Genomic DNA, 72,089 nt, shown 5'->3' with positions numbered 1-72,089 from the left:
GAGACTGACCAAATTATAATGAAGTGATATTGGGCAACTTGACTGCTTGTTTCTAGCTCCTAGAAATAACCATAAAAAATACAGGGGCACTTAGCCACTCTAATTCTTTTGATACAGTTGGACTTGGTGTTTTAGGCACAAACTAATCAAGACAATCAATTAGTAAGGCCTTAGGTGAACTGGGACTTCCCTGGTGACTCAGACAATAAAGAATCCGCCTGCAGTGGAGGAGACTTGGGTTCAATCCCTGGGATGGAAAGACCCAGCGGAGAAGGGAATGGCTACCCACTCCAGTATTCTGGCCTGGAGACTTTCATAGACAGAGGAGCCTGGTGGGCTCCTCATGCTGCAGTCCATGAGATTGCAAAGAGTCAGACATGATTGAGTGACTAACACACACCAGGTGAATGAAAATAAACCTGATCAAGCTAATTTCATGGTCATCTTTGCTCCTTTCCTATGTGCCTCTTCCTACAACTGAGTGGTTTGCCTCTTGAGAATTTTATTCCATTCTCAGCCAGTTTTTGACATATTGAAAGAAGAAATAAAGAAGTTGGATTATATTCTTTAATTCTTAATGAAAAATTTAATTAATATTTAGTAACTTTTAACTTACCAATATATTTCCTATTGATAATATCAGTCTTAGAGTCTCATCTAGCTGGAATTTAAGGGTCTTAGAAGAGCTTCTAGTTGTGTGATTTCTGTGATGCAGGTTGTGAATCTCAGGGGAATCTCAGGGTTGGGGTGTGAGGTCCATAATTCTATATGGACATCAGTCCTTTTCTTTAGCTGAAGTACTACTTCAGCTTTAGCTGAATAGTATTTACAGGTGCTATTTTTTAAATGTTTTATTAATTAATGTATTTATTGACTATGCTGGTCTTCATTGCTATGAGGGCTTTTTCTCTAGTTGAGGTGAGTGGGGGCTACTCTCTAGTCACAGTGCACGACTTTTGATTGTGGTGGCTTTTCTTGTTGCAGAGCATGGGCTCTAGGGAGTGTGGACTCAGCAGTTGTGGCTCCTGGGCTCTAGGGCACAGGCTTAGTAGATGTGATGCACAGGCTTACTTGCTTTGCAGCATATGGGATCTTCCCAGACCAGGATCGAACCCATGTCTCCTGCATTGGCAGGTGGATTCTTTACCACTGAGCCACCAGGGAAGCCCTTACATGTACTACTTCTCACTAGTTTTCTAACTAATTTAAATGCTAGTTCGAATAGTATAAAATGGAGTTAACGTTTTCCTAAAATTGTAATAGTGACATGACAGTACTTTCTTAGTCATTAGAAGCTGAAATTTTCTGGCAATCATATGGAGAAGATGGTATGTAGAAGTGCTAGAATTTGAAACGTCCACATTTAAGAAACAAGTTGGAAACTTTAGTGCCTAGCACATGATAGACACTCAGTAAATGTGTGTTGTACTTTGGAATAAACACCTGTGTTATAGATCTGGACAAATCATTTGATTCTAGGCCATAGGTAAGTACCTTTTTCAAGGTCCCAGTGAAAGGTAGTGGCAGGTCCTATATAGAAGAACCTGCATCATCCCATGTCTGTCTCATTTTAATGTAATTGAATACCATTCTGAAAGGATCATTAGACTCAGTTAAGCCTATTAAAACTTAAAGACTATGCTGAGGCTAAGGGCTAGAGTTGGGCTTTCCCTGCAGGTCATTCCCAGAGAAAATAACCAGAAGATCTCTGGAAAAGTCATGGCAAAGTCTCTAGTATGGAGTTTATCAATGTGTGACTCAAAGAACTTGCATTAAAATCTGGGATATCTGTTAAAACACAAATATCTGGGTAGCACCCTAGTTCTAATGAATCAGACTTTGTGTAGATTCTCATTTTCACTCATCTCTCTAGTAATCCTTGTGGTTACTGGTGTTTGAGGACTGCCATACTCTTGGATGAAAGAGAAGGGTTAAACTCCCTCCCTCAGCTTCTTCGACTGATAGACATCTGATAACTATACCTTCGTGCTGATCAGTGAAAAATGGGGTCTTTCTAAAATCCATTTCCACCATTCTACTGAGAAGAAAGGAATTTAGACAGGATCCCTCTTTTCTTGAGGCCATAGAAGGACATATGTGGCCTGAGAATGTATTGAGTCAGCTATACCTTAAAAATTAGGTGATCTAAAGCCAACATTCTCCACATTGGGTTTTCTTTTGTTATTCCCTGACCTCTCATAAGTCTTATTTAAGTGTTCCAGACTGCCTCAGCAGAGCAGGGGGAGCATAGTATGGGCTCTGTGAAGAGGAATCATTATCCCCTGTGGATAACCACAGCAAAAGTTATTGAGTCCTCAGTGGAAAAGGAGATTTTGCAGACAAGCCCATGTAGTGCAGATGCCCCTCCAATAATTTTCCTTCCCTGTACTGACCATGAAAGATCTGTATTTGTTTAGTTCTTTTTTAAAAGTAGAATAGCATTTAAGAGGCAAGACTGCTGTTGCTGCTAAGTTGCATCAGTTGTGTCTGACTCCGCGACCCCGTGGACTGCAGTCTTCCAGACTTTTCTGTCTATGGGGATTCTCCAGGCAAGAATACTGGGGTGGGTTGCCAGGCCGTTCTCCAGGGGGTTTTCCCAACCCAGGGATCAAACCTGCATCTCACATGTCTCCTGCGTTGGTGGGTGGGTTCTTTACCACTAGTGACACCTGGAAGCCCAGAGGCATGCCTAAGACAAAATGTTTACAGGTGTTGAGTCAATGGAATCTCTTAGCTGCCCCCTGGGAAGCAGTTATCTTTTATTATATGATGTGAGAGAAGGTGTTTTTCATGTGTTCTTACCACAAGAAATGGGAGGTAGTGTTTTGGTGAGTTACTACTATTGTTTATTTTTCAGGGATCAATGAGAAATTTAGTTCATGTGAAACACATTAGGAAACAGAAGTCTCAAGATGTAGTCAAATACACCTAGTGGTCTGCATTAAATTGACAAATTGCTCTTAGAGAAACAACTGCTAATTGCCATTCTTCATCAAATTATTCATTTTTATAAACTAAAGCTTTTAGACTGTGCATTAATGAGATCCAAATCAATCTAACTGTGAGCATAGGAAGCAATTAAAGTTTACTAGGGAAAAATGCAAGGAAATTAGTGATAGTATAAAAGCTTTCTCTGATTTAAGGAGAAATGCTTTCAAATAATTCTAAGGCCTCCCAGAATAATAATCACCATCTTGCACAAATATAGCTGCTATGAAATTAACTTTCAAACCATTTAGATCCATCATTGTCCTTTTATTCACAGCCTCAAAGCATTGGTCTGACAAAACATGAGAAATAAATCATATTCTTTCCTTCTTTAATGTTTATATTATATAAGCTAAGATTATAATAAAAATTGTAGTGGATACAGCATTACATTCCAACCATTTTCTCTTATTATTTTATGTAGTCAGTAAAGATTGGAATGTGAGCAGTATCTCTGAATTCCTTTTCCATGGTATGGAGTGAGTCCCATACACACAAATGAAAACATCCAATTTTAGTTTCACAGTCGCCTCACTGCTACTTCTGCATTGACTCTTTTTCCTAACAATAAATCATAAGTGTGCTTTAAAACTTAGCTTGGTGGTGGTGGTGGTGGTTTAGTCGCTAAGTTGTGTCTAACTCTTGCAACCCCATGGACTGTAGCCTGCCAGACTCCTCTGTTCATGGGATTCTCCAGGTGAGAATACTGGAGTGGGTTGCCATTTTCTTCTCCAGAGGATCTTCCCACCCCAGGGATCGAACCCAGGCCTCCTGCATTACAGGCAGATTCTTTACTGATTTAGCTATGAGGGAAGCCCCAAACTTAGCTTAAATGTAGCTTTTTACTCAAATATTTTTCTATTTTTGTCACATCACATCTGTCTCTTGTAAACATTTTGTATTTGTCTCATTATACATATTGAAATTCATGTAATATTTTATGCATTTGTATGCATAACTTGTTTGAAATTATTCTCCAGGTTCCTCCTGGGGAAGATCATGCCCTACCCACCTCTGTGCCCCCATGTGCTACTTAGCACATCCTGTTCAATAATTGGTAAATGAATAATGATTTTGAGAATGAATCAACCCTGAGTCCTGGTCTGCTCACAGGCTTGTGTATTCAGTGGAATAAGATACATGTGGTGATCTAGTGGGACATGTTTGGCAGATGCCTCTTAGAAGGGACTTCATCATAAGGGAGGAAATAATCTGACATGAAGGGATTGTTAAGGAAAAGACCTTAGTGACTGAAGGAGTGGGCTGATTGTGAGGAGGGCATGGGTTTCAGCATTATGTCAGTGCTGCCTCTCACTGGACTCAAGTATGACTCCCACTTGAATAAATTTCAAAGGGCTTTTTGCCTGAAAACTCTCCAAGCTCTGGGGCATCAGCTTTACTACCCTGGTACCCTGTAAACTGTTGAAGATCACAGTGGGGTGAGGCATTCTTCTTCCTGACTATACAGCAGAACAGAGAGATGCAAAGTGTAGTCTGGGGACTGGAGCCAGTCTATGAATTGGTCCATGATGAAATGAGGAGCTTGAAACAGAAAGTAAATCTACCAAGTCAGTGAGCACACTTTTTACTTCAGCTGATATAAATATATATATATCATACATACATATATATATATATTTTGATAGCAAGACATTCTAGATGAAGGTATATGTATATATATATATCATATATGATATATATATATATTTTGATAGCAAGACATTCTAGATGAAGGTAGAAGAATGTTCATTTACATTCTGGTAAGGACCTCCTTACTCTTGGTAACAAAGAGATTGTGAACTGGCTATTTTGAGAAATGCTGTAATAGAGAAAAATGTTGCCTTGGCATCCCCTGGGTCCCAGATCACCACTGATAGGGGCAGAAGACACTAGTGCTAGTAGCTGTGCTGATGAGGGGTTTCACATTGGTGGGAAGGGCATGGTAGTTACCAGAAAGAACTGTGTGGTACCCAGTGGAGCAACAAGAGGCATCACGTGAGTTTAAACTGGCTTGTGAGTATGTGTGAAATATCTCCTGGGGACTCTCTCTAGTGTTTGTGAGGAGTACTTTGTAGCAATATAAAGTTATAGGGGGAAACAATGGAAGCAGTGAGAGACTTTACCTTTTTGGGCTCCAAAATCACTGCAGATGGTGACTACAACAATGAAATTAAAAGACACTTGCTCCTTGGAAGAAAAGCTGTGACCAACCTAGACAGCATATTAAAAAGCAGTGACATTACTTTGTCAACAAAGGTCCATCTAGTCAAGGCTATGGTTTTTCCAGTAGTCACATATGTATATGAGAGTTGGGCTATAAAGAAAGCTGAGTGCCAAAGAATTGATGCTTTTGAACTGTGGTGTTGGAGAAGACTCTTGAGAGTCCCTTGGACAGCAAGGAGATCAAACCCATCAATCCTAAAGGAAATCAGTCCTGAATATTCATTGGAAGGACTGATGCTGAAGCTGAAACTCCAATACTTTGGCCACCTGATGTGAAGAACTGACTCATTTGAAAAGACCCTGATTCTGGGAAAGATTGAAGACAGGAGAAAGGGATGACAGAGGATAAGATGGCTGGATGACATCACTGACTTGATGGACATGAGTTTGAGCAAGCCCCAGGAGTTGGTGATGGACACAGAAGCCTGGTGTGCTGCAGTCCATGGGGTTGCAAAGAGTTGGACATGACTGAGTGACTGAACTGAACTGAACTGCAAGTTATATGGAAGAGATGGGAGAAAAGCAGTGAGATATGTGTTAGCACCTTGGCTTCTTGCAGTCATTTGTGAGAGGGCTTATAAGATTGACCTTTTCTACAAATTTGGGCACCTTATCTTATCCTGGCAGTGTAGCTCCAAGAAATGCCAGAGGATGAACTTGTAGACATTAAGGAAAATGTTTGGAATAGCCTAATGACTGAAACTATGGGTGAAGAGAAGAGGAGTAAATAAGAGCAACTGAATGGAGGAGAAGCAAACTGAGAAAGAAAAAATGTTATAAGAATTAGAAACAAATGAGATGGATATTATATCTGCCTATCTATCTGTCTTCTGATATCTATCTTATCTCTATACAGTCAGCAAAAACAAGACCAGCAGCTGGTTGTGGCACAGATTATGAACTCCTTATTACCAAATTCAGACTTAAATTGAAGAAAGTAGGGAAAACCACTAGACCTAAATTTAGAAATTACCTAAATCAAATCCCTTATGATTATGCAGTAGAAGTGGCAAATAGATTCAAGGGATTAGATCTGATAGACAGAGTGCCTGAAGAACCATGGATGGAGATTCATGACATTGTACAGGAGGCAGGGATCAAGACCATCCCCAAGGAAAAGAAATGCAAAAAGGCAAAATGGTTGTCTAAGGAGGCCTTACAAATAGCTGAGAAAATAAGAGAAGTGAAAGGTAAAGGAGAAAAGGAAAGACACACCATCTGAACGCAGAGCTCCAAAGAATAGCAAGGAGGGATAAAGTCTTCATCAGCGCTCAATGCAGAGAAATAGAGGAAAACGATAGAATGGGAAAGAAAATTAGAGATACCAAGTGAACATTTCGTGCAAAGATGGGCACAATAGAGGACAGAAACAGTATGGACATAACAGAAGCAGAAGATATTAAGAAGAGGTGGCAAAAATACACGGAAAAACTATACAAAAAAAGATCTTCATGAACCAGATAACCATGATGGTGTGATCACTCACCTAGAGCCAGACATTCTGGAATGTGAAGTCAAGTGGGCCTTAGGAAGCATCACTACAAACAAAGCTAGTGGAGGTGATGGAATTCCAGTTGAGCTATTTCAAATCCTAAAAGATGATGCTGTGAAAGTGCTGCACTCAATATGCTAGCAAATGTGGAAAACTCAGCGGTGGCCACAGGACTGGAAAAGGTCAGTTTTTGTTTAATCCTAAAGAAGGGCAATGCCAAAGAATGTTCAAACTACCGCACAGTTGCACTCATCTCACATGCTAGTAAAGTAATGCTTATAATTCTCCAAGTCAGGCTTCAATAGTACGTGAACTGAGAGCTTCCAGATGTTCAAAGAAAAGGCAGAGGAACCAGAGATCAATTGCCAACATCCGCTGGATCATTGAAAAAGCAAGAGGTTTCCAGAAAAACATCTACTTCTGCTTTATTGACTATGCCAAAGCCTTTGACTCTGTGGATCACAACAAACTGTGGAAAATTTTTCAAGAGATGGGAATACCAGACCACCTTACCAACCTCCTGAGAAATCTGTATGCAGGTCAAGAAGCAACAGTTAGAACTGGATGTGGAACAACAGACTGGTTCCAAATCGGGAAAGGAGTACATCAAGGCTGTATATTGTCACTCAGCTTCTTTAAATTATATGGAGAGTACATCATGTGGACGAAGCACAAGCTGGAATCAAGATTGCTGGGAGAAATATCAATTACCTCAGATACACAGATAATACCACCCTTATGGAAGAAAACAAAGAGGAAGTAAAGAGCTTTTGTTGAAAGTGAAAGAGGAGATTGAAAAAGTTGACTTAAAACTCACCATTCTGAAAACTAAGATCATGTCATCCGGTCCCATCACATTATGGCAAATAGATGGGGAAACAGTGGAAACAGTGACAGAATTTATTTGCTTGGGCTCCAAAATCACTGCAGATGGTGACTACAGCCACGGAATTAAAACATGGTTGCTTCTTGGAAAAAAAACTGTGACCAACCTAGATAGCATATTGAAAAGCAGAGACATTATTTTGCCTACATAGGTCCGTCTAGTCAAAGCTATGGTTTTTGCAGTAGTCGTGTATGGATGTGAGATTTGGACTATAAGCTGAGTGTCAAAGAAAGCTGAGCACTGAAGAATTGATGCTTTTGAACTGTGGTGTTGGTGAAGACTCTTGAGAGTCCCTTGGACTGAAAAGAGGTCAAACCAGTCAATCCGAAAGGAAATCCATCATGAATATTCATTGGAAGGACTGATGCTGAAGCTAAAAATCCAATACTTTGGCCACCAGATGCGAAGAACTGACTCATTGGAAAAGACCCTGATGCTGAGAAAGATTAAAGGCAGGATGATAGAGGGATGTCAGAGGATGAGACGGTTGGATGGCATCACCAACTCAGTGAACATGAGCTTGAACAAGCTCCAGAAATTGGTGATGGACAGGGAAGCCTGGTGTGTTGTAGTGCGTGGCATCGCAAAGAGTCGGACATGACTGAATAACTGAACTGAACTGAACTGAACTGAAATGATCTATCTTCTGAAGTCTGTATATTTTTGAAGGAAGCAAACCCACATTTTCTGTATATACCTGCAATTATTTAAAAAATAGAGCCTGGAAGCTTCGTGACAATAATCTAGGAATGTTATAAATGAAATGAGATTTTTATAAACTCAAAATCAGTTGCTATTAGTGGAAACTTATCTTCTACAATTGATGAAGGATACACGTGTCACACACACACACACACACACACACACACACACACATACACCTTCCAGACACCATTCATTAAGTATAACCAAATTCCTCAAATCTCCACTTGTGGCCAACTGCATGCATATTCAAATTCCACAAGATAGGAGAATACTTAGGGTGAAATTCTTCTTTATCATTAGTGTCACCTCCACCAACAAGGGCATTCATAGAGTGACTTTTACAAAATAATTGTTTATATGCAATGTCTGTGCTCTAGAAGTGCCTGCAACAAAACATGAATGTGGAAATGTGAGTTAAATCTTGTGCACTTATGTGAAAAATAAAGGCTAAATTAAATCTGTAATTATTAGCCATTAGTTTTTCATGTGTACTTTTGGCACATAGCAAGTACTGATACTTAGTAATACTTAATAAAAGTAATTAAATGACCAAACAAATAAATTTGGACAGTTTGTTGCAGGGAGGAAGCCAATTCTGACTCCACGTTGGAACTGTTTCTTTGCCTTGCTTTTCATCGCTTTTGTTATTATAATCATACATAGTGGCTTGCTTAAAAAGACCCTGCCCCTCTGCCTCAGTGTTTAACTAAAGTTCCTTTGTTCAGAACTCTGTCTGCCTGTAGATGACAGGAGGGAAGAAATTAACACATCTCCTATCTTAGGCTTGCCATTTTAGAAGATGTTGTAAGATTAATGGTCTTTTCATTTTGCTTCCTCACCTACCCCGTCTCTGATCTACAAAAGAACCTGGCATCCAGACTGGAGAAAATGGTTATTTTGAGGCACTAGCCAGCCCTCTTTTTGGTCAGCCGGCTCCCTGATTAAAGTCTCTTCCTTGCCTCAACCCCTGTCTCTTGGATTCATTGGCCTGTTGTGCGATGAGCAAAGCGAGCTTGGACTTAGTAACAAGTTGAGTTTGAATGGACAAAAGAGATTAAGAATTCTGAGGCAAGTCAGCCTTGGAAAGTCCTCCTTTTTCCTCTTGGATCACCCAGTGTGACCTTAAGTGTATCTGTGCTTGCTGAGACCTATTATACCTGCAGATAATCATGATTGTGTCCCTTCTTGTTGTTTATCAGTTGTTAAGTCATTTTCAACTTTTTGGGACCTCATGGACTTCAGCACACCAGGCTCCTCTGTCCTCCACCATCTCTTGGAGTTTGCTCAAACTCATGTCCGTTGAGCTGCTGATGCTATCTAACCATCTCATCCTCTGATACCCCCTTCTTTTGCCGTCAGTCTTTCCCAGCATCAGGGTCTCTTCTAATGATTGGCTCTTCACATCAGGTGGCCAAAGTAATGGAGCTTCAGCTTCAGCAAAAACCCATCCAATGAATATGCAGGGTTTATTATCTGTAGGATTGACTGGTTTGATCTCCTTGTAGTTCAAGGGACTCTCAAGAGTCTTCTTTAGTACCAGAGTTCAAAAGCATCAATTCTTCAGTGCTCAGGCTTCTTTATGGTCCACCTCTCACATCCATACATGACTAATAGAAAAACCATAGCTTTGGACTGTACAAATCTTTGTCAGCAAAGTGATGTCTGTTTTTTAATATCTTGTCTAGGTTTTTCACAGTTTTCCTTCCAAGGAGCAAGTGTCTTTTAATTTCATGGCTGTAATCACTATCTGCAATGATTTTGGAGCCCCCAAAAATAAAATCTGTTACTGCTTCTGCTTTTTCCCCTTCTATTAATATTTGCCTTAATGTGATGGGATCAGATGCCATGATCTTATTATTTTTTAATGTTCAGTGTTAGGCCAGATTTGTCACTCTCCTCTTTCACCTTCATCAAGAGACTCTTTAGTTCCTCTTTGCTTTCTGTCAGTAGAGTGGTATCATCTGCCCATCAGAAGTTGTTGATATTTCTCCTGGCAATCTTGATTTCAGCTTGTGCTTCATCCAGCCTGACATTTTGCATGATGTACTCTGCATAGAAGTTAAATAAACAAGGTGACAATATACAGCCTTATCATACTCCTTTCCCAGTTTTTAACCAGTCTGTTGTTACATCCATCTCCAGTTGTTTTGCTTTTTGACCCTCATATAGGTTTCTCAGGAGGCATGTAAGGTGGTCTGGTATTCCCATCTCTTTAATACTTTTCCACAGTTTGTTGTAATACACACAGTCTAAGGCTTTAGCATAGTCAATGAAGCAGAAGTAGATGTTTTTATGGAACTCTGTTGGGTGTCCTTAGCCATAGCCTATTTGGTTAGAGCTTAGCATTTTTTATCATATATGAACAAGAATACTTGATTCCTGTTTGTATATTTTTTTTTAGTGACCTGAGAGATGGTCAAATACTGGAAACCCAACAGTTGAACCTTGGTGAGACCTCAGAGACCCATTTAATCTTTTCATTTTACAGAGGAAGAAATTGAGGTCCGAAGTGGCAAACTGACTCACTCCAAATCACGCTGTTGATTTTTTCCCCACCTTTGGCTACTCATTTCTCTCAAGAGTTGCTGGTAAAGGATAATCCAGTATCCCTCCTGGGCACCTTGTTGAAAAACCATGTACAAAGTGATTGTCTATGTAGCATTCAAAACAGTTGGCTCCAGTAAAATTTCCAAGTTCATTTATTTAGTTCCAAATCCACTCCTAATTTTTACTTAGTGTATTCCAAAAGAACTGACAACAGACTCAGTATAGTTTTATAGTTTGGCAGTTTGCTGATTGACTTCTTTCATCCTCTTTTTACAGCCTGAATTTGCAAATGCTTTCTGACTGACTCACCATTGGGCCCTAGGAATCTTTTTATTTTTTTGCCAACTCTTTACCATCTGGGAAACAACTACTGCCTCTCAAGCATCCCTCACTGTTTGATTTCCATACTGATATTGGTTCCAGGGCCAAGATCCATTGAGTCCCAAGAGGGAATCCACCCTCCTTTTCTGTCAGGATGTTTGTAATTCATTTTACTTTTATGTCTCCTCTCAATAGAGTTTAAAGTACCTGACTTCAGGGTGGGTTTATGAGTGAAGCACTGAGAGCAATTAACATTTGAATGAAAGCTACCTGTGGATTCTTCTATTTAACAGCTGTTCAAAAAAAATTACTTGCCTGTGTCAAACTTCAGGTTGTGTGCATCCAGATGGGAATTACCATGTACACATACAAATGTGGATTAAATGAATTGGATAGCATAAATCAAATTGCAATTTTGAAATCCAGGCAGTAATCCCAATGACTTCTGAGGAAAGGCCTGTAGTAACATATCCGTATATCATATGTCAGGAGAATTCCAGGATATTTCAGAATTTAACTGTCTTAGTTCTACCTGCCAAACTGAAGTTTGACTGAGATCATCTGAATAATCTAAACCAAAAACAACAGAAGCAGTCTTTTCTTTTGATCTGATATTAATTCTTGTATTTCAAATTTGCCTTTCAGTTAAATGGTCTCTCAGATGGCTTACCCCATGCTGATGACTTTGGCCAAACAGAGATTTTGCTGGACATGCAAGATTTTGTGCTTTTGTGTTATTTTCTATGGCTCTTGTGCAGAACAAACCCTTATACTGGGTTGCAAATGGCTAGAGGGAAGAACAAATTAATATATCAGAGAGACTGTGCTGACTGAACCAAAAATTAAAATTTGGCAATTATTCATTGGATGTAAGCAATTTAGAAACCAGATTACCCATATCTCAAAGTGAAAACTTTTTACTTATAAAATCCTGCTATGTCATACAGACATTGTCAAAACATACACTTGATCAGTGATATATCCATGTGCCCACAAAATGCTTTGGAATTTGAGTTATGCTCAAATAAGCCAAATTCTAAAACTTGAATATTTAGGGTTGTATTTTGGTCCTTTAAAAAAGACTTCAGTGTAGTCCATCTTCAGTTTATTCTATCTTTTAACAACCTGCAGAAAACTGCTAGTACCAAACGCTGTTTACTTGCAGAGGCTGAAGCAGAGAAGGTGTAATCTGTGCAAGGCCACAGAGCTAGTTGGTTGGTATAGCCAATATTTATACCATTAATCTAGCTGTCTAGCCTTTGTTCTCAGTTTTTCTACCCTACATTGCAGTTATATTTTCTGCTTTTTTTTTTTCTTTTTTCTTTTTGTAGACAAAACGGTTGTGAAGCTGACAACTGGAAGGGAAATGTAGATATACATATATACACATCTCTGTAATTGTTTAGTGGTTGCATTCTGTGGCTTCATAACAGTGGTCTGTTGTAATTGTGGTGAGAATTGTGAAAAGCCTGTCTTCATCTGAGCTTTCCCTTGTCCCGCAGGCCCACCCTCCTCCTTTTGGGTCTTTTGTTCTGCCTTGGTTTGTATCTCTGCTGATTCCTTTAATTGCTGTGTTTGGGCTATGGAAGTTGTTATTTTCAAGACTTCAATAACTGAGAATTAATACCCTTAGGGAAGATATTTTCTTTTTTCCCCTAAAAACATCAAACCAGAGCCCTGTTCCAATCTGCACCACTTGTATGTGAATGGCACAAGTTCTATTTAGCAAGATGTACATTATGCAAATCATCCAGTGTTACATTCACCACTAATAGTTTAATTTACTTTTTTGTTTTAATGTTCTAAAAAAATAAAGTAGCTATTCATCATTTATCTGGGCATTGAAAAATATTAATGCATTCTTACTATAGTTACCAATATAAATTATAGATGAAAGAAAAGTAGTTTTTATTTTTTATTAGTACTGAAACCTACTTTTGTATTATTCTGGTATAAAAAATCCATAAATAAAGCATAGCTGCCAACTTCTTTGATTTAATTAAAGCTACAATTTGTATACAAAACTAATCCATAGCAGAGACACGTAACTAGGCTGTAACAAACATCCAATTGTGAAGTTAATGCAGTGATATTAATGGAATGTTTTACCCACATTATTATTTAGAAAATTTCATTCCTGTCACATCCAACCTTCAGTTTAACTAACACTAAATGAATAATGAATAATGAAAGTGAAAAGCATTTCTTTACTTAAAATACAAAACAGCTATTAATAAATAAAAGCATAAGATTAGTTGTAAAGCAATAAAACATTAAATTAAGTTATTAGCAATATGCTGCTCTATATTAATTTCCACAGCAGATTACCAGAAGCTGAATAATTTACCCCAGGAATAACATCACAGGCTTCCTTTGGGCAAAGCCTGAAAACTTGTTCCTGCTGAATATCTGCCAATGGCGTTAGCTGTCAGAGAAAGGCAAAAGAAATTGATGAGACCAAATTCTGCACTTCATTATATTTGACAAGAGAAGAAAAAAACCAAAAAATGAAACTACCACTCTTTAACCCTTTGAACAGATCATCAAGTTTTTATAATAATTCCCAGAAAATATACACTGACTCAAATTAATTTTTAATTAAATAAGGACATAAGATATTTGGAGAGCCCTTTAGAGATTCTGAAGTGTTTATACATAAATTAACTTATCCATTCTCAAAATAGCTATTTGAGGAAGGAATGAAGTAAAAGTGAAATTGAAAGTGTTAGTCACTCAGTTGTGTCTGACTCTGAGACCCCATGGATGGAAGCCCACCGGGCTCTTCTGTCTATGGAATTCTTCAGGCAAGAATACTGGAGTGGGTAGCCATTCCCTTCTCCAGGGAATCTTCCCAACCCAGGGATCGATACCTGTTCCTTTTTACAGAATGGGAAATAGAGGCTTAGAGATGTTCGCTGATGTTCACCACAGTGGCATGGTTGCGAAGTGATGGTTAAATAGCATTTAGATAATTTAGTTATCTTGAGATGACAATCCTAGCCTAATAGTTTCATAAAGTGAAAAGAAGAGGTACGTTTGGAAAAGGAAGGGAAAGAAGTGATCAGGGCCTATGTGAAGAGAGCCATAGTTATTTAAAAATTTTAAAATGCTTTTTGATGGGAAGCTTCATGTTGAAGCAGTGACAGTATTGGTTCTCCTGCTCATTAAGCTCTGTTGTAAGGGATGGGGTAGAAGGATCTGAATGTTCATCACCACTCCCAGAGGAAGAGTTGGGGGCACCCACTCTGGGAGTGGGCTAATTTTTCTAGGGACACTGACTACTCAGGTTCCTATTCTTGATCTCATTTAAGGGACAAAATCAGTTGCCTTGAAAATCCTAATGTATAGGGTCATAAAAGAGTCGGACAAAAACTGGACAAAAAACAACCAACCTGTGTCATGAGCTTCCAGTCCAAGGTCCAAGTGGGACTACTGGAGGGCCTGCTGCTTCCCCAGCCCAAGCTCTGGCTGTGACTGCCCAGCCTTACAAGGGGATTAAATGTTAGATGAAATGATGGTATAAAAAATAGGTAGGGAATGACTTTGTTGTCCTCTCAGTAAATTATGAGATGGCTAGATGGCATCACTGATGCTATGGGTATGAATTTGGGTAAAATTTGGGAGATGGTGAGGGACAGGGAGGCCTGGCATGCTGCAGTCCATGAGGTCACAGAGTCAGACACAACTGGGCAGCGGAGCAACAACAAAAGGTAGATTGAATCAATGCATTTAACTTTTCATAACTTTTCTGCCTTATAATTTTGCATCTATGTTCTTTTCCACCTGATTTTGTGATACTAATTACTAAGAGGGTAGAGTATGTTTCCTGCCTGATCAACCCTGAGTTAGGCCATGTGACCTGTGAAAGCCAGTGGGAAGTTGGTGAAGTGAAAAGTTGTGAGTTTGGGGCTGAGGCTTTGAGAAGTATTGTTTCTTCTCATCCTCCTGTGATCTTTGCCAGTTGCCATGAGAAAAGCTAATAGATACTGGTCCAAGGAGAATGACAGACACAGGGAGTTGACTTGCACCTAATCTGCTGCCTGAAGCTCAGTCCACCCAATTAGAGCCAATTTATGAAGCCCCAGAAAAATTAATGTTCCATGTAGGCCATTGAGTTTGCAGTGTTAGTTTTGTAGTTTTATTGTAATGATAACTAGTCACTGTAACCACCATCCGTCTAGTATTTCAAGCCAGAAACCTGGGCATCCTAACAGTTGAATTTTGTTTTTAAGAAAAGCTAGGTTATGGTTTTGGAAAAATAGGTGATTACTATAAAGAATTTATAAAGTAAAGAGAGGAACATAAATGAAAGTAAAAAATATTTCAGAAAAGAAAATGGAAAAGCATAAGATGCCAACCTCCTACCCCCCAAGAAATAATCATTTTCAACAACAGGTGAACATCATAGCAGACATTCATTTTTTCCCCATAAACTTTTTATTTTTAATGGTTTTAGATTCATAGGAAAAATTGAAAAAAATAATATAGACAGAGTATTCCTGTATATTCCATACCCAGTATCCTTTGTTGCTAATATCTTGCTTTATCATGGTACATTTTTCAGAACAAAGGAACTAGCATTTGTATATTACTAATAACTACCTTCTATAATTTATCTAGAACTCATTACTTTTTTCCTAATGCTCTTTGTCAATGGAAGGGTTTCTCATCCTTGATATCACATTGCATTTAGTTATCAGGTGTCCTTAGTTCCTCTGCTCTGCGACTGTTTCTCAGACTTACCTTCCCCTCCCCCCTTCTCTCTTTCTTTTGACCTTAACAGTTCTGGGGTTTATTGGTCAGATATTTTGTAGAATATTCTTCAGTTGGGATTGCCTGGCCTTTTCCCCTCAACATTAGTGGGTTTTGTCTATTCTGTATCATTACTATACTTTGATTTCTGTAGTTTTACAGTAATTTTGAAATCAGGAAGCTCTTGTTTCATGCATGAAATTTCTCTCATGATATAATGGTAGGTTTTCAACATTTCCTTCTTTGTGAAATCTGGCTCCTCTAGATTTTTTTCCCCTGCTATTTTTCTTTCATAAAAGAAGTTTTGTTTAGCTATCTGTAATCCTCAGTTGTTTTCTCAGGTTTGAAGATGAAGATTAAAAATCTGTTCAGAAGTGCTAAATATGTAGCTGAATTGTGGGCTTTGAGCTTCATTGTGGGGTAATGTAGGGTGATGTTTCATCCAGATGGGTGTTGGGGGTGGCTTAGAGAATGCTTCATAAAATCATGGACATCATTTAAAAATGTCTGCTTTTCATATTGAGAAATATGCTTCTGATATAAATGAGAAGCAGAGGACCACGGAGGGGTGGGGAACATGGTAGCATGCTGTCAGGACAAGTTTGAGGTCTCACATTATAGAAAAAAAATGTATTCCTATTTGAAGAATCACTAAGGTTATTTCTTTTGCCTCAAGTATATTAGCTTATTTAGTTTCCAGTCTTCCTGGAATATGTGTTCTTTTATTGTTTGATGTCAGACTGTGTTTAAATTGTATGATCTGGGCCAAATTATTTGTCTGTCTCTATTCCTTAGTTTTGACATCTGTAAACAGGATAATAATAGAATTTACTTCATAAGGATCTAGAAAAAAGACTGAGGGAGCTGGTTCTACATAATTTATTATTATTATTATTTTTTATTCTCTTCTCTTCCTTTTCCCCTTTTCTTTCTTTTCTGGGAAGCTTTCTTGGGTTACATTTTAAAATTTATTTTCTGTATCATTGGTGGAGTTTTCTATTTAGAGCTACCAATGGTACCCATGTTGGAGAACCTTTGTTCTTCAGGTCTATTAATTTAATTTAGCTTTTCTTGCTTTAAATGCTCTCTTTCACATCTGTATTTGTGGTGTTTACACCTTGCCATGTCTCCAAATTAGTTAATGTACTTTTCTCTTCTTTGCTGTTTCAAATTCATTTGTTTTCCTCTAAACAAGTAATTTTATTGCTGAAGGACTACAGTCTCCTCATGCATGTCATTTCTGTTATTTTAATATCTTTACATTGAGTAGAACTCTAATATAAATGTTCTTATTAGATTACTCTATGGCTCAATATTCCTTCAGGGAGTCTCTTTTGTTCTAAGGGTTACATTTTCTAGGCTTAAAACTTTTCTTTTTTTTTTTTTGAATTCTCTATTTTTGCTCATTTGCTTTCATTCATTTGCAAGTGTGCTGTAAAATGTTTTGCATCCTGCACGGCTCTTTCCAGATCTTTCCTTTGCTGTGTTCCAGTGTAGGCAACTTTTGGACTAGCTCTCTATGTATAAGCCAGGTGCCCATCGCTACATAATCAAAAAGCTATAGTATTCTATTTTGTATTCTCTGCATGCCTGAGGGTGTGGCGGAAGGCTTAGGGCTTCAGAACTGCAGAGCTGTACTCAGTTAAAATAACCGGGATCTTTGATTATGCCTGAGGTTTGTTGAATGCACTCTTTAGGACTCTGTGGTACGTTGTTGATGTTTGTATGTTCTTCCTCTGTGGAAAGACTGTAGTGTTTGTATCATCCTTGCATTCATGAAACTTTACCTTTATGAAGCAGTCAGGAGCCATTTTTTTATGCTTCAGGTTACTCAACTGTTTGGCCTCCTTTCAGAGTTGAGAGTAGTAGTGAGAATTATCATTATTTTTCTGATCAACATATATCAGATTTGGGGCATAGGATAGAAGCCTATCTGCATGTGCCTCTTTGTTCTACTCCAGGAATTTTGGGTTTTCTCTTTGGCTGCTGCTTTTTGAGCATTGGGCTGTTCCCCTTGCCATGTTTGTTTGCTATTTATTTTATGTATATGCATTTGTATATTTCCACATATAGTTATATGTACATGTACACAGTTTATAATGATACCGTATATACATAAATGAGGGAGAGCAAGAGAGATGGAGAATATGAATGAGTTTTTGTTAATCTGCTTCAATTTGTTAGGGATTTGAAAATGGAGATTCTGTGAGGTAATTTGACTCAAATATTTAAATCTGAAACCTCTGTGGGCATTACTTTTGATTCACCTTTTTCTCTCAGCATTCATATCAAAGCAATTGACATTTTTAAAAAGCTTAATTTACCTCTTAAATATCTCCTAAACACATCCTCTTTTCCCCAACTTACTGGCATTATCTTAGTTGAGCTCTCATCATCTCTCTCCCAAATTAGCAAAACAGGCTTTTAACTGCCTTGCTTCAGTATGGCTTCTGCTCAACTCATTCCCCACAAATACCTCTCTCTAATCCATCCCCCCCCCCCAAAAAAAATAAATGATTAAATAAAACAAAAAGCTGCATGTACCTTTCTTCTGTTTAAAGGTCTCAGTGACTCTTTTTGCTCTCAGGAGAAACACCAGATTGCTTGATAGGGTTTATAATGTCTTGCATACCCTTTCCCCTGCTCATATCATCAGCTTCATCACTTCCACCTTCCCAGCACCACCATAACCACTGCCAGCATCCTAACTACACATTTCTGAACACTTATCTTCTCAAGACCTCATACTCTTTCTCACTAGGCTTTTGCTCATGCCATGACCTCCCCCTGCCTAGACTGCTTATGTCTACCTTCTTGTTCCTTTGATTAGTTAACTCCTCAGGTTTCAGGACTCACTTCTTCCAGGAAGCTTTCATGATCAACCAAATGTGTGTCAGAAACCTTGAGTGTGCTCCCACGGCATTGTGTGCTTTCCTGTAAAAGCAGAAATTAGATGATATATATTTACAAATACTGCCTGATTTGACATTATGCATGGTTTTCATATTATTAGCATATGAGTAGTGAGATGCCTCAGAGAAAAATAGTAAGCTTTAAATTTTATTCTGTTTATTTGTATTTTAAAAATCAGATACCCTGAACATATCTTGCTTTTTAAGGAGGAAGAAAAATATTGAAATTGTTTTAAAGGTGTTGTACAAAGTTTAATGATACATTAATCTGGTGTAAGAATATCAGATCATGATGATAAAGAGGACCTTTTCCTTCAAGACAAGACAGCTACAAATAGTTTCCATAGAAAGATGGCTAAGTAGAATTTTAGGTGGGTTGCATTGAAATGAGAAACTGAATTATTAGTGTCAGTTATAGGGATATGTTTATATTAGTAGACAGAAATAGAAAAATTGAGTTTATGGCTCAGGAAAGTACAAAGTATAATAAGGTCCTCAAATCCAATTCCTTTATGTTCAGAAGAAATCATAACTTCTAATTTGGAATGAATAAAAGGACCTTGTTTATGTGACTCAAATGAAATAAACATATACCACTATTAAGAGGGTTTGTCCTCAGTCCACACTGGATTGAATTCAGGATACAAAGTAACATAGCAGATCCTTTGTCCCAGTAACAACAGTAATGGTGTGGGAACAATGGCAGGTAAATTATTAGTGGAAAGTAATGATAATTAATACCTTTAATATGCCAGGTATTTCACATATACTATCTTTAATTCTTAACATGCTATGTAATGGTTTATTCATCGACAAAGAAAATTGAGACTTAGAATTTAAAGTGACTTTCCCAAGATCACAGTTGGTAACACAACTGTGGTGATACAGCTGGTACAGATTTTTTTTAATAGCAAGGTTTTTCTGCTATCAGAAATAGGAAATAATAATCTATCAGATCCATCTGTCCAAACTTATACTCTACTTTTGCAGAGATATATAGAAAAACTGTCTTGAGAAGACCTGATTGACCTTCCAGAAGCCAAATTAATAGCAAAGTGAGCAAGTACAAGCCAGTGCCTGACACATACATAGGATGCTGTTCATTAGTGCTAAAAAAGACTTAAGAAAGAAATGGTCCACTTTTCCTATAAATATCATTGTCTCTATTACTCAAAATTTTATTTCTAAAAGTTTTAATTCCATATTTGTTTTTATTTGTATCTTCATCCTGACTCTGTAACCAGTGGTTCTCATCAGGGGAAGATTCTGTCCTTTGGGGGCTTCCTGCTAGTGCCTGGAGACGCTTTTTGTTTTCATGACAGTTGGAGTAAGACTGGGAAGGGAGACTTTGCTTTGGTATCTAGTGAACAGAGACCAGAGATGGTGCTGAACATCTGACAATACACATGATGGCCCCCCAACAAAGAATTATATATGGCCCAAAATGTTGATAGTGCTGAATTTGACAGACCTTACTCTTAAACTAAGGCATTAAGGTTCTTGAGAAAGGCAAAAAAATTTTTCCTGGTGGTAAAAAAAAAACAAAAACTTTCTAAAAGTTATTTGTGGTTTCTGTTTCTTTCCTTTTTTTTTTATTTTAAGGGAGTAATATTCTGTATTTATAAAGCACTTCACATCGTTTTCTCTCAGCAGGTGAATGGACAGATATTATTATCCTCAATTTATATGTAAAGTGATTGAGACTATGAGAGTTTGACTCAATTCCTGTAACCCTTTGTCTATGGTAACAAATATGTCAGTATTACCCTAGTAGTTTTCTAAGGCTGCCATAACTGATTTCCACAAACTGGATGGCTTAGAACATAGAAATTTATTATCTCACACCTGAAAATATCAAATCAAGTCGTCAGCAGGATTGGTTCCTTCTGAATGCACTGAGCAAGAATCTGCACCATGCTTCTCTCTCATAGTTTCTGGCAGTTGCCAGCAGTCTTTGGCATTTTTTGACTTGTAGATGCAATTCTGCCCCCAATCTATGCCCCCGACTTCTTCCTTTCTGTGTCCAAATTTCCCTACTTTTAAAGGATACCAATCATTGGGTTACAACCCATTTTAATCCAGCATAACTTTATCTATATGCAACAAAGACCCTGTTTTCATATAAGGTCACAATCACAGGTATCAGGAATTAGTTCTTGAACATATATTCCTTGGGGATACTATTCGACCCCCAACAACCACTGTACATCATTGTATGAATGCTGGAGCACAAGAGCATTGCCAATAAAATTGTATGTTTCATACTAATGGAATGGAAATAATAGTTCTTATTCTTTTCTATACTTTTCTACAAAAGTTCCATTTATCCAAAATTCCATCACCAGTGTGGGGTTGAACTAGCAGCATCTTTCTTTCTTACTGAGATATAATTCACATACCATGAAAGTTTCCCTTTCACAGTGTATGTATGATTCAGGGGTTTTTTAGTATACTTCATAGAGTTGGACAACCATCACCATTTTGTAATTTTAGAATGTTTCATCACCCCCTGAAAAACTTGTACTCATTAGTACTTGCCACTCCTGCTACCCCCAGCCCTTTCTTTTTATCTCTATGCCTATTTGGAACAGTTCATATAAATGAAACTATACAACATGTAGTCTTTCTTTCATGTCTAGCTTCTTTCTGTTTCATTATTATTTTAAATTGTTTTCTGCTTTGGTTGAGCTAACATGAGCTTCTGAAACTTAAAATAACCCAAGGCATTATGTTTTCATATTGCTACTTTTGTATCACCATGGTAGCATTTGATTTTTTTTTTTTTTTGCCAGCCCTATAAGTCATATCAAAATGGTTTTTCACATTTCAATATAGAGTCACAAAATTTGGCTGTAATGATTATATTTTGAGAATGAGCTTTGAAGTAAGGGATAAATGGAAGGGACCATTAAATTTATGCTAGTGTTGATGGTTGCCCAAGTTATGCTAGTAGCAAATGGGGGCCACAAATTGGGGTCTTTGTTTAGGAACAGTCAAAACTACTTTTTGGATTATTATGCCCATTCCATTTTTCATTATTTTTAGCATGAAAATGTTTATAAAGGAAGTTAGAGAATATGTTTTGGAGGCAGTTACAGTGGCAAGAAGCCCAGAATTTGTGGTAGTTAGCATTTGATGGCAGAGGTCACAAAAAGCTGGCAATCATGTGATGTGGTCACCCCTTTGACTGACTGGGACAAGAGTCACTTTCATCTGCAGTCACTCTCTGGGGGTAGGGTAGGGAATCCCCCATAAGATCATACAAATCATTTTAAATTTGTTTCTGCTTTTTGTATGAAAATCATCTTGGTGTTTACCATGTTTGAGGTCAGCATGTACACCCTTTTGTTTTCTTCATTAGGTCATCTTGGCCAGAGAAATACTTCTTTTTAAGGATTTTAGATAAAATCATTTGCATGTAAATTTCAAATGAGTTCTATATTTAAAAAAAAATCCTGAATAACTTGTGGGTTTTTTTTTTTTTAACTGATTAGGAGTTTCAGGTGTGTCCGCTTGCTGCTGAATGTTTGTGCTCCTCCTAGTTCTTAGGCTGAAACCTTAATTCCAATGTGATGGTATTAGGAAGTGGGGCCTTCTGAGGTAACTAGATCATGAGAATGGAGTCCCCGTAAATGGGATTAGTGCCCTTGTAAAAAGACATGAGAGAGTGTCCTTCTTCTCTCTGCTCTATGTCATGTGAAGGCTCTTTAAGAAGATGGCCATCCACAAACCAGGAAGTGCGCTCTTAATGGACAGTAAATCTGCTGGTACCCTGAACCTGGATTTTCTAGCCTCTAGAATTGTGAGAAATACATTTCCATTATATAAGCTACCCAACTATGGTATTCTATTATCGCAGCCCCAAACAGATGAAGAAATGATTATAGAAGATAACAAATTAAAACTTTTTATTAGAATTAAAACTTTTATTAGATCCTAAGGGATAAGTTACCCATTCTGACTAAAGGCAGAAGGTTATATATCTACCAATAGCCTCAATTTTCATACATGGGACAAAATAACTTGAGACAAAATCATAAAAGAGCGTCCAAAGTTATTTTTGAAAAACTCAAATCGGAGAGTTGTATAAAAGAGAGCCAGATAATTTTTTGCTTTACCTATAAAAAGGATTTAATGCAGAGAAAGCAGTATTTTCTCCCTGCCTGAAAAATAGTAATAGGTGAGAAGTGTACGTGTTAAAATTATACATGTGATTATTAAATAAATATATTAGTATCTGTTAAAAGTGTAGTCCAAACTGTAGGTTAATGTGTATGTCAGAAAGGGTGGGATTTCCCCCTTATCTTTTTGATTCTTTTGTGTTGTCTAATAATTAAGTTGACACAAAACAGATAAACAAGGGAAAAAAAATTAAAAATTTAATTTGTGCATGTAGAGGTTTATTGGAAACGGGACTTAAGAAATAGCTGTAGCAGGCAGCTTTTGTACTTTTAAGACAGAAACAATAAATTTGTGATGAATTGAGAATATAGGAAGTTGGGCTTGGGTACTTAATTAGTGATGAATTTAAACAGAATTTGGGCAAGGGATAGTAAATTAGTCAAGAAGTAACAATGTTTATTTATACAGCCTTCTCGGTCCTGAATTCCCTGTCTCTGGTGATGAGGCTATCTCTTTACCTCCTTGTACAGGGAAGGTACCTTTCACATGGGAGATTTATTTCCTGATTTCATTGGAACAGAGGAAGATTAGAGCTTCCTTCTTGCAATGGCTGTTTCCCATGAAACTCTAATTCAAAATAATCAATATATCACTGTGACATAATTTGTGGTGGGCTGTCCTGAGTCCCAACATGTGCAAGTTACCAGGCTATGGAGCAGAAGATATGAAGATGAATAAGACATATTCCCAGCTCAGTAAGAATTTTAGATCAAATAAAGGAGATACATACACGTGAAGATGCAACAACTTGGGAAGTAATTGTAAATGGGATAATTTTTTTTTTTTTACTTGAATTGCCTGTAGAAGCAATAAGCTTCAACTGTAAGTTAAAATCACTGTGTGTCGGTGGACTTTACTTCTGGAGGGCACAGAACCTCTCTGGCCTTATTTTTTATAGTTTCAAAGTTGAAATAAAAATGTCTTCTGCAAATAACTGAAGGATATTTGGAAGAGTCAAAATAATATAGATGAACCAGTTTATAAACTTCTGAGGTCTATCAGTGTTAGTGATCTTTGTGGTATGGAGAACTAAACTCGATCCCTTCTGCCTCTGTCTTTAAATGAGTCTTGGTAAATTGAAAATGCTAAATCTTCCCATTTCCCTCAATTCTAATTTACATAATTATGTTTCTTAATGTATTCATTCCTCAGTGGCGTAAAAGATGTAATTTCACAAAATAGGGTTCAGTTTGTCCCTATAGAGGTTCAGAATTTACTTTCTGAGGAATCTAATTCAGTTTAACAAAGGTTAAAAAAGAATTAGTCCTTCTTCAAGATATGCATCTACTATGTCGCATTTAGACTTATTCTAAGTCAGGCAAAGATAATCAGATTACTGATTTACAAATTTGTTAATTAAATTTCCCAAATGAATCCCACACGTTTAAATGAACGGACCTGGGTATAAATATAGTAACCTATAAAGAAACTCATCACAATCATCTCTTCATGAAAAACACAATGAGGTCACACCACGATTGTCCCAACTTCAGTTCCTAAAGGGTAGACACCATGAAAGTGAGAACCAGACAGCCTCCCATGTCTTGGAGGAACGGAAGTCATTTATGTTTCAGTCCCTCTTGGACCTGGAACACCCTCTCTACCTTGCAACATTCTGAAGACCAAGCTAGTTCCATTCTTTTTCTTATTTAGGTGAGGGTCTGGGCATCGGACCTGCACAGATTTCATGCTTTGGCTTGCTGTGACAACACCTTTCCTCTTCAGCAGCTTAGCTTTCCTCCATATGCAATCCTGTTGTTTACTTGGTTAGTCAAACAGTACAAGAGTTATTTTTCATAAAAGACAATGATTGTGCTTCATTTTTAGTCCCAAGAAAACCTGTCAAGGCTGAAAGCCTGTGCATTATATGAAGAAAAAATCCTAACCCAAGAGGAAAGCTATTCTTGGTTTTGAACAACTCTATTCTCTCTGCTAAAAGGAGAAACAATTGTGCCATTGTACTTTATACCACACCATTGAGCTATTAGATTTTTGCTGCCTTTTCCTACTTTTGCTCTTTATTAAAATAATATGTATAATGAATATATATTAGAATAGTAGACATATATATATATTCTCACACCTATTTGAGGTATGATGTTTCAAAGATTAGCATATGCATAAAGTGCATTAAGCTGAATAAATGTGGATTCAGATGATGAATCATTTGCGTTCCTGGAAGCCCATCCCTTCAAAGCAGGTGCACAAGCACACGATGAAGAGAAAATGTAATTGTGAGGAGCAGGATTGTGGCAGCAGCCCATTTGCTTTTTGACTCATCTGAGCTTGCACCTGTGTATTTGTAACTTTTATTTTGACCTAGGAACTATTCCTTTTCACAGGAGCTGGATGAGTTTTTAGGAAGAATTGGTTGCAAAGGAAAAGGTTAACATGAGGCTGCAATACTAACAGAGGTGAAAGAAAATGCACTTGAGTTTTTAGGATATATCTCACAGGACATTTTCAATAATAACACAGCAAATAATATAATTGTAATAGGAAACATTGGTTTGAGTGCTGGAGGGCATTAATCACCTGCATTGTCTTGTAAATTGCCTAATTTCTCAGCATCTCGGGTCTTTGAGGTTCATCTGGTCCCATTAAAGTTCCTTCTTGTTTTAAAATGCTCTGAGTTTGAGCTTATGGCAAAGTTCATAGGCCAGGCCCGGTTCAGCAGGCGGTGAACTTCCTCCCAAATTGAAAGCAACTGGAGGAAGCAGAGCCAAATGCTGGCCGTTTATGTAGAAAGAAGATTGTATTTGTGAAAATGGAAGTAATTATGGAACTGAGGGCCTAAGAAAATTGAAGATGTACTTGGGATTCAAATTTACATTTCAGGGCAAAATAGCAGTCTTTCAAAAGACAGCAATTTGAAGCAAGTTCCAAGGGAGCCCAAAATAACGCTCTCTGACCCAAAATGTTTACCCCATTATGTATCCTTAAACCCTTATTTCTTTAGAATCTTGGAAAGCTGCTATTTTTCTTTAATTTCTCTTAAAACTTTTAAGTGAAAGGAATCACAGCATGAGTGATTCAGCAAATACACTGATTTATCATCTCACACTGGGGGATTAAGTCATGGCTAGCAGAACACACATCTGGGTTTTAGTAGGTGTCTGGAAGAGAGGATTCCTCTGGGAAGTAGTGGTCTCCAGAGGACAGGAGTGGTGCTAATAAGACAAAGTCTCAGGAGAAGCTGACTTTGCTTTTTGCTTTGCATTTGGAGGTGAAAGTGGGGAGAGAAGGTGGTTGGAGAAGGTACTGACTGATTTCTCAAAACAAAATCACTGAAACTTGTAGGCTGCAAGGTGGAATAAAGTAGAAATGAAAAGTATAAAAATAATAAAAGTAGTACACATGAAAAGATATGTATAGGATTTTTTTTAAAAATTAGGAAATCTGCAACAACTGAGAGCTATAAGAAGGTATAAATGTTGAGAAATTCAGTTGTATGTGCTTTCGATGTGATCAGATTGTCACCAAGTACTAGCATGAGTGCACCTCTCCCTCCTGAAAAGAAAGTCTGTTGCTAAATCGTGTCCAGGTCTTTGCAACCCCATGGACTGTAGCCTGCCAGGATCCTCTGTCCGTGGGATTTCCCAGGCAAGAATACTGGAGTGTATAGCCATTCCCTTCTTCAGGGGATTGAACCTGGTCTCTTGTATCTCCTGCATTGCAGGTGGATTCTTTCCCACTGAACAACCAGGAAGCTTCCTTCCTAAGAAGTGCTGAAATGCCAGGCAGTGGGCAGAGATTAGGGCACACTGTGGAACAGAGAATCACAGAACTTAGCTTCTTTCCCCATTGCAAGAAAGCAACTTTTAGAGACCAGGTTAAGAGAAGGAGGAACAGAAATATGATTAATTTCGGGAATGGGAATTCAAAATAACATTTGTATACTTTTCAGATACCTGGGGTATTTATTCTGTTGGCAGGACACAATGAGATAGAAACTCCTTCTCTACATACACTGCTTTGAGAGAGTACCGACTTTCTGAAAGTCAACATGGCAAATGTTTCAGAATTTTATACATACACATTGATGATTATCATAGCAGTGATTCCAGAAAAAAATTAAGGCAGAAATCAGATGCACACAGTGTTACACCAACAAAGACATTCTTTAAGCTATTTTACTTAAAACTGGAAAAAATCTGTGTGTATGTCAGTTTAGAATTGATTAATAAAGCACTGCCTTATGACAGATTAATATTTTAATTCACTATTAAGTGACCCAGAGAATATATAAGGAGGAGCAGATATACACTGCAATATAAAAATATGGTGCTATGTGTATGAGCAAGCAAGATATAAAAAGAGACAAGGAAATATAACAACACAATAATAATGGTTATATATGTATGGTGTGATCAGGAATCATTTTTACTTTTTTTCTGGTTCTTTACATTTTAAACTATTTATAATGAACATCAAATCATTTTGTAACCAGAAACATAAAATAAATATAAATTTTTAAGCACACGCCACACTTTGTCAAATTGGAGAAAAGGCTTCAGCCTTCTAAAACTTCATGTTCTGAGCTTTTAGATTTCAGCCAGATGCCAGACACTGACTGACATTTGGTGAAATGGTTTCTTGGTTTAAAGTTCCCTTGGCCCAAGTCTCAGAAGTTTGTGGAACAGATGGCTTCAAATTGAAGGACAGATCTGGTAATAGACAAAGGCAAAGCTGTCCCTCTGTGCTAAGGAAATAGGGCATTGACCAGGAGACATTCTGAGTTCTGGCATTTTTTCTGAGTCTTTCATGCAAAGGTCTTTGTTGCTGAACTCTGGCTCACAGAAAGGGTAAAATCAATGTCACAGGAGTTTCTGTAGATAATTTAAACACCTCTGTGATGCGTCCCATTAGAGAGACACTGGACCACTAGACAAACACAAAAGTGGCCTGGAAAGGCAGTTGGCATGTGTTTCTACAGCATGGCAGTGACGTTCAGCTTGGGGTGTCCTTGTCAGCTCTCTCTTTTCTAGCCCTTTTCACCCTTTGCATGTGCTCGCAGGCCTCAGATCTGAGGTGATGCCTGCAGGTAGCTGCTGCTCCAATTGCTTACAGCCCATGACAAACCCATGAAGCTGTCCAAACTTCTCCTAGCCCTGAGGTTTTCCTCAGTGACAATCCTGTAGAAGAGGCAGAAAGGACAGTGTGGATACCCCAAATCCTGAGTTTAATATGTTAACTGATAATGCCAGTAGGTGATCCAGCTGACTTGTGGTGTCTAGGAGTTTAACAAACGTGCTGGTACAGTAAAGAAAAGAATCCCTGAAATTCATATGACGTCATCCTTTTTCCTTTGCACAAATTTCTCCTTAGTCTTTCCCTATAGTGGAGCTAACGGAGCTAAGCATTGCTCTGTTCTGTTTACTGCTTAAGTATTACTATATATTTTGAGCTTTTTGGTGGATCGGATGGTAAAGAATCTGCCTACAATGCAGGAGACCTGGGTTCAATCCCTGGGTCAGGAAGATCTCCTGGAGAAGGGAATGGCAGCCCACTCCAGTGTTCTTGCCTGGAGAATCCCATGGTCAGAGGAGCATGGTGGGCTATACAGTCCATGGGTTGGTTCGCAAGGAGTTGAACACACCTAAGAGACTAACAATTTCACATTATCAAATAATGTGTTTATTCACAGAGTGGGTGTTTAAGCATGGCAACACTGAGGGAGTCCTGTATAGTCCAGGTTCTGGTGAAAGAAAATCTTTTACTCACTTGGGCTGGGTCGTCTGCTTTCTCCTTTTAGTTCATTCCTATTAACAGCTCATAGCCTCCTCTCCCATGTCTTACGATGGAAAACTCCAGCACAACCTTTAAACACCTCCAATTATTTATGTCCAAATTGTTAACTTCTTCTAAATAAGGCTTTTTACTGCATGGAAAATATTTTCCTACTAATTTTCCTTTTCTAATTCAGTAAATAAATTTTCTTCTTCAACTGATCATTCTTCAGTACTGCTGTATCTTTTTACTGCTCTCAAAGTGATTAGGAAAATTGAGCCTAGTAAAAGATAGAATATGGGAAATTATGTGGTCTGCACATGGTTATTTTTTGTTATCAGTCTTAAATCTAACTGCTGGATCTAATTATTGATTCTAATCTAAAATTGAACAAAATTTTCAAAGAATTGGTATGTATCAAAATAAAGAATAAAAACATTAGACCAATGATCTGAAACAGTTTGAATCCTAACTTTCATCCTCTAATTGTGTGACCTTGAAGAAGTTACATCATTTCTCTGACTTGCTCTTGAATGTGGATGACTGCTGCTTACTTACTTTCCACGCCTGCTGTGAGATCAAATGGGCATTGTTTGTGGGAAGGAACTGTAAATCTCTCCAGAAACATAACATATCATCAATGCTGAAATATTAGCCTTGGTATCTGCATCATCCTGGGAAACTGACAAATAGTTTATGAATTGGGCTAGTTCTAAAACACAAAGAAGAAAAAAAAGAGAGAAGTATTCCCTTAGAAGCATTAACATTGTGTGTTTAAGATCTTTTCAGCTTTGGCCAATAGATTTTGAACTTCTTGAGGATAAAAGTCATATGTCATTCATATTTGCATTTTCATTACTGAATGGAGTATTTTAATCTTAGTAGATACTCATGTATGAGAAAACACAAGGGTATACATATGGAAATGTTACTGAATGCAAGTTTGCGTGCCAGATTGCATAGTAAGGCCAAACTAACCAAAACATCAGAGTTTGGAACAAAGAAGGGCTTATTGCAGAACCGTGCAAGGAGAATGGGTGAGTTGTGCCCCAAACCCTCAAATTCCTGTAAGCGTTTTGGTAAAGCATTTTTAAAAGCCAGGTGAGGGAGAGGTGTCCCTGTGTCTGTGATCAACTCATGCACAGTTCTCTGATTGGTTGATGTTGAGGTAACAGGGCTGGTAACTTTATCAATCCTTAAAGCACCAGAAAGTCCCTGGTTGCATGTGTCTTTGGGTATATAGTACTCCAGTTTGACAGGAGTGTCTTAGGATAACCTATGTACTATTCTTATAATCATAGAGTCTAACATATGTGCCTTTAAGCTTTCCCAGCATCAGGGTCTTCACATTGCCTTGTTTATTTTTTATTTTTAAAGAATAATTTTACTTCAAAATAACAGGAATATTCAACAATGGGGAACAAATAGATAACATGTAGCCATGAAAATCATCTTTAGAAGCATATTTAATGACATGGAAAATGGTCAGGATATATTGCTAAGTGCAAATACTGTTTATAAAAGATACATTATGAACCTCAATTTCTAATATTTAAATTTCTATAAAATCACCCAATATTATCCATTTTTATCTCTGGATGGTAGGCTTATAGGTAATATTTATGCTCATTGCAGTTAGGGTAAAGTTAAATTATACTTTATTTTAGTTAATTTATCATATGTATGTGAGGACATATGTATGTGAGGCTATGGTAGGACAAAAATAAGTATCAGAATCTTATGGATATGGGTTCATATTTTTGCTCCATTGATTACCAGTTATATAACCAGGGACATGTTTATACCCTCAGAGGCTCCATTTTCTTTTCTGGAAAGTGGAATTAATTACTGACCTACAGATTTTCAGTGGAGATTAAGTGAGATCATGCATGTAATGCATATAAAGTGTCTACCTGATGCAGACACAATAGTGGTCACTCTGTAATGTTAGTTCACTTCACTTTTATGAGCTCATAAATTGGTGCTAATGAAAACTACTATAAAATATTATTTTCATTAAATAGATACAAAAAGCTGATTTTTGAAATCAATTATATTGTTTCTGAAATGCTTTACTGCATGTTAAAGTAGGGATGCTGGGGTGGGAAAGACAAGTGAGAGAGTGGGTTAGTGTTTGTGAGTGTCCTGTAAGAATGTAGGACTGAATGGGTGAAAGTCACTCAGTCATGTCTGACTCTTAGCGAACCCATGGACTATACAGTCCCTGGAATTCTCCAGGCAGAATACTGGGTTGGGTAGCCACTCCCTTATCCAGGGGATCTTCCCAACCCAGGGATCAAACCCAGGTCTCCTGCATTGCAGGCGGATTCTTTACCAGCTGAGCCAACAGGGAAGTCCAAGAATATTGGCGTGGGTAGCCTATCCCTTCTCCAGCGGATCTTCCCAACCAGGAATCCAACTGGGGTCCCCTGCATTACAGGCAGATTCTTTACCAGCTGAGTTACCAGGAAAGTCCTAAAAGAATACTGGAGTGGGTTGCCACTTTCTTCTTCAGCTGATCTTCCTAACCCAAATATCGAACCCAGGTCTCCTGCATTGCAGGCAGATTCTTTACCAACCGAGCTACAAGGGAAGCCCCCTAGGACTGAGGGTGGAGTGTAATTCTGGGGTTAAACTATTTTACACTATTCACTTCATGGCACCCAAACTTCTTCACTACATTAGATGAAAATGTGTTTTCTGGTTCTACTGAAGACTTTGGAAACTTAAACGCCCTGAAGACACTCTCCAGATCTTTGCGGTAATTTTCCTGCGTACGTGAGCCCATGTATATAAGGTGTCAAGCAACCTTAACTCATTAGGCTAATGATTTTTCTATGTATGAGAAACACCAGATCCAGATGTTAGATAATACCTGCGTGAGCCAATAACTCACTTTATCTTAGCAATGTAGCAACTGGGTACCATTATTGCCTTGGCACTCAGTAAAAATGTCCTGTTGCACTTAATCAGCTAGACTAAGCTATTAACCGATATTTCCACACATCTGTCCTGAACATTAGGAGTCCTTTAGATCATCAAAGAATATTACATTGTATACAGTCTAGATTTAGTGGTATACTTATTTAAATGTCTTACAATCACACATGAAGATTCTGTAATCAGAGCATCTGATTTTCCAGAAGTCTTTCTCTCACAGTAGTGGAAAACACAGAAATGTCTATATAGAAAATTCTTCTTTTTTGTCCCTTTTGCAAGTGTCAAATGTCAAAACACCTACCAATGCAGCCAAGGAAATGAGAAACTCAGGGTGATGTTAAAAGGAAAGATCAGCAGTGAACAGTTTTGCTGGATGGAATTCATAATGTAAAGTGAGTGAAAGTAACTTTCAACTCCCTTGTCTCATACCTGCATGATATTTTCTGTCACAAAGCAGTTTAAAATCCTGGGCAGTCCACAGAATAGGTTATGGATCTGATGAAACACCAGGTCTTCTAACCTGGGCTGCTACCTGCAATCATGAGGCTGACTGTTTAGAAGTCTGGGTAAAACAGAACATATTTTTGTTTTTTTTTCTCATAGAAGTTGCACCTGCCTCTTGTCATTTGTGGTGAAATATTATTGTGTTTCATTAGCATGGTGTCCACTGGGTAAACATGTGGTAGCATTTACGGCTTGAACAAGCGCTTGTGTCAAGTCAGGACAAGTTATTGCAAATTTTTAACCTAAGACTTAGTGGAAAATGGAGGTGGTGTTTTGTTTTCTATAATCTCTATTATGGGTATTGAAGAGCATGTTTGAATTGTCACAAATGAAGCCTTTTCTTTCCAAACTTGGCTAAGCAATATTTTAATATATGGCATAATTTTCTTCTCAATAAATAGGCTTGATACCATGAAGAGTAGCTCAGAAATGCATGTTTCTCTGTTATGTCAAGATAGGCAAGCAAGCTTAGGTACTTGTCAAGAGAATACATTGATAGGGGAATGTTCTAAGGAAGCAGAGGGCTGCAGCGTGGAGTTAGTTCCACTTGGAGGACGAAGTTCCACCTGCCACAGTTATATAGCCAGAAAATAATACTTGGAACAGTGGATTGCTTCTGCCCAAGGGGAAATGCTTTTGTTTTTGTGCATTTCTATTTTTCTTCTTCATGCACAGACAGGCGCCAATATGTAGCTTACTGATAGTGAAAATAGAGACCAACTACTGTGAGGGACATTCATTTCCCTCACAGACGACCCTCAAATTATACTTTTAACTACAGCTTTGCCTTGATGTAGGAAAAGGCCTAAGATTGATGGTAATGCAGCAGAAGCTGCTAGGCCTGCGGAAGTCTGATTGCTTTGTTATGAGGCAGAGGTGGAGGCTCTGCATCTTTGCTGCTCAAAGTATGTACACCCATCTGCAGCGCTGGTGTTGGCATCTCCGGGGATCTTGTCAGAAATGCAGAATCTCAGGCCCCATCTGAGACCCGCAAGTCAGAATCTGCAGTTTGACAACTCCAGGAATGCATATGCACAGGGATGTTTGAGAAGCATGGTCTAAACAACGATGGTTGGGTCTTGTCTTACTTTGTTGTTATGTTAGATAATCCAGCCACTGGAATCTTTGTGCTAAGTCGCTACAGTCCTGTCTGACTTTGCCACCCTATGGACTGTAGCCTACCAGTCTCCTCTGTCCATGGGATTCTCCAGGCAAGAATACTGGAATGGGGTGTGATTTCCTTCTCCAGGGGATCTTCCTGACCCAGGGATTGAACCCATGTCTCTTGTGTCTCCTGCATTGGCAGGCAGGTTCTTTACCACTAGTGCCACCTGGGAAACCCTGGAAACATTAGCTAATTTGAAAACAATTGACAAACAACCTTATTAGTTAAGGTTCTTTAGAGAAACAGAGCAAATATGATGTATGTAGATAGAAAGGGATTTACGATAAGGAATTGGATCACACGATCAAGGAGTTTGAGAAATCTCAGCATTTGCACTTGGCGACCTGGAGATCCAGGATATCAATTGGTGTCCACGTCCAGAGGCCTGAGAACCAGGTGAGCTTATGGTGCAAGTCCTAGTTCAAAAGTTAGCAGGCTTGAGACCCAGGAGGAGCCAAAATTTCAGGTCAAGTATAAAGACATGAAAAGACCCACATCCCACTTAGGCAGGCAGGAGATGTTCCCCCTTTCTTGTGGGAGGGTCAGATTTTTTTGTTCTATTTAGGCCTTCAATTGATTGTGTGAGAGCCACTATTTTAGGGAGGGCAATCTGCTTTACCCAGTCTACCTATCTAAATGTTAATCTCATCCCCAAATGTCTTCACTGTCACCCAGAATAATGCTGAGCAAATATCTGAGTACCCTATGACCCTGTCAAGTGGAACGTAAAAGAACCATCATAGCAACTGTCGTGGATAAAGTATGTTGAAAGATATTTTCCTGGCCAGTGTTGGATGTTTCATCCTCTACACTTGGCCCAGGTTCCTTAGATACAACAATATTGGGCTCAAAAGATATAGTTTTCCTTTATATCACTATCACTTATCCCAACAACCTTCCACTGTGTGGATAAGAGCTGTGCTACAAGAGAAAGCAAAAAAAGCTGGCTTAAAACACAGCATTCAAAAAACTAAGATCATGGCATCTGGTCCAATCACTTCATGGCAAATAGATGGGGGGAAAAGTGGAAACTGACAGATTTTATTTTGTTGGGCTCCAAAAGCACTGTGGATGGTGACTGCAGCCATGAAATGAAAAGACACTTGCTCCTTGGAAGAAAAGCTATGACAAACCTAGCAGCATAGTAAAAAACAGAGACATCACTTTGCCAACAAAGGTCCATATATTCAAAGCTGTGGTTTTTCCAGTAGTGATGTACAGATGTGAAAGTTGGACCATAAAGAAGGCTGGACACTGAAGAATGGAAGCTTTCAAATTGTGGTGCTGGAGAAGACCCTTATGAGTCCCTTGGACAGCCAGGAGATCAAACTGGTCAGTCCTAAAGGAAATAAGGGCTGATGCTGAGACCGAAGGATGCTGAATCCTTTGGCCACTTGATGCGAAGAACTGACTCATTGGAAAATTTCCTGATGCTGGGAAAGATTGAGGGCAGGAGGAGAAAAGGGTGACAGAGGATGAGATGGTTAGATAGCATCACTGATTCAATGGACTTGAGTTTCAGCAAACTTCAGGAGATAATGAGGGACAGGGAAATCTGGCATGCTGCAGTCCATGGGGTTGCAAAGAGTAAGACATGACTTAACAACTAAACAACATCAGGGGAAAGTCACAGATGAAGCAGGTGGCTGTCTTTCACATGTGTGTGCTTGGTCCTTAGGTGTTTTGTTTCAGCTGTTTCAATTTCAGTAATTCTCATTGTGATGATGTTACCTGTGAAAGACCAATAAGCAAGGGAAGCGAGATGTCAGTACTTATATAGAGAGAAGTTACCATGCTATCATTACAATTTCATCTTCTTTTTTTCCTTTTTAAATTTCTTTTATTATGAATATAGAACAAATGCCCCAGGAAAAGAGTCCATGATTTCCAGAAACATCAGAGTTCTTTCCGCCCTTTTTATTCTTTTGTGTTGAGGCCAGAATTGCTACACACAAGCTAAAACCACTTACACTGAAATTCATTTTTGGTAACTGACATTTATAGGAATATACTCGAAACAGTATTAAAAAGTTTAAGAAAAGTTATGGTAAACTTGCTTAAAGAAGGCATAAAAATGACTCATTCCTGTTCCAAGATAGCACATGCTTTAGTTTAGTACTGACAGTAAAACATAACTTTGTACAGTTTAGTAATACTCAACTATATGAATTCAATTTTTTTTTTTTTTTACTGAAGATAGCAAAATTAACAACAGTATACCCCCACACCTCTCTTTAGGACTTAAGCAAAAATCAATTAATGATTTTGATTGTAGATCTTACTTCTAATTCTTGATCCTTAGTTCTGCCCTGGGAGATTATACTTTATCCTTGAAATGAGGCCTGCTGAGTTGACTTGCTCAGATGTGCCACATCTTGGTGGAAGCATTTAACTGTTGATGTGCCACTCTCCAGTCTGCTGTTACTGCTGACGTGACTTTTCAGAAGGGAAAGATGCCATCAGTCTGGCAAAATGAAGATGGGAGAGGTCAGAAACGCTCACCAATACCCAGAGGAAATATACAGAGAGTGCTTGTATAAAAGATTATCACAGCATAGACTAATCTATACTGCCGAGTGATGATAGGAAGCTACAGCTTTGGAGGACACAGAACAGACTGAAGCAGATCTGGCTGGTGTAGGCAGGGGAGTGTAAGCATCTGGGTCCGGGCCAGGGGTTAGGATTATACCTTTTGGTTGCATTGATGATGTCTCCCGACCCAACGTGAGTCCAATTATGCTGTGTAAGAACTAACAAATAGACAAAAGTGGAGGCCCAACAGCTGCTGGGTTGGGCTCATGACGGTCAGTCTGTTGGTCAGCTCCTTCATGCTGTGGAGTGAACACCTGGATAACAAAAGCAGCTTTCAGTGTGACCTAGGGGAGAAAATGAAACATGGACAATATGAAACAATTTCTACTTTTCAGTTTTCCTTGTACACAAATCCCAGTCAATGGGTCCTACTTTCTTTCTTTTTCTTTTATTAGTTATTTATTTACAGTGAACTGAGTCTTCGTTGCCGCGCACAGGCTTTCTCTAATTGCAGAGTGGGGGCTGCTCTTCTTGCCGCGTGCAGGCTTCTCGTTGCGGTGACTTCTCTTGTGGAACACTGGCTCTAGCACACGGGCTTCAGTAGTTGTGGCCTGTGGGCTCCATAGTTGCGGCTCACAGGCCCTGGGGGTGTGGGCTTCAGTAGTTATTCTGAGGCATGCTGGATCTTCCTGCACTAGGGATCGACCCTGTGTCCCCAGCCTTGGCGGGCAGATTCTTAACCACTGGACCACCAGAGAAGTCCCCTACTTTCTTGGTAAGCTCTTGGAATTGTTAGTTTGAACTATCCGTGAGGGGGGATTATGGGGTAGGTGGATAGGTTAGTCTTTAAAGTCTTGCATCAGTTTAGAAGCAATTCTAGAAATACCCTAGTGCTTTCTGGGGAGATGGTATGGTTGTGATATTTTACTAGCCTCACACACTTGGATATGCTACTTAGTCTCTGTAAACCTCTGTATCTTTTTTTACCCTCCTTTGTGTTTCAATATATCATGTGTGTGTATGTGTTATAGTTGCATCCTATTGCTATAATTAGCACATGGGAAAACATATAAGGGTGTAATAGAATTTTTGCTTGTCTTATCCTTCTCTTCTTCCTTCTTCTTTCTCTTCTCTGTCCCTCCATTCCTCCTCTTCCTTCTTCCCCTTCTTCCCTTTCTATCTCTCTTTCCTTCCTCTTCCTTTTTCTTACTTATTCTAAATACAGGACCATTGGTCCAGATAAATCTATTACTTTTTCAAATTGAGCATATTTTGTACTTTCCCTGAAATTTTTGCAGAACATTTTCACTTCTATCAATCTTTGCTAATTTCTTCCATAAGAAATTTTGTTTACCTCCAAGAGACAACTAGTGAACAGTTAGTATTTATCTCAAAGAAATTGTTAATATTTATCTCTAAGAAACAACTTCTGACTTAACTTATTCAGATCAATTTTTGTCATAATAACCCTTCTGTTCCTCAGGCATTGCTGTGTGAATGCTAAAATCTTTATAAAAGCACTGGATTTAAAATTCTTTAGTTGCAGGGCTCTTCCATCTTGTTTTATTTGTTTAAAATTACCAAAAATCACCTTATTTTTCGTAAACATGATGCAGGATTATTATGAGAATGAGGAAAGAGGAAAAAGTAGAAATCCCTAGAACTCAGAAACAATCTTTGTTGGTATTCATTCTACATTGTTTCAGAAACCTTTTGATACATATATATATATATATATTTATATGTATCATGAAAAGACTAATATGATGATATATATATGTATCATGAAAAGACTAATATAAAAACACTTTTATTAAATACAGCCATGTAATTTTAATTAAAGACACTTAATTTTATTATTCTACATTACAGAAGAAAGTCCCCAATGTAAATGGAGTCCTTGCAGAAATTTATGTACTTTTCTTCACAAGGGATCTTGCTTAAGACAGTGATCCCTATCCTTTTTGGCACCAGGCACCAGTTTCATGGAAGACAACTTTTCCATGGACCAGGGATGAAGGAGGAGTGGTTCCAAGATGATTCAAGCACTTTGCACTTACCATGCATTTTATTTTTATTATTTTTACAGTATTTGTATGTGATATATAATGTGATAGTATGTGATATATAATGAAGTAACTATACAACTCACCATAATGCAGAATCAATGGGAGTCCTGAGCTTGTTTGATATGAGTCTGCAAGCAGTTAATTTATTATGGTCTCTGTGCAGTCAAACATCTTTGCCAGCAATAATCTGTGTTTGCAGCCGCTCCCCAGTGCGAGTATCAGCCTCAGCTCCACCTCAGATCATCAGGCACTAGATTCTCATAAGGAGTGCACAGCCTATATCTTTCACATGAGCAGTTCACAATAGGGTTCACACTCCTATAAGAATCTAGTGACACCACAGATCTGACAGAAGGTGAAGGTCAGGTGGTGATGTGAGAGATGTGGAGAGATCAGCTGTAAATATACATGAAGCTTCCTTCATTTGTCTGCGGCTCCAGTTCCTAAAGGGCTGAGGACTGGTGCCTGTCTGTGGCCTGGGGGTTGAGGACCCTGGCTTAAAAGATTCTGAAAAAATACCATTATGGAACATTAAAAGTTTAGAATCAAGTTTCTAAAACTGTGTTTCAATTTAATTCTGTATCAATTGACTCTCTGTTATGAAAGGTAGATCTTTATATTTCTATTTTCTTCTTAGATCCAATTTTATTTGTTATAATTTTTACATGTTCCAGGTATACAAAAGTAACATTCTATAACCATATCCTCACAGTAACTTTCTATTATAGCTATATTTAATCATATTTTTGTATATACCAGCATTTCTCATTCTTGGCTGTTTCATTTCCAAGTGGTTTTTCAAAGGAGGGTTTATGGATACTCTCTTCTCTAGAGCCTTTCCTGTTCCCTTTATATTTGTACAGTGGCTCTGCTCAGTGTGATATCACTGGTTAATAATTTCTTTTACTCATTGTAGACTTAACCTCTTACTGTGTGTTACGGTAGACAAGTCTGAGGCCAACCCATCATCTCTCACCCTTGTATGTGACTTGTTTTTTTCTCCCTGGATACATGGAGGACTCCTCATCTGTCCTCAAAATTCTTAACCAGGATGTATCTTGATGTTGCACATCCTATGCCAAGTTTCCCACAAACCTCATATATTTCAAAATTCAAACTTCACTACAAATTCTCTTTAGAGGGAAGCCCATATTGGTATTATGTATTTTAATTGGGGTGCCATTTATTACTATGTTGGCTTGTACTTGTTTGTCCTTGGTGTCTATTAACTTGCATCTGTTAATTTATTCTCTTTGTTTTTACATGCTTTCACTGAAATTTTCTCAAGCTATTCTTCTGTGATATCAGTTGGTTTGCAGATATGTTTATTTGTTTGGAATAATAATTTTTCAATGTTAATTTTTAATAGATAGGATCCTCAATGTCATACATACATAGTTGATCTGTAACTCTTCATATCCTTTAAAAACTTTTATTCTAAACATGATACACAATCATTTTTTTAAGCTCCTGTTGGTACAAGTTATACTCCCCCAGATTTGTTCTGTATTATGGTGATTTCTCTATTCTATGGGGCTTCATTGTTTTCTAGGTTAGACATTTATCATACAAAAGATTTTCCTTTTCCTTTTACCGCAGTTCCTTTGTTTAGCTGCCATGTCAATTCTGTCATCTTGTTTTTGCTTGGGTGATTCTGTGCAAGGCTTTTATTTAGTCTGGTGTAGTGTCTCACTGTCTTTGAGAATTGTGTTTTTTCTCCTTCAACAAAAGTTTGAAGACTGGGCCTTTCTTATGCTTTCTAAGTTTTTCTTCAGCCTAGAGAATTGTCAGGGGGAGGAGGGGAACTCAGATGCAGAGGTACCCAGATTGGCTTGGTCTTGACTTACCTGAAAGTCTATAAAATATATTTTATGACATTTCACTCCTTTTGGTTGGGAAGCTGGAACTTGCATTCCCATGGTGGAACATGTAGATTTCAGGCAGTTGTTCCAGGTCCTTGTATGATCAGAGAGGTTTTATTTCTCTGGTTCACTTTTAGCCCTTTGGTTCACTTTCCTCATTTATCTACTTTCCACAGCTAGTGTTTCCATCACTCCTCAGTCAGAATTGGAAGAAAGACACTACTCACATAATTTCTTTCCTTATATTTGAGAGATTTACTGAGAGTTCTTAGGAATTTTGCCATGTGTTGTGTTGTTCCTCTTCCCTCTGTGTAAACCCTTATAAAATCTTATCTTTCCTTAGATGGATAAAATAAGATAAAATCTTATCCTTTCCATAGTTGACTACGAATTTTGAAGTTTAGGGGCAATGACAATGTTCCTTTTTTTTGGTTGCTGCCAGGTAATTAAAAAAAAGATTCCTTTGTTTGCTTGCTATGTTTTTTTTAGTTAGGGAAAGTGAGAATACATATTCAGGCTTATTCCACTATTTTAACATAGATTTCCCCTCATATTTAAATTTTATAATTCCATATATTGAGATTCAGTACCCATGTAATGTGAAATCTCAATAACTCTGGAGATTATACTGGGAAAATAGCACCAATCAGAATATTGGCTTTGGAGTCTTGTCTCTGTGACTTATTAGCTGTGTGAGTTTACATACGTTACTTTTCCTATTTGAGTCTGATTCCTCATTAACAAAAAGTGGGTGAAAACAGTGATAACAATAACTTCTTTATTAGGTGGTTGTGTGGGATAGGATAGAGAACCTCTTTGAAAATGACAGGTAGGCAAGAGGTACTCATAGTTTGAACGTCTTTCAAAATATCACCAGAGCCATGCTAAAATATTGGCCTGTGCTTTTAGAGGCAGTTAAAATTAAATTTTAAATATTTTTGCTGCATTAGGTGATTTCTGTATGTTTATTATAAAAAGCCAGGCCTATAGAGTAAAGGGAAATAGAGCAATTAATCAAGATCTCAGGCTCTCTTTGACAGATTTTAGTATCAAAAGGTTCTTCAATTTCAGCAGTAATTGGCTTTTTTCTTTTTTTTTTTTCTGTACCAGGTAGGCCCTGTGAATTTAGTGGCTAGCTTCTGTTCTTCATGGGAAATTTCAGTTTCTGGATTTTGCTGCTTTTCCCTTGCCTCATCTTCCTGAAATAAATAATGCAAGGCAGCAGTGTCTGTATGAGTGTGGAAGTCTCTGCTGGCCTGGAAAGCAAGTCTGTCAGGTATACTTTCTGTGAAAATATCAAGTTTGCAGTAGAGGGAATGAGAATAACAAGGTCTTGTCCAGTGTCACATTCCTCTGGCTGAAATATTCAAGAAATGATTTTTTTTTTTTTTTAATGTTTGTGCATATGCGGGTCTGAGTAGGAGTAACAGGCGCTGTTACGGGTGGGCAGGACTTGGAGACGATGGCCCTAGGGTCAGACTGCTAGCTCTGACCTGACCCAAAGCTGATTTGCTCTGGTTTATGTTTATACACTCGGAACCATGAAAGTTTATCATGCTGCTTTGCATTAAATTTAATATATCAGAGTGCTGTTGTTTGACAAATAATAATAAAATTGAAATGATAACTGTGATTTACTGAGTGACTATCATGGATATAATAGGCTGGCATATTTACTTATTTTCTCCTGCAATCCTTGCAGTGGCATTGCTAGAAGAGCATCATCCCTCACTGCAGCAATGAGAATAATAAGCCGAGAAGGGTCAAGGAACTTTCCACCGTCAGGTCTCTCAGCTCCTAAGTGATACAGATGTAGTGTCACTAAGCTATACATGGCTGTCTAAAATGTATGTCCTGGTTTCTCAGATTATAAAGTTCTCATTTTTCATTATTCTATATTGTTTCCCAGAAATCTCAACAACGTAGCAGGAAGTTATTTTTTTCCATTCCACATCTTTACAACTTTGTTGAGATTTAATTTACATATCAAAGTCTCACCCCTTTCAAGTATATAATTCAATGGCTTTTAGTATATTTACAGAGTTGGCAACCATCACCGTCATCCAGTTTTGGATTATTTCCACCATACCAAAATGAAACTTTAGAGAATAAAGATGCACACGGCACAAGCAAAAGTTAAAAAAAAAAAAAAATCAAAGGCTAATTTTTATCACATACTCAGGCATTCAGCTCTGGTTATATCTCCTTCTATCATAGAATCTCTGATATTTGAAATGATGACCCCAGTGGTGTGTCATGTAGTGAAGTTTATGGTGTGACTCTTCACCTTATCCTTTCAAACATCACTTGTACTAGCTGCTTCCTCTCTCAGTTCCAACCATGCTATCTGATAGTACCAACCCTGTGTTCTTCAGTCTATACGACACTTCTGTTGCTGCTCCTTTATTGATTTCAGATACCTGAAATTCTCTTCCCAGGAATCTCTGCTGTCTGTCCCCTCTCCACCAGGCTTTACCAATTTTACTACAGTTTGCTGATGATCATTATAATAATAAAGCTATTTTGCTTATTGCCCAAAGATGTTAAGCATTCCTTACACTTATCTCTTTTATTTTGTCATTATGACAAACATATCTTGTAGAAGTTATTACCTTTTTTAATAAATGAAAAAATTGATTTTGAAGATCCTAAGATTATAGCTATTTAATGAAAAAGCATTGGGAGTCATGTGTCTGACCACAAAATGGGTAGATATTCTTAGTCTCACAGCCATAAGTCTGCCAGACTAATTGGCTCGAAGTATGATTACTTTTGTGCAAATCTAAATTGCCTACTAAGATGTGGACCAAAGCAGAAAATCTAGAGCAGATGTTCCAAGCTGGAATCATCTGCGAAGAAGCCACTAGGGCACTTGGTCTTCCGATGGCCTTTCTCCTTATTGATGTGTGTGTGCTCAGTCATGTCTGACTCTTTGTGACCCCGTGGACTATAGCCCGCCAGGTTTCTCTGTCCATGGAATTCTCTAGGCCAGAATACTGGAGTGGGTTGCCTACTACTCCAGGAGATCTTCCCAACTAAGGGATTGAACCCACATCTCCTGTGTCTCCTGCTTTGGCAGGCAGATTCTTTACCACTGAGCCACCTGAATTGGACTCTCTCTTTATTAATTCCACACAGTTGCTTCCCCTAGGATTTGAGACTGTCCTTCTCCAGTCTTTGCCAGGCCTAAGCCTTTTTCAGATCTAAAACTCTTGGAAGGAAAAGGCTGTCATAATTACATGCCAATCCTGCAGTATGACTCTGAGCTGATACCCACTGCCAACTTGGTCCTAAAGGATTGAGCTCTAGGCTCTGCCCTGTGGATGTGCTAAGCGATGCAAGTCTTTGCTTTCTCTTCTGTGTTAATGAAAGTAAGGCCCTTTCACTAACACAGTGAAGACATGTCATCTGGATAACTTGTGACGAGAAGTGCAGTTGTCGAGCCCTGTCACAAAGATAAAACTATATGCTTGACATTTTACAGTATTAACTCATTCATTCTCACTACAATCTGATTATTTAGGTACTCTTATTATGTCTAATGGGCTTTCCAGATGACGCTAGTGGTAAAGAACCCACCTGGCAATGCAGAAAGCATAAGAGATGCAGGTTTGATCTTTGGGTCAGGAAGATCCCCTGGAGGAGATTATGTCTAATAGGTGAGAAAAATGAAGACTTGGTGAGTGACAGTACCAAGTGGTACTCTCAAGCATTTCAATATGGTACAAAAATTGAGTTTCCCCCCCATCTTTTGTTTCACTGTCTAATATAGAAAGTCATATTTTGAGTATTACTTACAATATTGATACTAAGTGTCAAGACATTAATTTTAGAACACTTTATGTTAATTTAATGAAAATAAATGTTTTAATACACTTTTAAATAGACTATGCCATGAGGTAGATATACAATTAACAACAAGAGGCCAGGTGAGGCTTGGCCTTTCCTTGAATACTTAAATCTAATTTATTATCCATTTTTGTTAAACTAAAGCATCCACATAATTAAATAAAAAGTACATGACTTTGTGAAGACTATAAAACCCTTTGTAATTGCTTTCAAGCCTTTAATTTCTATTTAATTGGAATCACTGTTCAACTAAATGACTTTTCTACTATGTTAAATGTCTTTTCCTGGTTATACAATATGATGTGCTTTCATATGAATTTATAGAATTTCTAAATCTGTAGTGTTCAGAGACTAATCTGTGCATTCATACATATGTGTGTGTATGTATATATATATATACATACACTCACACACACACATATTGAAGTTTGAAAAGTATATAAATACTCATCTCTGATAACCTCTTTCAATTATGCTATTTTTCTTCTAAGAGTTCAAGTAGATGATTTCAGGCATTGGACTAATTTTTTTTTTCTTTTAAATAAACTTAATTTTTAGAGCAGCTTTTGATTTACAGGAAAATTAATAGTTATCATTTACCCATACTCAGTTTCCTCTGCTGTTAACATCCGACACTGATATGGTATATTGGTTACAACTAACAAGCTAACATTGAAACACTGAAGTGAAGTGAAGTGAAGTCGCTCAGTTGTGTCTGACTCTCTGCGACCCCATGGACTGTAGCCTACCAGGATCCTCAGTCCATGGGATTTTTCCAGGCAAGAATACTGGAGTGGGTTGCCATTTCCTTCTCCAACATTGAAACATTAGTGTCAGTTAAATTTCACACTTTGTTTAGATCTTAGTTTTTAGCTAATGACCTCTTCCTGTCCCATGCTCCATCCAGAACCACACATTACCTTTAGTCTTCCTTCCTCAGGGAGCTCCTCTCGTGTCTGTTTCTTAGAGCAGAATCAAGAAGAAGCTCCTCTAGGTCATCACAGAGCTCCAGGGCTGGACTCCCTGTGTTATATAGCAGCTTCCCACTAGTATCTCTTTTATACATAGCAGTGTATATGTAAGTGCTATTTTTTCAATTCATCTTATTCTCTCCTTCCTATACTGTGTCCATACATCCATTTTCTATGTCTGCATCTCCATTCTTTCCCTGTAAATAAGTTCATCAGTACTATGGGAGGAAATGTATATATAATTATGACTGATTTGCATTGTTGTACGGTAGAAACCAAAGCAACATTGTAAAGCAATTATCTTTCAATCAAAAAAAAAAAAAAAAAAAAGGGAAGAAGAAGAAATCCTTCATAGTTTCTGTGATCAGTTAGCCTTACCTGCTTCCATTCTTTGCTTCCCAGCCACATACACAACTAAAAATTTAATAATTAAGGCATTCTTCTTGATTTTGGTCTTTGTAAGGTCAGCAAACAATGAAAACAGTATTGTAACACCTGAAAATCCACATCACCAAGTTTGTATAATGACCCAGCGGGGGATACTGCCTGGCTGTCTTAGTCCTTTTACAAGTATGAGTGGCTATATGACTCCAGTTTAGCCAATGGTACAAGAGAAAGATATTGGGTAAGGTAAGGTTGCCGGGAAAGTTTATATAATTCACACACTCACCTGGCATCTCCTTTGCCCTACTCCATGATTCCTATCCCAAACTCCCAATCCATCCCTCTCCCACCTTCCTTCCTCTTGGCAAATATAAGTCTGTTCGCTGTGTTTGTGAGTCTGTTTCTGTTTCTTAGACATGTTTGTTTATGTCATATTTTAGATTTCACATATAAGTGATATCATATTGAATTTGTCTTTCTTTCTGACTTACTTCACTTAGTATAATAGTTTCTAGGTCCATCCTTGTTGCTGCCAATGGCATATTTCATTCTTTTTTATGGCTGGGTGATAAAAAATGATTTTGATTAGTAGAAGTACAGAGGCTTTCTTAACATCCTGTGGATAAAAGCCAAAATCTAAAGTGGAATAAAAAGACAGAAGGAACAATGTCTCTTTTTGACATTTTTTCAAGCTTGTACAGTACCAAACAGCCTACCTCCAGAATTTGTGTCTTCAATAAATAAATAAGTCATTAAATACAGTTGTAGTTGATACTGAAATTAAAAAGATGCTTGCTCCTTGGAAGAAAAGCTATGACAAACTTAGACAGCATATTGAAAAGCAGAGACATTACTTTACCAACAAAATTCCCTCTAGTGAAAGCTATGGCTTTTCCGGTAGTCATGTATGGGTATGAGAGTTGGACAGTAAAGAAAGCTGAGCACCAAAGAATTGATGTTTTTGAACTGTGGTGTTGGAGAAGACTCTTGAGAGTCCCTTGGACTGCAAGGAGATCCAACCAGTCCACCCTAAAGGAAATCAGTCCTGAATATTCATTGGAAGGACTTATGTTGTAGCTGAAGCTCCAATACTTTGGCCACTTGATGCAAACTGACTCATTGGAAAAAACCCTGATGCTGGGAAAGATTGAAGGCAGGAGAAGAAGGAGAAGAGGACAACAGAGGATGAGATGGTTGAATGGTATCACTGACTCGATGGACATGAGTTTGAGTAAGCTCCAGGAGTTGGTGATGGACAGGGAATCCTGGTGTGCTACAGTCCATGGAGTTGCAAAGAGCCAGACGTGACTGAGTGATTGAACTGAACTGATCTGAATTGATATTGTAGGTTAAATCTTTAGCATAAGGCCTGATGTGGATACTCTGATTTTTTTAGAGGATATTATCAGGAAGACATCTACCAGTTTAAAAAGTTAAAACTACCAAACAGAATATAAACACCCAGAATATATTAAAATTTAGTTTTCTTTAGCACATGTCTACATTAAATACTTCCACACAAAATGAACAAAGTGGGTCATTAGCCTGTTCTTATGTGTGCCTGCATGTGTGGTCAGTCGCTTCAGTTGTGTCCAACTCTTTGCAACCCTATGGACTGTAGCCTGCCAGGCTCCTCTGTCGATGGGGATTCTCCAGGCAAGAATACTGGAGTGGGTTGCCATGCCCTTCTCCAGGGGATCTTCCTGATCAAGGGATGGAACCTGCATCTATTTTGTCCCCTGCATTGCAGGTGGATTCTTTACCACTAGTGCCACCTGCAAGGCCCCCGTTCCTAAACATACCACCAAAAGAGAAAAGCTGCTATCTCCAGCAGGAAAAGCACTCACAGGCCCAAATACAAGATTTATGAAGAAATATCAAGTGATATCTGAACCAGTTTGATTGTGTAAGTGGCTAAAATGCTGTTCTTAGAGTTCTTTTGGAGTAGAACATGGTCTTGGTGGAAATACCTGCTCACGTCCTGAACCTTCAATCTTGAAGTTGGAGATTGTGTATGAAGTAAAACGAAAGATGTATTATCACTTACAACATAAGCTTTCCAAAGGTGGTTTTTTGTTTCTGTGTTCATAAATATATTTTATTTATTAGAAGATAAACTACTTGAGAACAGTGACTGTGTCTTATTCATAATCATAACCCCAGAACTCAAGATCCTGGAACATAGTAGGTGCCAGAAGATATTCTATGAATGAATTAATTGAATTGAATGAAGGAATAGCAGACTAAGTAATTTGCAGATGCCTATGAACTTTCAGCTATGAGCAACGATTCTATGTGTAGCAAAATGATTTCTCTGTACCTAAATGTTAAGGAGCATTTTTGCCCCTATTTCTCAAGCTGTTCTCTTCTCAATGAGTGGGACTGAGGATGAAATGGTAAGGAATATTTTTGAACTAATATTCTTGGTAGCTAGATTCTTGCAAATAGTCCTGTTCAGATTACAGTAATACATTTAGAAGAAGGTATGGTCAATTTTCCTCTTTCCCCTTCTATCAAAATTTAGGGTCCTTTTTTTCCTACTCTTATGAAGTTTGTTTTCTTTGTCATATAAACCAACATTAATATAGAACTTCCTACATTTACCTTTGATTTTAGAAGCTTCTCTGAAACTATCATAGTTCCTTTATGGATTCTGGAAAACTGATGCCTTTCAGAGGTCATATTATGCAAAGTCACATACCTACATGTGACCTGACCTAGAGGCAGTGGCAGTGTTAAAGTCAATATATTGTTGGTATATTTCTCTTTATTTACTTACGGCTGCTCTGGGTCTTTGTTGCTGAGCGTGGGCTTTCTCTAGTTGCAGTGAATGAGGGCTCCTCTTTGTCTCGGTGCTCAGTCTTCTCACTGTGGTGGCTTCTCTTGTTGCAGAGTGGGGTCTCTAAGCTTGCAGGCTTCAGTAGTTGTGGCACGTGGTCTCAGGACTTGCAGCTCACATGCTTAGTTGCCTCTCAGCATGTGGGATCTTCCCAGACCAGGGATCAAACCCATGACCCCTGCATTGGCAGGTGGATTCTTAACCCCTGGACCACCAGAGAAGTCCTACTGGTATATTTTGGAGAAGACTTGGTAAGACTGACTTGGATTATGTAAACAAAGAGGAAGAACCAAGGACAACACCGAGTTTCTGGTATGAGCAACTGTGTGGATGGCGGAGTCTTTAGCTGAGAGAGGGAATTTGGGAGATTTATTTGAAAAATAAGATTAAATATGGAATAAAATTATAATTCTACTTCAGTACAATATAGTTGGTAGGAATTGGAGTTATTCTCCCAACTGAAACAACTAAAATAAGAAAAAAGACAAAATATACAAAACAATGCCTCTCAAAACATTGATCATCAGTCAGTAAAAGACATTGATCCATTCCCACATTATGCTTGCCCCAGCAGAATGTCTGGAGAGTTTCCAGGTTTCTACAAAAGGATGGGGGAATCCAGGAAGAACTTGATGATATTCCCAAAATAAAGAGGCAGAGCTAGAAATCTAAGGAAGCTAAGCATGCTAGAAATCACAAGGTAAAGTACATGAAGGAAGAAAGCTACAGAGAGGAACTCAGAAGATGTATAGAAAAACTCATGGAGAATTGTCTGCAAACACATAGATGCAAAGCTTCTTAACAAATACAATCAACAATATAAAAAAGGATAATACATCATAACTGAATGTGCTTTATCCCAGAAACATAACATTACTTTTACAAGTCAATAAATGTAATCTACCATGTTAGTAGACTAAAAATGAAAATTCTTATGATATTCTCAATAGATGCAAAAAGAAAGAAACATTTGGGGTCCAACTTACCTTTTTTGGTATTAATAAAATCTTTCAGTAAGCTGTTAATAGTTATAGAGGGAAGTTTCCTCAACAGTGTAAATTTGAACTTAATTTGTTATATTCAGTTAGCAATTTTGCATCAGTATTTGTCATTGTTCTGTGATTTTCTTTTCTTTTATATTCTTCTCATCTTTATACATTAAGGTTAAGATGGCCTCCTGGAATAAATTGGAAATGTTTTATCTTTTTTAAATTTCTAGAATGCTTTGTATTAAATTGTCCTTGTTTCCTTAAATACTCAACGGAATTTACCAGTAATGTTATAATGACCTGTAGTTATCTTTGTAAGAAATAGGTAAAATACAGATTAAATTTTATTATAAGATATAGACCTAATCAGATTTTCTATTTCTCCTTGAACTTTGTCCACTTAATAATTAATTAATTTCAATATCATTCTTTTTGACAGTTATTAAAATATGTTTTATTACCATTTTATACTTTTTGAGGTAAGGTGATTTATTATTTATCTCTCCTACCCTTTTAATCATCATTCATAGGCACCATGGAAGCTTGGCATTTTCCTTAAGAAATCTTTGACTTGCAAATCCATCATGTTCTTTACGCTAGTGAAGAGAGACATAAACTTCCAGTTTTATGAGTCTTGGCGTATCTGCATATTACCCATGTAATATTTATTTTTTTTGAAATTTTAATATTTATATAATTTTTAAAGGTTACTCTCCATTTACAGTTATCACAAAATATTGACTATAATTATATATACTATAATTATATATATTATATATATAGACTTAACATATGTATATTAATTATATATAGACTATAATTATAAAACACATCCTTGAACCTTTCTTAAACCAGATAGTTTGTATTTCCTACTGCCCCATCCCTAGATTCCCACTCCTTCCTTCTTCCCATAGCTAACCTGTGGTTTGTTCTCTATGTGCGTCTGCTCCTGTTTTGCTACACATTCACTAGTTTGTTGTTTTTTTTAAGATTCCACATAGAAGTGAAAGCATACAGTATTTGTCTGACTTATTTCACTAAGCATAATGTCCTCTAAGTCCATTGTATACATATATATATATATATGTATATATATATATACCACATCTTTATCTGTTCATCTGTTGATGGACACCTAGGTTGCTTCCATGTCTTAGCTATTTTGAAAATAATTCTATGAATTCTGGGGCACATATATCTTTTTGAATTAGTGTTTTTGATTTTTGTTTTTGGATATATACTTAGAAGTGGAATTTCTGGGTCAAATTTTTAGCTTTAGTGAAACCTCCATACTGTCTTCCATTGTGGCTGCACCAGTTTACATTCCTATCAACAGTGTACGAGGGTTCCCTTTTCTCCATATCCTTGCCGACATTTGTTATTTGTGTTCTTTTTGATGATAGCCATTCTGACAGGTGTGAGGTGATATCTCATTGTGGCTTTGGTTCACACTTCTCTGGTGGTTATAGACATTGAGCATCTCTTCATGTGCTTGTTGGCATCCCATTTTAATTTTTTTTCCTTTTTTTTTTTCATTCCACCTGATAGGCCCAAGGCTTCCTTTTTTATTTTTTATTTATTTATTTTTTTAGATGTACATCTTTTATTTTTATTAGTTGGAGGCTAATTACTTTACAATATTGTAGTGGTTTTTGTCATACATTGACATGAATCAGCCATGGAGTTACATGTATTCCCCATCCTGATCCCCCCTCCCACCTCCCTCTTGACCCGATCCCTCTGGGTCTTCCCAGTGCACCAGGCCCGAGCACTTGTCTCATGCATCCAACATGGGCTGGTGATCTGTTTCACCCTAGGTAATATACATGAATTACCCATTTTAATTTTTGTGGAACCTAGTAATGTGTCCTCTTTCATTCATGATTTTGGTAATTTGTGTTCTCTCTCTTTTTGCTTCATCAGCTTGTTAGGAACTTATTACTTTTATTCACTTTTAGTAACTAATTCTTGCATTTGTTAATTTTTTTCATTTTATATGTCTTGCTTTTGTTTCATTGATTTCTGCTCTTTTTAAAACTGTTTTTCTGCTCCTTGAGGTGGTAGTTTAGATAATTGATTTTCAGCCTTGCTCCTTTTAAAAATTTATGTAGCTAAGGTTACATACATACCACATTTTATAAGTGGAAACATTTTGGAAATATCTTCCAAATATTTTCCAAGTGTCAATTTATATTTTCCTTTGGCCCAGATGATATTTACATTTTATTCATTTAAGATGATCTAGCTATCTGTTTGCCATTTATTTCTTGATTAATTTTATTATGGTCATAAGGCATACTTTTTAATGTATCCTTTGCTTCTTATTCTGTCAGTTACAGAGAGAGGATTCTCTTTATTCCTATGGCGGAAACTTTCAGGGATCTTAATAGACAACTAGGGTTGTAGTCAATTCCCCTCCTCCTTGGTGAACCTTGAACTACAATATTTGTCTTCTAAGAACTGTGAAATTACAGAAACCTCTGCTTATTTTTATAGCCCTGCAGCAGCTGCTTTCTGCCTGATCTTGGCATTTCATACTGCATATGCACAGCTGGGAACTGCCAAATACCTTGAGGGAAAGTTGCATATGGAATATTGAACTCAATTCTCTGAGGCTGGCTTTTTTCAGGAAGCTAGGCTCTCAGCTCTCCAAATTCTGGGTTCTTTGATTGCTTTACACTTTGTTCCAATATCCACAGTTTTTAATCAACCTAACTTTTAGAGCTGTTTTCAATTCCAAAGTAAGCCTGTTACCAATACTGTACTTTGTTTATTTGAACTAGATTGTAAGTCTTCTTGAGAGAGAATGGAATGCTGTCTTTAAAATCTCCTTAAGTTTAACACATTGGTAAGCGTATTGCATATTTTATTGATGTATAAAAAGGAATGTAATGTTTTTGCTTTTTCTCTCAATCATTAATACCCCAATGCTGCACAAAGGATAACAGAATGGAAAAAGTTAATGTTTTATAGTTGGAAATCATTGGATGCTTAATCAACATTTTATATTACAAAATGTGTGCCCTAGCCATGTTATCTAACAGGACTCTGCACAAAAAGATGATAACATTTTGCAGTATTTGCATGGAAATTGAGTGATGCAACACACAGTAAGTGTTCTTAGGTGTTGATTTCTTTGATCTTCACTCTGCTTAATAACACACATTTTGACTGCTGTGGCCAAGGCAGCACTAACTCTTTGTAAGTACTAACAAAAACAACAATTTAGACACTTGTACAAAGTTTTAGTTTTATAGATTTAGTAATAGCAGTGACCCGAATGACAGGGAAACTGGTACTTCTCTGGAATCCTCAATGCTGCTTTAATATTAGTGGTGCACTCCAGGGAATTGGGAATAAGCCTGAAAGCACCAGCCAGCAGAAAAGGAGTAAGTCTGCTTTGTGCTTCGACTTTGCGAGAAATTTAGCCTTGTGAAAAATAGAGCTAAAGTTCAAAAACTGACTTAAGCCTGTGCACGGTACCATTTTTTTCCTCCTTGAATCAAAAGGCTCTATGTCAAAAAGGAGGAATGCTCAGGAGAGCTGCCCCCACACAGCTGAGTTCAGCTTCTTTTGATCCAGCGAGGAGACATTATAACCTCAGAAAGACTAAGACTGGGTGGAGAGTCCCAAAGACCTGAGCGTCGGTCAAGCCTGTCATCTAAATAGACACAGTTCTTGCCCATCAGCTTATGCAGGAGACCGGTGTTACATCTGGGAGGTGAAGGCTTGCTATTCATCTCATCTCTGAAACCAGTTTTATACCCTTTATGTAATTTATCATCAACTCCTCCACACTGATACTTTGGACATGCTTCCCCCTGAGCTATTAAAGCAGAATGTTCAGGGCTTTAAAAATGATTTTGTTCTTGTGAACATAATCTTAGGAATTATGTAAATATAGCACTTGAAAAAAAGCTAAAATCATGTATATAAGAAATAAAGGATTATGGTGACACTTATACCTCTCCCTTTGTGAATTTTAGTTACATTTGAGGCAGAGATAGAAGAAATGTAAATAAGCCTATTCCACATTAGGTAAAATGGTCAGTAGCGTAGTCAAGATTCTCTCAATTTAGATTAGTGCAGGGAATATAAAAGTTTAATTGAAATGTGGATATTAAAATTTTCCCAAATAAAAAAGAAATAGTATTAGAGAAAATGAAGAGAAAAACAACCATTGTTTGGGTTATATCATTTAGTCCTCATGTTCCTCTATAGCAGATTAAAGTCTCCCTAAAATGAGTTTAATTTTCTCCTAGTCCTAATCTAAATGACCCAACAACCTGAGATATTCACAGTAGACTTTGAAAAAACAGAGTCAATTGGCGGGTGCCTTCTCTCTGTCTTGAAAGAAGCAGTGGGAAGAGACTTACAGACTAGTTTTACCTCTTTCACATTTTCTGCTGCCAATATGGAAATTTTGTTTTGGTATTCTTGGAGCTACCTACTTCACAACAAGGAAAATTGTGAATGAAAAACTTCCATTTATTTTTGTCTCCACACAAAGACCCCTAATTTCTTTGCATTGGGTCTGGAATATCTTCCAATCATGTAAAGATTCAGCAAACAGTCAATATCAGAAGTATACCTGATACTGATGAAAATATAAAAAATTAAATGAGCCATTAAAGACAATGTTGTAGTATGTACCTTACTTCCTGTAGTAGAATCATATAGGCTCTGGAAAAAGGGTACTTGACACAATGACTCTTGGTCATTTAGTTTGTTTTATTGTTTCTGTACAGCTTTAGTTATTAATGTTTGCCAAATCTTCAACTTAGGAAAAATAGTGAGTGTATTTTATAATTATGAAACAAGGCTGATCCTTGAACAATAAGAATTTAAATTGTGTGAGTCCACCTATACCTAGATTTTTTTTTTCAGTAATGAATACTACCGTACTCTGAGGTCTGATTGACTGAATCTGAGAATGCAGAATCTCAGGTAGAGAGAAACTCCTACAGGCAGGACTAACAATGAATTAAATGTGGATTTTCAATGGCATGGAAGGGCAGTGCCCCATCCCCCACATTGTTCAAGCGTCAGTTATATTTCAAGTATAGATAAAAGTAAGGAAATAGAATAGTAAAAATACAATAAACTATCACAAACTTTTGCTAAGTCATATAAGATGCCAAGTTTATTTTAGTATTTCTTTTACACTTTTAAAATAGTGTTATACCATAGATACAGTTTAAACTCATGTGTCCTCATTCCTGAATCCTTTCTTTTTCCTACTTCTATTGAAATAATCATTATCCTAAGTGTGATGTTTTCTTATTTCTATGTAAATTTATGCTTACGTATAAGTATATAAATGTTTATGTAATATATGTATGTTATATAGTTAAATTGACTTCCCCAATGGCTCAGTGGCTAAAGAATCTGCCCGCAATGCAGGGGACACAGGAAAAATAGGTTCGATCCCTGGGTTGGGAAGATATTTAAAATAAACATTTTTCTTTTTGTAACATACATATAATATATATGTGTGTAAGCAAAATATATTTATATATATATGTATGTGCATGTTTCAGTCTTCTTAAAAATTATTCATGCTGTAGATACTCTATTTCAACTTCTAGTACAATCATTTTAGCTACAAGAAAGGGTCCCCTAGTGTGACCAGATCAGAATCTGTTTATCCATTCTCTTGATGCTAGATTTTTTAAGTTAATTACATTTTTGTGTATATGTGTGAATATGTGAATGTTGCAATAGCACATGGGAAAGTTTCTCTAGAATCTGTACCTAGGAATGTGATTATTGGATTAAAGGGAATATTATATCTTCAGCTTTACTTTTATTAGTAGTTGTTTCAATGCAATTCCCACCAGCAGCAAATTAGTCTTAGTTTCTCTACATCCTTGCTGATACTTGATCTCGTATAGCATATTGTTGTGTTTTGATTGTTGAGGTCATAAAATTAAATAAACACAGCTCCAGAAATGTAATAAACTGCAACACGGGTCACATGATCCCAAGAAATGTTTCAGTCTATACAAATTTAGGTAGTTTACTTGGTACAAAAAGAATCAAAAGTAGAGATTGTCTATCCTGCCTTCTCCTTCCTCATCCCCTCAGCCTTCATCCAGCTGGGTACTATAGTCATTAGAACAGGCTCTTTTGAAGGATTAATCAACATCTGTGTTTGCAAGTTAAAAAATATTGAATTATTTTCTACTTAGGGAAAGCGTGTCATGGTTCTCATAATAGGTCTTATTTTCATGTAGAAATGAAGTGGTTGAACTGGTCCAGTGATTTTAGAAATATTATTGTTCTATATCTTGGGCTTCCCAGGTGGCACTAATGATAAAGAACCCAGCTGCCAATACAGGAGACAAAGGAGACAGGGGTTCAGTCCCTGGGTTGGGAAGATCCCCTGGAGGTGGGCATGGCAACCCACTCTAGCCTGGAGAATTCCATAGGCAGAGGAGCCTGGTGGGCTATAGTCTGTGGGGTCGCAAATTTGGACATGACTGAAGTGACTTAGCACATATTCAATATCTGTAGATTCTAGTTATTTTACAGATGAAAGAAGCAAATCTCTGAAATTAGTGGTCTCATGCATGGCAACTTGTTATAACAAAATCAAATTTGTTTTGCTTGTATAGATTTAAGTCCTACCTAAAAAAAAGAAAGTTAGTAGTTTCTTTTCTAATTTTTAAAAGAAATTTGGTGAAATCTTCTAAAGATTGTATTCTCAAGACTAAATTCAGTGTAGATTGTTTTTAAGGTAATAAATAACCATGAGAACATTCTCCAAATGTCCTGCAAAGCTAACCTGCAGCACTGAGCCAGCACCCACAGTGCAGTGCTTGTGGATTCTCACCCTAAGTCCTTACTAAGCCACAGATCCTCCCCGACACTCTGACATTTGCCCTTGTGTCTTGATTCCCAAGGCCTTGGAGTGATTTATTCTTTCCTGAGTTCATATTGCCTGGTCCCACATCACACAATTTCAAACTAAGACTAGTCCTCAAGCACACTCTGTCACAAAAAATGCATTGCTGACAGCCTCTTGTTTCTCCATTTACATCACTGAGCACTGAAATGATATAAGATAAAAATTTCTTTTCCAGATTAGATAAAATTTTCATCTTATGTCTGTCTTTGTAAGGGAGCAAATTCCTCCAGTTTATTTTCTCCCCAATACCCTTCTGATGTTGCTAGGAATATAATAAAAGGTTTTGGGACTGGTATATCTTTGGATAATCAAAAAAGTTAGCTAAAGCAGAGAATCATGAAAGTAATACAGGCCCATGGTAAATATTTCATTTTTTGCACATTAAGTTACAGTATTTTTAAGTAGAGTTAAAATTTTTTTCTTAGAGGATAGATCTATTGACTATAAATCACATATAGAATTGAGTATGTAATTTCCAGTTCAGTCCTTTAGAGAAGAACATCATTTTGAAGATACTTGCAAAGAAAACTTCTAGGTTTTGATTAGGTTTCCTTAAATTTTCTGCATTGCCTCACTCACATATAAATTGATTGCATTTTTATTCAGCAACTTTTGCTATCCGTGCTTTTTGAAAACTTTCAACCAAATTTTCACAGAAATAAAACGTTTTGGTGCCTATATTTAATCAGTGCACATACTATTTATCTAAACAACAAAAGCATCATGACTAGTATGTATCCTGGCATAGTGTGTTTGAAAACTATCACAACTAACCCATGCTGAGCAGAGGATTCTTCTCGTGAGCAGTAACTGTATCTGTGGGTCTGCTTACCGAGGACAGCATCATGTGCAGCAGAAATGGACACTGTTAATCTGTGTTAAAATTGGTAGTGTAAATTTTGGTTTCGAGAATATCTTTTACTATCACCACAATCATAGAAAGTAAGACAATATAGGAATCCATTTCTTTGATTTTATTTACCCATTTTGGAGGAAAATAGGTTAGTCTAGCATATCAGAAAAGCTTTTAAAAAATAAAAATTAACATTACCTCAAGTGATTTTGTGATTCACAAACCAAATAGAAACACAATGCAGCATGTAGACACTTAACCCACAGACTTCTAAGACCAGGCTCTTGGAAGCAGGCCCCAGATGAGGACGCAAGCAGAGGTAGCTGGTGTTTAATGCTGTGTGTTCACAAGGACCAGACTGGCTCTGATAGGACCTGGAGTTGTATCAGTGGTGTTAATCTGAGGCAAGATACATATATGAACAACAATTTAAAAGTTTTGAGGACTAAATCTGACTGCACCTGAGTTGAGCTACTTTCTAAAGCAAGGGAAGAAAGGGAGATGGAGGCATATTGGGTCGCTGGCCGAAGTGCCCACTTACTCAAAAACTTTGTTTGTGGAAACCTTGGGGAAGAAAGACTCGGGCATTCATTTTAAGGCTTATTTCCGAAGTTGGTTCCTGTGAGCTGTATGGAGACAACTATAAAACCACAGACCAAACATTTGGAAATTGGAGAGGGAAACAAATAAACACTAAAAGCAAAAATGACCACATCAACAATAAACTTTACAAGAAATTCCCCAAAATGTGAGCTTGAAAATGAATGCAAAGCACAAGAAAAAGTCAACTCCATGACAGACAGCTGTAAATTCAACATGTTATTCCCTACACCCTCTACTTCTGAAACTTACATTACAGTTATGTTGAAACTTTGAATCTTTACCTGGTGCTTCTTCCCTCATCTTTCAGATTTTTCATCTGTTTTCTATATACCCCTTTGTAGTACTCTGGGTCAATTTCATCTATTTTTTAATATATTCTATGTAGTACTCTGGGTCAATTTCTTAGTAAGATGTTCCAATTATTTCATTTTTTCCATGGTTTTGGCCAAATTAGCATACCTCCCATAATTTAATGTTATTTTCATTTCCAAAATTAATAATTGACTTTAAAAGAATCTCCATATAGTTTTGACCTATATGTATCTGCTTTGTTTCATATTTTTTGTTCCTTGGGGATTTTTTTTTAATCACTTAGGGCATTTTCAAAACCATTTAAAGATTATTTTTTCAGAGGATTTTGAATTATTTGCGTTCATTCAGGAGGAAGTTATCCTAGCCAGTTCGATTATCATTCAAGAGTAAGGAAGAAATAAGATATTTTCAGAAGTATAAAAGCTGAGCATTTATAATTGAAAAGTTCTTGCTAAAACATTACTAAAAGATGTTCTTCAGCAAAAACAAAAAAAATGAATTCAAGGAAAGAAATGTGATGGTATAAATACTCATTGGCAAAAAGAGTGGTAAATGATGACGGTAAGTCTATTAAAAATAGTAAAAAATACATCTGTAAGTCTTAGAGTATGATTGCAGAGGAGTTGGAAGGTAGCTAAAGCATATTATTTGTTATTTAGGAGGAGAAAGAATATACTGAGTAACTTTAGACTTTGTTGGAACTGTATGAAGTCATTGTTAATGCTAAACATTTAAGAGTAAACACTAAAAATTTTGAAAACTCACATTTTTTTCTTAACATGTTTGGGAAAGTTATATGTAGGTGAGATAAAGAGATCCAACAAAAAAATTAGTCCAACAAATGTTAAAAAAATGAAAAAAATAAAAATAAGAAAGAATTGTAAATAAAAAAGATTAAAAATAATTGCACACTTAACTACTAATGTACTAAATTTTTGTATATAAAGACTAGCCATATTTTATTGAAATGCAAATCAGAAAAATGCTCATTCTGAAGAACACTTAAACTACAGAAAAGTTTTAAATAAAAGAAATAAATGTACTATAAAATTCTAACCAAAATATAGCTTGTCTAGTAATATTAATGAGACAAAATTTAAGAGAAAAAAACATTATTAGGATTGGAGAGAAATTTTACAAAATAAAGGAGAAAAATATAAAATACTGCAGTTCAGAACTTGCACACAATTCACATTTTTCTGCTGGATTTATATATCAAAAGCAAAAGATCTACAAAAATAATCTCAATAGAACATATTTCAAACAAACTAAATGGTTCAGGCACATAAAATTAGTAAGCATTTAAATTAGTTGATGTAGATATAGTAGGTTAATTTGATATGGCAGATCTAAACTATGTTTACAGATTCTTTTTAAGCAAAAACAGAAAAGTTAAAAAAATTGAGTGTGACAATGATAGACCATATACATGTAATTCACCACATAGATAATAGCCAATAGATAATATAATAGATCATATTTTAGATACAGATAAAAGTATTTGATTAAATTTAACATGTTTTTTAAAAATGTTGCTTTAGCATAATTTACCCGTTATGATGGATACATTTCCAGGCACTGGGGATGCTATGATAAATAAGTCAGAAAAATCTCTGCCCTCATGGATCCTATAGTGATTAAGACAACAACAAAAAACCAAACTGCTTTCATTATATAGTGTTGGTGGATAGTAACAAGTCCTGTGTAGAAAAATAAAGGAGTAAAGAACTATGACTGAGGGCATTTTGCATGGATGTGTGTATTTCTTTAGATATTTTAGATGATGTGGTCAGGGACTGCATTTTGAAGAGAGAGCATTTGGGTTGACACCTGAATGAGCAGAGGAAATAATCCATTAGTAAATCTCAGGGAGAAGGGTTTCAGGCAAAGGAAACATCAAGTACAGAAACTTTAATGTTGGCACAGCTTGACATGCTCAAGAAACATCAGAGAAAGCAGTGTGTCTGAGGCAGGTTGAGTGACATAGAGCATAGTAGGGGATGAGGTCAGATAACATAGAATATCAAAGGTCATAATAAGGATTTAGATTGAATTTTGAATCTGATAGAAAGCCAGTGGAGAAGTTTGAGCCCAAGAATGACATCAAATAATTTACATTTTTCAAAGGTCATTCTGCTTACTGGTAAAATGGACTCGTGGGGCAAAAAAGAGCATCAAGGGAAGTATTGAAATCCAGATGAGAGATGGAAGTGGTTTGTCTGAGTTAGTCTGAGCCAGGGAAGTAGAAGTGCTAATTATATCTTGGTTTCAAAGTTAGGGCTCAGTGGATTTGCCAGTAATATGGATATGAGGAACACAGGAGAAAGAAAAGTGTGGACCTGAATAAATGATGGTGCCATTAACTGAGATGGATAAGCTAGGAAAGGAGAAGATCTGGGGAGAAAATAATACTAATTTAGGCATATTAAGTTTGAGGTGACTAGTAAATGTCAAACAAGAGACACTGAACAAGACATTTGTTTTGACTGCTAGAACAAAGACTGAGTAGGGATCTCCTTACCTTACAATTAGCATCAGCCAATCAGGCAACATTATATAGCTCATAAAATTAGCATCATTTCTCTCAAGGTAGCAATAATTGAAGTCTGACTCTTTGCAGTACATGGAGTATAGTACATGTCCTATAGCCCCCTAGGCTTCTCTGTCCATTAAATTTCCGAGGCAAGAATACTGGAATGGGTTGCCATTTCCTTCTCGAGGAGGTCTTCCCGATCCAGGGATCGAACCCACGTCTCCTGCATTGGCAGGTGGATTCTTTACCGCTACACCGCAAGGGAAACTCCTACAAAGGACCTACCGAGATAAATCAACACAATCTCACCATCTCAAGGTCAGTTAACTATCAGCTGAAGTTGATATACAACCTTAATTCCCTTTCGACATATAACCTAACGTATTCTTAGGTTCTGGGAATTAAAATGTGGACATCCTTAGGGTGGAGGGCCATGATTCTATTGACCACACCAATCAAAATAAATTGCTTATTATTCCACTATATCAACAATAGGCATTTTAAAATGTAATAGATACTTTATGAGGGCAGCAAAGATTATTAGATAATCTGGAAAGAAATCTAGTAAAAAAGTGTGGGGACAGTTACATTAATGAAGAACATGAAGAAAGTCCTGAATAAAAGAAAAGATATACTGTAGATAAGACACAGTATCATAAATATGTTAAATTCAAGTATTAATAAATTATAAATTCAATAACAATTCTAAACTAGAAAAATGATTCCAAAGGTGATACAAAGAAGAAAACTTTAAGAATGACCAAGACAATTATGAGAAAGGAGTGGAGCCTTCCATATATCAACATTTATTATATTGCAATTAAAATAACATGGTTTTGGTGTAGGAGAAAGTATATCAATGGACCAGAATAGGTAATTAAGTAAAATACAAGAAATAAGATCTAAGTAAGAAGTAAGATCTAAGAAGATACAAGAATTTGACATATGATATAATTGGCATTTCAAACAAGGGTAATCTATAGGAATCAACATGAATATATTTAAAAAATATGACATTGGGTAACAAAACAAATTGCTGGTTGATACAATAAGAGGTCAATCATATAATTTTAAAAATACTTTATTTGTGGATACAGTATATGTAGTAGAAGTCGAAACATGAGGTGGAATGAAATATGCCAAATCTTTTCCTTTGGAAAATGATGAAGGGGAGGGGGGCTCGAGTCATAAAGGCTGTAGGAAAGAAAAAAAAACAACACAGAAATTTCAGTTTCCTATGTCAATATTTTAATTGTTCAGTAAACAGAACAATTGAAACAAACTGGCAAAATATGAAAATTTGTTTAGCTGAATGAGAGGTAGGGTCTGTTAAACTCTGTAATTTTCTAAATTTTAAACTATTTAATGGGAAAAAAGCCATCAAAAATACTTTTTAAATCTCAGAAATACATAATTTACTTTGCCAAAGGCCTTGACAGATTATGTCTTTGAAAGCACACTGTTCACTAAAGTTAAAAAAATATATCCATGGTAACCATTGCACCATGCTGCAAAGGCTCTTTGAACCCATTGTATCTCTAAGAAAACATGGAGATTTAGAAGTATGTCAGGGGTATGGTGAAGCGAGTATTTTCATAAGAAAATTAGCTTTCTCTTACTGTTAATTTTTAAAAAGATCTTTCCTATTTTTTCAGTCTTTAAGACCAGTGGATATAAAGCAAAATGAAGTCTCTTCAAAAAATGTAGCATTTTTTTTTTTTTAAATGTAGCATTTAAATGAAAAGCTGAAAATACTGTTGTGGGTTGTAGGCTCTAAGAACTTATCTTGTGTTAAAAAGCAACAAGATAAAATCTCTGGTTTTTCAATTCCTAGTTCAACACATTTATGGAGAATGTAGATTTAAGATGTGTGTGAGAGGTGAAAACATGAAAACAGAGCTGAGAAGTTTTCTTACTTTTGACAATTTCTTTCAGTTTCTCTTTCTGCTTTGAAAATTCTATTCCCTCATTCATTTCTTTCTCTAAACACAGAGACTCAATTATTCATTCATTTACTCTTCAGTAAATATTTTCAGTACTGACATGTTACAAATTCTGTGCCACAGGTTAAAATAACCAAAAAAAAAAAAAAAAAAAAAAAGCCTGAAAAACCCATTTGAGATTATTTACTGTTTTCTTACTCCCAGAGACATATTGAAGTAGTTAATGTTTAATGCCCATGTAGAGATTTTAAATCACTGGGAAGGCTTCCTCTCAAGAATAAACAATCAGCTTTCTGAATAAATGAAGCTCTGTATCATGTTACAATGTATTCTTCAGGTAGAGCCCGGCTCCTTTGGTGGCAGGTGCTATGTGGTACCTCCCATTTCCTTAAATCACTCTGCTTCCAGCCCGTCACTTGTAATTATGTACTCAAGGTTTCTTTCCTTCCAGACACTGAGACCACTAGTCCATGACTCAGATGTGATCATCCATTTCTATTACCCTACCACCTTATATAACACTTGATGTACGTTAGGCCTCAGTAAGCATTTGGGGGAAAATGAATGGATATAAATGTCTTGATGCATGTTTACTGGGTCTGTGTTTGCCTTCTTTGACAGAGCTAAGTAACTTGTTTTTAAAGTAAGATTCGAAGCTTGATAGTGAATGAATCATTATAAAGTAACAACTCTAAATTGACAGTGTAGCAGGAAAGATGCTGACATTTTAGATTCATTTTTTTATTCATGCTTTTGGGGTTAAAATTTTTGGAATACTTATACTATTTTTACTTCTTTTGCAAAGGGAATTCTAGTCTTTAGAAGATAGGAATGACGTATTTGGTAGCTATTGTTTAGTCACTCAGTTGTGTCTGACTCTTTGCAGCCACATCGACTGGAGCCCACCAACCTCCTCTGTCCATGGGATTTTCCAGGCAAGAATACTGGAGTGTGTTGCCATTTCCTTCTCCAGGGTATCTTCCTGACCTAGGGATCGAACCTGTGTCTCCTCCATTGACAGGCAGATTCTTTACAATTGAGTCACTGGGGAAGCCCATTTGGTAACTAAATATACACAATTATGTATGTATATGTGTATATACATATTTGTATATGTATGCAGTATGAAAACATACACTCTTATGTCTGGGTAAACATGTGGCAAGAACTGTTCTGTAATGAAAGATGTCTCGGTGATTAAGCACCACTTGGTCAGGCTGGGGCAATGACTGCTCTCAGACTGCTTTACTTTGCCATTTTTCACTGCATGAGCGCTGTTGTTTTACACCACCTGTGACTTTTCTAAAATCACTGCTGTATCTTTTCTTTTTTGTCCTAGTTCAATCTTCCCAGTTGATCAGCACATTCTGCGGGCTTCAGATTCAACTTTGAGTATTTCAACTTCTCTGAAATTTCCACTGCTAACACCCTGGTCAGAACCACCATCCTTGCTCCCAGGACTGAATAGTAGCCTCTCATTTGTTTTCTACTCCTGCTTTTATTGTGTAGTCTTCACTGAAAGTCACAGTGAGCCTCTGACAAGGTCATGCATGGTAGAGCCCCTATCTCCCAAGCCCTCTATAGCCTTCCTGTCTCCCTTAGACTAAAATGCAAAGACCCCTCCATGACCTACAAGTCATCCCTATGTGATGTAGGGACATCACATCATCTGATCCTGGTCACCTTTTGACTTCATTTTGTACCTTTTTGGCCCATAGTACCTTCCTTTCCCTGTTCCTTTTGCCTAGAAATCATTAACTAAAGAAATGTAACAGGCTTGTTCTCATTTTTATCTAAGTCCCATTTTAAATATCACAACTTGAGAGAGGTCTTCCCTGCCTCCCTACTAAAATAGCTCAGTTTGTCATTCTTTATCCTTTTATTATGCTGTGCCATATCTAGTTATCTATCTGTCTGTATATCTCCCTTCCCAACTGAAATTTAGCTAGGGGTCTTATTTTGACCTCACTGTAACTCCAGGGCAGAGGCAGTGCCTGGTACCTAAGAGGTGCTTAGTAGACTCATTTCAAATACATTATTATTTTTTTTTCTCTTCCATGAAGGCTCCCTTTATGAATGGTGCTGTTCATTTTGTTTCTTGTTGGTGCTATGTAGCATGCATTTTTAGAACCATGGTTTTAAGCACACATTTAAGCACACATTTTAAGCACACATCTCCATAGCAGATTACAGGTTTTGCATGTGTGCGTGTGCGTAAGCTCAATCGCATCAGACTTTTTGTGACCCCATGGAATGTAGCCCATCAGGCTCTTATGTCCAAGAGATTTCCCAGGCAAGAATATTAGCGTCACTTATCATTTCCTTCTCTAGGGGATCTTTCCAACCGAGGGATTGAACCCACTTTTCTTGCGTCTACTGCATTGTCAGGCAGATTCTTTACCACTGCATCACCTGGGAAATTCAAAGTGAAAGTGTTAATTGCTCAGTTGTGTCCAACTCTTTGAGACACCATGGACTGTTACCACCCACACTCCTCTGTCTGTGGAATTCTCCAGGCAAGAATATTGGAGTGGGTAACCAGCCATTCCCTTCTTCAGGGGATCTTCCCCACCTGAGGATTGAACCTGGGTCTCCTGCATTGCAGGCAGATTCTTTGTGGTCTGAGCCACCACGAAGCAGGTTTCATAGTCAGAAGGAAGTTGCCTTCTATCCCTCTGGTTCTCTTGTAATTTTGCTCCTAGTGGTGATAATTAGGTTGTCACGGTCTGCTGTGAAGTAAAGTGATAGTCACTCAGTAGTGTCAGAATCTTTGTGATCCCATGGACTATAGCCCACCAGGCTCCTCTGTCCATGGAATTCTCCAGGCAAGAATACTGGAGTGGGTTGCCATTTCCTTCTCCAGAGGATCTTCCTGACCCAGGATTGAACCAGGGTCTTCTTCCTTGCAGACAGACTCTTTACCCACTGGGCCACCAGGGAAGCCTGGTGAAAGTGAAACTGGTTCAGTTGTGTTCTGCTCTTTGCGACCGCATGGACTATACAGTCCATGGAATTCTCCAGGTCTGAATACTGGATTGGGTAGCCGTTCCCTTCTCCAGGGGATCTTCCCAACCCAGGGTTCGAACCCAGGTCTCCCACATTGCAGGTGGATTCTTCACCAGATGCGCCACCAGGGAAGCCCGAGAATATGGAATGGGAAGCCTATCCCTTCTCCCATGGATCTTCCTGACCCAGGAGTTGAACCAGGGTCTCCTGCATTGCAGGCAGATTCTTTACCAACTGAGCCATCAGGGAAGCCTCCACTGTCTGCTATTCATAGTTAAATAATAGGTTGAAAATAATAACAAGAAAGAGCCCATCATGACCTGGCAATTTAAACCTGCTGTCATGTTACCCTGTTGTGTCCAGGTTGTTTTAGAATTCTGCTGATACTTACAGTACTTGATTCTTGCTTATTAGCTAGAGCTTCTTAGTTTGTGAACCCTGTTATTTCCCCCTTTTACAGGATCACTGCCAATTTTTTTTTGCTAATTATTAGGCATTTTCAAGTTTTGTTGATAATTCATTTGCCATTAGAGGAACTAAATCTTAATATAAAAGACTTTGGAGTACAGAGTGTCCAAAGGGGCAGTTTTACAAAACCAGTGATTCAGAGTGTTGTCTCTGGAGCTACATCTGCATAGTTCTCATTTCAATTTGTCCTATTGTGACTTTTATCAAACTGTTTAAGTTTTCTGTGTCCAGGTTTCCTAACCTGGAAGTTGGAAAGAATGGTTCCTATCCATGGAATCATTGTAAAGATGAAATGTGTTAATCTATGCAAAGCACTTTTACAGTTCCAGAAACATCATATGACTGAATAATTATTAGCTCTTATTATTAACATAATGATACAGTTATTATTAAAGGTCTGCATTGGTGAGAAAAATTTATATATTAGTACTTGCACTTGGCATATACTATATTATTGAAACTTTTGTAACATATTTGAAAAAAAAAACAACTTTGATGCCCTTAATTTAACTATATTTGGCTAATATTGGCTGACTCTTTGGCAAATTACCCTTGAACAGAAAGATAGAAAACAGACCCTAAATAAGTCACTTGAAGTAGAAATGGAGCCTTATTTTCTGTGTTTGGGAAATGATCATCCACTTTGCTCTTGTAAGAAAGAAAAAAATATAATGGCATTTGAAAACTGCAAAATATAACCTGCTTTGCAAAGACTTTGTACTTATTTTTTCCATCCTATATTTTACATTTATTTTATAAAATGCTTGTGAAGCCTAACAAGAAATCTTTTGTAAAATTTCAACATGTTGGGAAGTTATTCTTTGTTGCTTTTAGTCTATGAATTGCCAAGTCTAATGTCAGAAAATGAAAAAAAAAATGCATTGGAACTAGAAAATAAAAGCAACTACAAAAAGAAAGGTGAAATGACAAGGAAATCTTCTAGTCTAAGTCAAATGAAAAGCATACATATATTGGAAAAAAATTATATTAAAAACTAAACATTTGCTCTAAATTGCATTGTTGTTACATTTCTAAAGTGGCTCTTTGAAAGATTATCTATGCCTATTTAAAATTTATCTCAATCTTATTTTCTGTACTTAATACTTATAAACAGTGAAAAAGTTCTATCAGCAGTTTTTTTTGAAAAGAGACACTAAAAACTTCAAGGACATTTTGTTTTACCTAATTTACTTTGAATTTATCTTTCCTTTGAAATTTAATGAACATGTCCTACTGAATTATGGAAATATTTCATTTTTTTTGGCATAGGCAATTTGTTTACAATGATTAAACCTACAGCAGAATTTGTGTAAGAATTTTTATTCTGTAAATATAAAAATTTATAATGGCAACAACAGTGCAACATTAACAACAGTGGATATGTAGGCACTGCATATAATAATAATGCTATTAAATTAACTTTTCTTATCTGAAGATTTTTTCTTTTACCATCTCCCTATAGTTAAAATAAAAATTGCTCACATTTCTTCCCAAAGAAACACCATTCAGTATGCATCTGACTATTATGCTGAGTTCCAGGGAATTAGTGAAGACTTGTTTTTTTCAGCTCTATTATCTCCAGGACATAATGGAAACTGTACTATGAATAAAGTCATGAAGTCATGTCAAGCAGTATCACTACCTGACACTTTTACTTAAAATGCTAGTGATGTTAAATGCATTTATTGCAAGTATTATTAGTATTCAACTGTATCAGTTCAATTCAGTCACTCAGTTGTGTCCGGCTCTTTGTGACCCCATGGATGCAACATGCCAGGCTTCCCTGTCCATCACGAACCCCCAGAGCTTGCTCAAACTCATGTCCATTGAGTCTATGATGCCATCCAATCATCTCATCCTCTGTCGTCCTTTTCTCCTACTGCCTTCAATCTTTTCAAGAATCAGGGTCTTTTCCAATGAGTCAGATCTTTGCATCAGGTGGTCAAAGTATTGGAGCTTCATTCAGCTGCAGCATCAGTCCGTCCAATGAATATTCAGGAATGATGTCCTTTAGGATTGACTGGTTTGAATCAATATTTTCTCTTTTTAAAATATTTTATAAACAAGCTATCTGTATGGTTTCCTTTAGAAAACATTACCTAATATCCAGCCTATTTAAGAGAGTGAAGAGCTTCATTGAGAAGTTATTCAACTATGTAAGTCATAATTCTTGATCACTAAAAAAAGGGACATTAGTCACAAATCATACTACCTCTTTTCACCTGCATGCCCCATATCCCAAGACATCAGACTGTTTGAGATCTGGACTATCCGATTAAGAGCTAGTGGAGACTGAGGAGCAAGATAGGTAAGCTTTGACTCAAGTGGAAAATCCTAAATAAACCAAGTCTGTATCCAGATCATATATGTTTAACCTCCTTTTGTAACTTGGCAGAGGAGAGTAGACTTGAAGAAGGAAATGTGATTCATGTCTGGGTGGAATGTACACAGTTCATTGTTTGCTACTCTTCAGTTCAGTTCAGTCGCTCAGTCGTGTCCGACTCTTTGCGACCCCATAAATCGCAGCACGCCAGGCCTCCCTGTCCATCACCAACTTCCGGAGTCTACTCAAACCCATGTCTATCAAGTCGGTGATGACATCCAACCATCTCATCCTCTGTTGTCCCCTTCTCCTCCTGCCCCCAATCCCTCCCAGCATCAAGGTCTTTTCCAATGAGTCAACTCTTCACATAAGGTGGCCAAAGTACTGGAGTGTCAGCTTCAGCATCAGTCCTTCCAATGAACACCCAGGACTTATTTCCTTCAGGATGGACTGGTTGGATCTCCTTGCACTCCAAGGGACTCTCAGGAGTCTTCTCCAACACCACAGTTCAAAAGCATCTATTTTTCATCACTCAGCTTTCTTCACAGTCCAACTCTCACATCCATACATGACCACTGGAAAAACCATAGCCTTGACCAGATGGACCTTTGTTGGCAAAGTAATGTCTCTGTTTTTTAATATGCTGTCTAGGTTGGTCATAACTTTCCTTCCAAGGAGTAAGCGTCTTTTAATTTCATGGCTGCAATCACCATCTGCAGTGATTTTGGAGCCCCCAAAAATAAAGTCTGACACTGTTTCCACTGTCTTCCCATCTATTTCCCATGAAGTGATGGGACCAGACGCCATGATCTTAGTTTTCTGAATGTTGAGCTTTAAGCCAACTTTTTCACTCTCCTCTTTCACTTTCATCAAGAGGCTTTTTAATTCATCTTCACTTTCTGCCATAAGGGTGGTGTCGTCTGCATATCTGATGCATATTTGCTACTCTTAGACTACTTATATAGCAGAGATAGCCCTAAAGTCCAGTGTTCCCATGGGCAGTTGACATATTTGGGCTAAATAACAGCGTAAAGAATGTCAGCTTGTGATATATAAAAACCATGGGGAGAAAAAAATCAATGTTTCTTCCAAATAGACAAGGATGAAACTCATGAAGAAAACAACTAATATTTAACTTTGCAAAAAGGCAACACAGCATTTTAAGGATATTAGATGACTTTTATAGTTAAAAATGTAGATCAGTAGATATTTTTATATGCAGTGAAAAAGATCACACTGCCAGTTCTATAAACCATCTAGTTACCTTGATTTCAGAGGGCAACAGTTAGGTTACATAGTTGCTAACACTGATTTTGTGAGTGCATGGTGTGGCAATGTAAGGAAACAAAGATCGTTGTTAAAATGACTGTAAGACTCTCTGAGGAGTACACACAGATCAATACTGTAAGTCATCGACTGTGATCTTCTTGTAGGAATCTTTTAAGAAAGTGAGTCAATTCTACTGAGGTGTTTTCCCATTCTCCCCATGAACTAAAAATTATCATAGTCAAACACAATACTAAAATGTTCCCGTCTTGGAACTTAAAGTCCCCTGGAACATTAACCCCAAGAAATAATTAAAGGAATGAAGTTTTCTTTGACCTTTTTACCAAAGTGAGTTTGAGGTAAGATCTTTTTGTCTCAGGGCATATTGACTATGCTAATGACTGAGTCGGCAAGGTTGAATAACCCAGAGCCATTCAGCTAATCAGCTTCAATCACACCCTGCATTGGTGGTTGGGGATAGGGTAAATTACCAAGTTCTTCTCCAGCTCATGTAACCCCCAAATGAAATGGCTGATGTTTAGGGTCTTCAGCAAGCCAAAGCATAGTTCTAAATTAAAACTCCTCCTCTCCTTAGATGTAATCAGTAAATAGTTAGTACCTGGACACATAGAAAGTGTCCTCCCCCTATTTGTTATGCCTCATTTATGCATATGACTGTGGACGAGTGTCTGATGGAAATCCTCTTACATGCAGACACCTTCTGAGTATGAAATGTTTGTTTACTGGCTAAGTCATCTCTGACCTTTTCGTGATTCCATGGACTGTAGCCCGCCAGGCTCCTCTGTCCACGGGATTTTCCAGGCACGAATACTGGAGTGGATTGCCATTTCCTTCTCCAGGGGATCTTCCCAACCCAGGGCTGGAACCTGTGTCTCCTGCATTGTAGGCGCCTTTACCACTGAGCAACCACGGAAGCCCACAGAATCGAGGCATTTATGTACATAAGCAGGGCCTCATTCTCTGCTTCATGCTGTGTTGCAGTTTTCATGCCCATTAGCTATCTACTATGTCCACACTTCAGCCCTTATGAAAACATTAAATTTCATCTTCAAGGGGAAATATATGTCTCAGGAGATTCATTTCAAATAGAATGTTTGAATAACATTAAGTGAACCAAGCACAAATAAGATGCTAATGAAATTAGTGTAGTCAGATTTTAAACTTGATGATTATAAACAAATCCTCTGCTAAAGTGTAACGACAATGCCTAATATTGTTTCTCATTACAGTATTTGGGGAAAAAATACAATTGTGTCTTGAAGTAATTCTACTTTTTAAGTTGTTAGATTTTTTTTTTTTTTTTTCATTTTGTTGCTGTTTCTAAAATAAAAAGTCTATTGGGAGCAAATTAGATTGTCCTCTGTAACTTAATCATTAAGACTAAGCTGAATACTTTATTCTCATTCACTCTAGCATTTCAAAGAAAGCATAACATAAGCATCTTTTTATTAGTCCCCTCTAGCTATATACTTAATAATATGACTAGCTCACATAATACATTTTAAAGAACTCTCCACTGTGCTTCGTGGAAAACATTTAATCATATTCACAACAATCATGAAGCATTTTTCTCCTTTTTACTGATGAGGAAACTGAAGTTCAGAGAGGTTAAGTGTTTTCCCCAATGGCATATAGTTGTAAGGGGAAGGGTAAATTTTAACTTGAAAACAATTGCTCTGTAATTTTATTCATAAACATTTTAAAACCACTTTTTTGACTTTATGCAAAGTAAAGAGACTACAGAACAGAATACAATACAATACTTGCCTTGGTGGAGCTTAGTGTATGTGTTTTTAAGAGGGCTTGTGCATGTGAAGGAGAGGTAGAAATCCATAAGCAATTGTAATAAAATATGATAAAATCTAGATGTGAAACTAGATTCAAAATGTGTAGTATAGCAAACAGGGGGCAAATATACTTTGAGGAAGTGTCAAGGAACCCTCACAATGGAGGCAATTTGTTTTAAGTTGGGAGGAAAAAATGAATTAGGTATCAATCAAGCATAAAAAGCAAAGAAGGATTTCAGGCATAATCAAAAGATGTGACGCGAAAAGAACCAAGAAGTACTCTTGAGTGGCTAGAGTGTTTGTGTGGGGTTTTTCAGCACTCCTGTCACTGTGGAGTGGGAGGGAATATAGAACTGAAAACCACAAGAGCCTCAGAGACTTTGCAAGTCATGATAAGGACTTTGGATTTCAGTTTTGCTCAACAGGGAGCCATTAAACATGTTGAAATTCATTCTAAATCCAAAATTTCTTCTCCCAAAAGTGTAAGTACAATAAGCATTAGTCTTGATGCAAGCATTGTATTTTGAGCCAGAAAAGGACAGTAAAATAACATAATGGGAACTTCCTTGGTGATCCAGTGTTTAAGACTCTGCTTCAAATGCAGAGGGTGTGAGTTAAATCCCTGGCTGGGAAACTAAGATCCCACATGCCACATAGCTTGGAAAAATTTTTTTAAAAAAATTTAAAAATTGTTTAATTCTTGTTTTAATTTTAAACAAAAAATTTTAAAAAAGCAATTGTGCTGGTGATAGATAGACATACACAACATGACTGATCTGCTGGAGATCTCACCCCAGTTGGAAACAGAAATGACAACTCATCATCTCAGTATATGATATCTGATTTGAAAAAGACCTATGCTAATTTGCAGATTGATAACTTGATAACATTTTTGTTAGAGATGTGATACATCCACACACCCTTATACTTTGTGTCATTTACGGAATCATTTGCATAAGAAATAACCACAAAGTATGACATTTTGGAGAAAAAATTGTGTTTTCAGTCTTGGGGTTTTCATCACACAAACTCATAGCCATAGGCCAGAAAACAATATGATGAAGAGCTATGAGTGTAACATGCTTTTAAATTAGCCCATCAATGCTTGAAATCCTGCACCTTAAGACTTTCTTCATAGGAACTCTTCCCTCTCCAGCCTCCGCCCAGTGACTGACAATACTTCTGGCCTGCTTTTAAGAGGCTGTTAGAAGCAGCATCATCT

Source organism: Cervus elaphus, chromosome 19 (assembly GCF_910594005.1).
Source record: "Cervus elaphus chromosome 19, mCerEla1.1, whole genome shotgun sequence".
NCBI classification, from domain to species: Eukaryota; Metazoa; Chordata; class Mammalia; order Artiodactyla; family Cervidae; genus Cervus; species Cervus elaphus.
The sequence above is the reverse complement of the archived record's forward strand: the minus strand, read 5'-3'. Positions refer to the sequence as shown.